Below are 72,089 nucleotides of genomic sequence, written 5' to 3'. Positions count from 1 at the left end.
GTGAGTGAGTGAGTGAGTGAGTGAGTGAGTGTGTGTGTGAGTGAGTGAGTGAGTGAGTGTGTGAGTGAGTGAGTGAGTGAGTGAGTGAGTGAGTGAGTGAGTGAGTGAGTGAGTGAGTGAGTCAGTGAGTGAGTGAGTGTGTCAGTGAGTGAGTGAGTGAGTGAGTGAGTGTGTGTGTGAGGGAGTGAGTGAGTGAGTGAGTGTGTGAGTGAGTGAGTGTGTCAGTGAGTGAGTGAGTGAGTGAGTGAGTGAGTGAGTGAGTGAGTGAGTGAGTGAGTGAGTGAGTGAGTGAGTGAGTGAGTGAGTGTGTGAGTGAGTGAGTGAGTGAGTGTGTGAGTGAGTGAGTGAGTGAGTGAGTGAGTGAGTGAGTGAGTGAGTGAGTGAGTGAGTGAGTGAGTGAGTCAGTGAGTGAGTGAGTGTGTCAGTGAGTGAGTGAGTGAGTGAGTGAGTGTGTGTGTGAGGGAGTGAGTGAGTGAGTGAGTGTGTGAGTGAGTGAGTGTGTCAGTGAGTGAGTGAGTGTGTCAGTGAGTGAGTGAGTGAGTGAGTGAGTGAGTGAGTGAGTGAGTGAGTGAGTGAGTGAGTGAGTGAGTGAGTGAGTGAGTGAGTGAAAACCTATGGAATATATCCTAGAAAAAAAATCAGTAACTTCACAAACTATCATTTTTTAATATATTAAATAGTCAGCAACAGGTAAAAGAAGATAATCTGTCTAGAAGAAAGTTGCAAAGGAAGGCAGAAGATGCAGGTTTCTGTTTCATTTTAAAAACTAAATTGATATCCATAACCACAAAAATGTACCAGAAAACATAGTAATGTAACAATCACATTAACCTACTTACATCAGGCGTTAAACATCTATGGACAGCATTTCTGACCTCACGATTACAATGCTGATTTGTGGGGAAGTGAGGGGCATGGGCATTCAGATCTAAGCCTATTTCCTTTCTTAGCCAGAAGGAGAGGTAGTCTACAATGTGTTGGGAAGGAGTCCATTTCGGCGACAATGGTTGTTTAATTAGCAAAGGGCCAAACATTTCGTCCCCAAATGGGTCCATGAGTATAGTATTGGACCTGGAGGCCTTTGAAGCCCCTTCCAAGCTTCCAGATCCCCTCATCTGATCGTCGTCCACATCGGTATTAAAGCTAGAGGAGCATGAAAGCTCAATCTCTTCCTCACAGCTCTCATCGTTGTCAATGTAGATGGGAAGTTCTCGGCCTTCATCGTGCCCACCTGGGGTGCCCAAGGCACCAATCTTTTCAGTCCCCTTAGGCCCGTAGAAATGGAGGTTTTGGGCTTCTTTGCGCCCTTCTTGGCTTGGTTTCCTCCAATTACCCTCTTTTTATTAGTTTTGGATGCCCCATTTACTTGTGGAGGGGATAGAAGGTAGGTTGGAAATGGATCCCAATTTTTTTATTTATTGCATCGTCAATAGACCCCAAGGCTTTCTCTAAAGCCTTATTGACTAGTTCCTCCAGCTTTTGATCAATACCTTGTTGAGATGGGGCTGCAGACATTGTATGTATAAATGTGACCCTTTTTTTTTTTTTTATAAGTAGGGGCCGGAGTTAGCAGAAATAACAAAACCTACCAATTAAGGTGTTGGTTTGAGTGATGGGGAGATTGTGGTTGCAAAATTATGGCGAGGGGGTCACCGAGTAAGTCGAGTGAAGCGAATAGCCGATCGTAGCACCAACGCATTGAAAACACTTGCGTTGAAACTGACAGTTGAGGTAGCATCTGAGCAGCGAATTCCCAAAGAGATAAAATGGCCGCCACGCACGTAATAATGCGTGAACCTCCGCTAATGTTCTTTCCTCCAATATGCGCTACCGTCATGGCCGAGGGAAATCGTTACAGCCGCATCGTCGCTGTGGTGGGAATGCGTTATGAGGGGCCGGGCCGTGTTCCCGGGGAGTCGTGAGCGGTGAGGAGCGAGGAGGGAAGGAGCAGAGGTAGGCTCTATCGTGGCAATGGGAGGTGAATAGGAGCGCGAGGCACCACAGCCCGTTAGGCAAGCGCGAGCGGTGTATCTATTTGAAAGTGTTCCGGTTTAAAATAAAACCGGAGGGGAAAAGAGTGAGATATGTGTGGGAAGGGTACCAAACCCCCAGCAGAATCCGAAACGGGGATTAAGGCCAGTAAGAGTAAAAGTAGTCAAGGGTGAAGACAGGGAGATAGAAAGACCATCGACATTGTCACTACTGCTGGAAAAAAGGGATATAAAATAAACATAACGTTACCCAGCTCTCAAAAAGCACATCAGGATGTTATAAACTCCATATATACCAGTCATACATACAGATAATGTTATGAAAAAGCGTAAAAGCATAGGTAATAGTGCTAAGCTTGAAGAGATAGTACTTATCTTTCTGAGCAGCAGCAACAAAGAAGGAAGATACCTGGCCATAGAGGGACTCTTCATCTCTTCAGAATGTTCACTAAAGTTCTGTTCAATTGTTGCTGCTGAGCTGTGGCAATAAAGGAGATTTGCATAATATTAGCCTCCGTGTCTTTAATAAAATCCAGATTTTCTGACCAGCAGGCTGTGAAAAATCTAAATTTGCAACAGCCTTTCTGAGTCATACTGTCTGACAAGAAAAGGCTGTTGGAAAGTGAAGCCTCCGGTTGGGGGCCAAGGGGTACCTAAGGGACCCTCCTGTAAAACCCTGCACTGTGTGGCAGGCACCGTTGGGTGCCCTTGACAGGGTGCAGGGTTTTACACACACACGCCCCATTTCCCCAAAAGAGCCTGTGTTGTCGGGCAGAACACAGTCTCACTTAGGAAACAATGGGACTCCGACCAAACAGTGCTCGGTCGCATCGTAATTGGGCGGGCAGAACTGCCAGCCGGTAGGTCCCAATTTCGAGACGGTGTCGGGTGGAAAAGTGCCACATGACATCGTAATCCGCCCCTCTGTGTTTATTTTATTTTAGACTTGTATTGGTTCTGGCAGCTGCACCTAAGCATCCTATTCTATTTTACATTTAATTTGTTGTTTGTTTTGTAAAGTTTATGTGCTGGCATTTGTGTAAGCTTGTATTGTTCCTGCTTCATTATTGTTTCCCAGAAACCATTTAAGTGTACAAGGGCGTAAACCTCATTTTTATATTTCAGTGTAATGGTACTTGCGCCATTCATGTCAACTATTGTGTCCTATACGTATAGCCTAAGGGACTTATGCTCAGCTTTCTTTAGTTTTTGGCTTCTTTGACTCAGTAATCTTCTGCTATTCCCTTGAGACATTGTCATGCACCTCTTGGATTAGGTCACAGGAGCATTGAAGTCTCACCTTCTTTTTATTGGCTGTTTGGGTGTATCATTCCACTTCCACTGTAATGCATGGATGTAGGAAATTGGGTTAACGGTTGAGGGGGTTTAAACCCTACTCAAGCAGCAACCACAATCCTTGTCAGGGTGAGGCACAAGCAATCCGCTAAATTACCCTGTGCTCAACCCCCCGGTAGCCTGGCACAAAGCAGTCAGCCTTAACCTAACTGGAAATTTCTTAAGTATTTTTGCAACACTGCAAACAGTAACACAGTGAAAACACACCACATAAGGATCCCAGGAGATTTTGAAAAATAGATTAATCTTTAATAAATGAAGCAAGATTAAAACAACGAAAATCCAATCAGTACAACCAAAGATATGCAATTATAAAGATTTCAGTGAAAACAGTGCCAAAAAAGTGCAAAAATCCAATTGTTGGTATCTCATCAGGCCGGACCGACACAAAGTCACAAATTCAGGTGGACCACGATGGAGAACAGACTGACTACAGGGACCCAGATAGGTCTAAACAAGAGTACCTTACATCCTGGTTGCAGAATGTTGTGAAGTTCTGCCATGGATGAAGCGATGCTTCAGTTCTGAGGAGCTGCAATGCGAGGTCCTGCATCATCAACAAGGATTACATTGATGAGAGCTTGTGATAAGAAGACTGGTTGCATCCCCACTACTGTGGGGTGGGTATGTCCCGAGACACTGGTGTAATGTCCTCTGAAATGAGGTGTAATCCGTTCAATCACAATGTAAATCAGATCAAAAACAATTGTTTCACTGAAATTTGATTTCTTTCTTTTTTTATTTATTTCTTTTTGATATCAGTTCATTTATGTGAGTAGTTTAAACACTACACGTCCCAACATGCATTTCACTGGTCCGGATGCATTTCAGCCCTTATGGCCACACACAAAAGACAGCTTGAATGTTCCTGAGGGGGCCATCACTGGCAGGATTGGAGCATGGAGCTGGCCACAGACCTAATTACACTTGAATAGGCTGTGTCCTGCCTCTACACAAAGGGTTGCAACCCCCCTGTAGTTAGTCTGGAGCAAGGCAGAGAAGGCAGGAAACCTATGCACTTCAAAGGGAAACCTCTAGAAGTTCCTCCCGTTTCAAAGGAAGATCCGGATATAAATATTGGACCTCAGACACCAACTCTTCAGTACACTTGTGGACTTGTGGATACTCTGCCAGGAAGAAGGACTACTGTGCTGCTTTAAGGACTGCCACTCTGCTGGAGTCCTGCCCCGAAGGACTGTTGCCTTGCTGTGTTGACCTGCTGTCTGATAACCTCTCACCAGGGTGAGAAAGACTGGACCTCCATCTGTTGAACCCAAAACCCTAGAGAGACTCCAAGGGCTAGTTGGCTAGTGTCCTGACTAGAACCTCAAAGGACAGAAGGGTGTATGAGGCCCTGTTCCTGTGCGTCAATGAGGCCCCGGGGACCCCGTTCCCTTGGGTCTGAATATGAAATAAAGGTGAGAGGGGAATACGGCCCCCTCAGCGAGCCTTCTCAGGCTCCAGTGACCCTATCCAATAGAGCAGAATAAGAAATAATGGGGAGGGGCATGCAACATCCCAAGTCTTCTCAGGCCCTGGTCCCTGTCGTAAATATTTAATTTACTATCATAATTTCTATGCAGGTAAGTACTTAATCAATAATAACTCAATCGGAAAGAAAGACCCAGAGTCCGTGGTGTTAGAGTTCTTAGGGGTTTTATTCCTTAAAAAGGAATGGTCATGACCTGGCTATCATGTTCCCGCAACCACACAGGGTTCAGGAAGGGATAGAAAGAGCGCACGCCACATTTTATTGACAGTACATAGCTTATATACTTAATTCATTGTCATGAAAAACGTATGGTAGGCGTAACAGCTGAGAGAAGACAAGATAACAGCATCCACGTGTTAGCAATACGTAATCAGAAGGCGTGAACTAGGCGTGAATTAGAGGTGTGTGCTAGAAACGTCACCAGGTAGGTGTCACAGAAGGGGTGGCACTAACAGAAATGTTGCAATGTCAGCAGAAATCGGAAGCTTGGATGCGCGCGCAGCTGCATGACGTGTGATTGACGTGAAACTGGAGGGTGCAGGGAACTTGACATTTACACTGACGGAAAGAGACAGAAGTCTGGCATGTCAGATCAACTTGTACTTCTATCATATCTGATATCTGATGTTTGGGAACCATACTATCGAGAGGGAAAGGTCTCTGGGGCAGAAGCTATTCTATACTGACTGTGAGTGCGTGTATAAGCGCCTGAGTGTCTGCATGAGAAGCGTGGGGGCATGGGCCTTCCATGGGAGCATGGTAACAGAGGCTATGAATTACTTGCACGGAAACAGGTTGGCCCTTTGCTCTGCAGATGAGGGGGATGTTTACTGAAGCTAGTAGGCAGGAATGTATTTTCGAGGAGCGGAACAGATAACTCGAAGGTTATAGTCAGTCTTGGCAGGCAGCAGGCTGAGCTGAGCACGGTGGGCCGCGCTGGAAGTAAGTCAGAGTTCACGGGTACAGAGGCAGCCTGGGCTGAGGTTTTCAGAGTCAGAAGCCAGAAAAATGGCTCAATGGCAGAAATTCAGGGCCTACTTTGCCAGAGCTGAGAAACGCGTAAGGTACACTACAAAAAGACGTTGGCATAGCATACTTAGGAACGGACTATTCAACCCATTCAGGGTGGGTCTGAAAGAGGACATGTTGACGTTGGACGCAAATGTATTTGCGTCTTCGTAGCTGGCACAGGAGGGAAGTTACATGCACTTTAAGCTGGTACATGGAGTCGGTGGGGTACACGCTAGGGAACACAATCTTGACCATAAAATTTATATTTCCTCATTCCCTCCTTGTTCCCTACGGACCCTTCATGATATATCGATCCTCATGAATCGATCAGTTTGTTCTTGTAACATCATTTGTTCTTCTTTCTTTCTTTCACGTTTTGAGAGGAAACTGGAATGTTCAATGCACGATGTGGCACACAGTCCACAAATCGCTGGCCCACACTGTAGGCACAGGCAGCAACTGAATACTAGGACTAGGCCAATGCCTAGGAAGGATAGGATCTTCCATCCCCAAGCGGTTAACGTTGTCCAGAACCAACCGGACCAAGTCCAGGTGCCTGGATTCTGATGTATCAGATTTGCAATTTTATGAAGACGTGTAATAGCTTGATATACAGATGGTGCGTTTTGTGGAATGAAAATACAGCAACTTGACCCGATGACCTTACAGGCTCCACCTCTATCTGCCAAGATGACGTCAATAACAAGACGATTCTGAAGAACAACAACCCGCATGGCGGACTGCTCTTCTGTTAAGTTACCTAAGGCGGAGGCAGTTTCATTCACTACTGCTTCAAGTGTTCTAGTTAATCTGCGGATTAGTTTACTATTTTGGACGGGACCTAAAAAGAAAAAGAATCCTTTATTAAAATCGGTGTATTGTTCCCATGCTGTTTCTGTATAGTCGACAAGTGAGATATCTCTTCTGAGTCTATTCTTTGCTAGATTTGTATTTCTGTGATAGTCAGGAGGAGCTAGAAAAACAGGTGGCAGAAGGAATGCAATGTAACAGGTACCATCCCAATCTGGAGGTAAGCGTATGTATGCGGTATGACCACAAACAAAATAGGAATGACGGGTAGCTCTAAAAGAAGACTTGCCTTGATCACTGAATTCGACCACAATAGTACATTTACTATGGCCTAAGTGTACTGAACCTTTCTTGCTGACACATAATTCACCAGTGACTGGTAGTACTGACATAGCGGGCAGAACTGGAGCAGGTTCGGATTCAACTGTAAGGATCATAAGGTTAATTGTGTAATTACCTAATCCATAAACTTCATTTTCTAGATCAGTTCCTATTCTAATGGGGAGTCCCTTCTTGTCAGGATAACAGGCATTAAGCAGAACTAAGTTCAAGTTTCCCCAAACCCAGCTCCCTTTGAAAACAGCAATATCAGGATCTACGGAATTTATTATTCTAAACCAGGCACCACAGGAACCGTTGTGAGTAAACGGGTACGGAAAGAGGGGCAGAGCTCCCTTGTATTTCTGGTAGGGAGGGAGTCGGCCACATATCCAGCAGTTTGTAGCATTGTTAGTCTGATGGGAATGATGTAACATACTAATGAATGTGTTGTTGCGCAGCGCAAGTCTGTAAGAAAGTTCATGTGGAGGTAGTTTACTAAAAGAATGTTCAGCAGAAACATTATAAGCAGATTGTTCACGCTTGAAAATAGGATAATAGATGGGGAGCAGTATACTCGCAATAATTATCAGAACACTTAGAAAAAACATAATTAATAATGTCACCATACAGTGACTACGTAGTGATTTACAATATGTACGTTTCTTTAATTCTCTCTCTCTATCTCGATCTAGGGGATACATGTCAGAAACTATTTAACCGATTCACCTAGGGGAGGACTTAAACAATTAAACTGTCTGACTTGCTAGATCGGAGCTTAAGTCTGTATTCCTCTTGGGGAGTTTTCTCTCGTTCGGAAGTTTTAAAGTCACTAGTTTTGATACAGTCTTTGGTGGGGGTGGACGAGCCTGGATCTGGTTTCAGTTCATTGTATTTTTTGATATGGCTCGTGTGGACCCACCCCTTTCTGCCTTCCAGTTTCACTGCGGTCCTCGTTGTAAGAAGGACGATCTTTGGCTCCTTCCAGCGGGGCTCCAGCGGACTCTTCCTGTCGAAGTTCCGTACTAAAACTGTGTCCCCAGGACGGACATCATGTGGCTTTACATCAGTGTTGTCGGGGAAAGCTGCGGCAACCTGTGAACGACATGATTGGAGTGCAGACATCAAGGAGGCAAGGTAATCTGTCAACATATTACAATCAACATCAGTAATCTTCTTCGGAATGGGCGTCCCCCACATATTCGGTGGTCTACCAAAGACCACTTCGTACGGGGATAGTCCTGATCTCGAGTGGGCAACCATCCTCATGTAGAACAGTGCCACGGGCAGGGCGACTATCCAGTCGACCCCTTTCTCTTTACATATTTTTGCAAGGCGTGTCTTTAATGTCTGGTTATGCCTTTCTACAAGGCCTGCGGCTTCGGGATGTCGTACACAATGGAATCTCCACTGGTATCCTAGCAATAGGGAAACCTGCTTCATTAATTCAGATGAGAATGGCTGACCGTTATCTGAGTACACGACACGAGGCAAGCCGTACCGTGGGAAGAATTCACGAACCAGCTGCCTGGCAGTGGTCGGAGCAGTATAATCTGGGACTGGGTATGCTTCGGTCCAACGGGACAGTGCACAAACAATTACGAGGACATATTTGAATCCTCGACAACGGTCCATCTGGATATAATCCATCTGGAGGACTTCAAAAGGGTGATCGGGAGGATGAAATCCACCTTGCTCTACAGGGACGCTTTTACCTGGATTGAACTGACAACAGATCATGCAAGTACGCACTTTCTGTTTTGCTGCTGCTCGTAAGTGTTTATTGCTCCAAAGATTTTGTAAACTGTCTAGCATTGCTTTTTCTCCTAGGTGTGCTGGACTATGTGCTGTATTAACCATGACTTGAACCATAGAATCAGGGAGAAACCATGTAGATTTTCCCTTCGTCATCCAACCTTGTTCTGTTTGAATCCCTCCTAGTTCAGTCCATTTCTTTATTTCATCTGGAGTAGCATGTGCCTGAATATCGATTACATCTAGTGTGGGATCCCTGACTGTCATACAATTTGTCGGTCCTATTGTCTTTGTCATGTCAGTTGTCTGAGTGTGAGTCAATGCTTTATGTTTTGCTGTCTGGTCTGCCAGGTCGTTACCCTGGGAAACAGAATCTGTAACTTTAGTATGTGCTTTACACTTCATGACGGATATGCCTGAAGGCAGATGTATTGCTTCTAACAGTGCTTGAATGAGGGGACCATGTTGGATCTTGGCACCATGAGAGGTCAGAAAACCTCGTTCTTGCCATAACATACCGAAGTCGTGTACAACTCCGAACGCATAACGGGAATCAGTATATATGTTGACATTTCTGTTTTTGGCTAAAATACAGGCTCGGGTCAGAGAAATAAGCTCTGCCGCTTGAGCGGACAGTGTGTCAATACGATGTGTTTCTTTTACTTCGGTTTCAGTGGTCACTGCATACGCGGCCACTAATTCTCCTGTACTTGTTCTCATACATGAACCATCCACATAAAGTGTCAGGTCTGGATTTGTCAGTGGAACATCTGTTAAGTCTCGTCGGGGCTTTGTTACTGCATTAACGATTTCTATACAATCATGCGGGGCTGGATCTGTCATAATTGTAGGTAACAGTGTTGCGGGGTTCAGAATGCTGCAACGTCTGATTTCTATGTGTGGCTGGAATAGCGTCAATTCATAACCTGTCAGTCGTGCTATAGTCAAGTGTTGAGTCTGGGTTCTGTTTAAAAGAACCTCTACAGAATGTGGAACTTGTACTGTTAACTGATGCCCTAGGACAATTGAATCACTCTGTCTGATTGCTAATGCTGTCGCTGCTACAGACTTTAAGCACGCAGGGAGCGCCTGGGCTACTGAATCCAATGTACTTGAAAAATAAGCGCAAGGCTTATATGAACCTGCTTGATCTTGGGTGAGGACAGACAATGCTGTACCATCACGTTCTGTAACAAAAAGTGTAAACGGCTTGCTGTAACATGGTGTTGCTAAAACTGGTGCTTGACATAATGCTTTCTTTAGTTCCTCAAAGGCTTGTGTATGTTCCTGAGTCCAAGGGAGGACAATCGAAGTCGCTGCCTCCTGTGTCGTTAACTGGATGAGTGGTTTAGCTAGAAATGCATATTGAGGAATCCATTGTCTGCAGTACGAGTTGAGGCCTATGAAGGCCCGCACTTCCTTTTGTGTCTGGGGTCGTGCCATATTTACAATTAACTGAATGCGGTCGGGAGTGAGCTGTCTCCCCACTTTGGACAGCAAGTGACCCAAGTATACAACTTGCTGACCACAGAATTGCAGCTTCGAAGGAGACACCTTGTGTCCCTTGTCGGCCAGAAAATGTAAAACTGTCAGTGATGCTTGTTCACATTCGGGCTCACTTCGTGCGGTGATCAGCAGATCATCGACGTATTGCAGTAAAGCAGTGTTAACTGGCATTTGAATACAATCTAGTTGTCTTTTCAGTGCTTGACTATAGATGCTGGGGCTTTCTGTGAATCCTTGAGGTGCGCGGGAAAATTTGAAACTTCGTCCATTTAAACTGAAACCGAAGAGATATTGGCTCTCTGGATCAATAGGTACACTAAAGAAGGCGTTCTTGAGATCAATTACAGTAAAGAACGTCGCTTCTGAATCAATAGCAGTCAATAGAGAAGAGATATCGGGGACCACAGGGTACTGTGGTACAATACATTTATTCAGCTCTCGAAGATCAATCACCAGCCGATATACTGGCGGTGCATTGGGATCAGTACGTTTAAGAATTGGAATGATGGGTGAATTACAGATATTGGAGTCGGTCTCTACGACCACTCCTTGGGCAATGAGCTCTTCAATGATTTTCAGTAAAGCCACTACAGCATCGGGTGGTAACTTGTATTGTCTGATTCGTGGGAGAACAACTCCTGTCTTGAGTGTAACACGGTATGGTGTGATATGCATACAACCTACATCAGTTGGGCCTGTTGCCCACAAGTGATCTGGTACATTATTCAATCTGACATCGAATTCTCGCAAAACATAATGACCCTTGAAATCCCGCAGAAAAAGTCTAACTCCCTCCGGGGAACAGCATATTATAGCTCCTAGAGCTTTCAATGTTTTAATTCCTAACAGATTTTCTGGACATGATTTCGTAAGTAACAAGTCTGTAATACGTGATAATGGACCCACAGCCAGGGGAACTGGTTCTGATACTTCATTTATAATGGGCTGTCCTGAAAAACCAAGGGAAACATTCTGTGAGCCTGAGAGGGGTGCCCCTGGGACTTCGTCATGACTGATTGTGGTGCGGCTTGCCCCTGTGTCAATTAAAAACTTTCTATCTTTTCCCAATACTTGACTGTGTACATAAGGACCTTCTTGATCTACAGGAATTTCAATAAGAGGCAAGCCAAATTCCCTCTCTAGGCTGTTTCATGTGTATCGCTGGTAATCGGGGTAAGCAGATTGGGCATACTGGTACATTTGTTGGGAAACTTGCTGAGTCGCAGCAAGAGGCTGTGGCTGAGATACCGCTACTGTCTGTGCTGTATGGGATGAAGCATGCATAGGCTGTGTATTCTGTGAGGTCTGTACATTCTGTGGAGTCTGTTGCTGGACCTGATCTTGTCTTGGTGGATGCGGTCTCTCTTTGGTTTTACCTGTTGCTATATTGTGTTTCAGAACTGGGCATTCATGTACGTAGTGACCTGGCTGCTTGCAATAATTGCACGTCCCTTTAACAGGACCTGCGGAATGATTTGTCTGATTCGTACCTTTCCTATTTCCGTCGGTATGTACCGACTGTGCTACTAACATTTTCATTTTTGTGTCTTTCATACGTTTCTGTTCCTGATCTTGTTCTTCTCTAATTCTATTCTGATGGTATTGTAACATTTGTAACATCTGTGATGGCGTATTTGCTTGCCATGTACTCTCGACCTTGTATACACGGTTTTTAACTGCTAACAGGGAATTCTCGACTAGCTTTGATACAAAAAGATGCGGGTACGATTCGCTACTTGGTTTAAGACCACTATTAATAATAAAACATTTCTCGAATCTTGAATAAAAGTCACTAGTATCTTCGTCGGGTTTCTGTTTACATGCTGAGATTGCATCCCAGTCTTCTTTTCTAGTTGCTAGTAATCTTGGCAGAACCTGTACTATTAAACCTGGTAATGCTTTAGTTTTGTCCCCGAGGCCTACCCCTGGGACACGCTTGCTCTCTTCGTCTTCTATTTCTGCCCATACAATCTTTTTGTCTCCCACCTCCCATTCCTTTTCCTTGAGTTTCTCGTATATGCCCGTAGGCAGCAGTACCTTTAACATTTTCATGATATCTTCATATGTGTAATCCCCCATCAGTAACATGTCTTTAAGCTCTCTGTGGAAACCTGCAGGGTCTTTATCATGGCTCGGTACTAGTTTCTTCATTTCTAACAGTTCTAACTTAGTCAGTGGCGTGTGTACATACACGCGTTTCAAGAGATGATCCTCACCCATAACTGGGTGTACTTCTCGTAAGGGGTTCTGACTTTCAATGCCACTCAGGCATTCCATACGATACATTTTTCTTTCTGGGGGTGGAGCGGGAACATATTCAGAGCTTACAAAAGTGTCATATCTATGTCGTTGTTCTAGAATTATTTGTATTAACTTGGTACTTAGACCTCTCCACCTATCCATGAGTAGTGCTTCTAGAGTTTCGTGTAAGGGACCTGGATCGGAATGTTTATTTCTGTATTTCGTGAGGAGGTGCTGCATCATGTATACACCTGCTAATTTCTGCTCGTCTGGGGAGAGGTTCAGGAATGTCTGTGCTACGGTGTCATCATTATACATATCCGGATTTTCAGCCCATAATATAGCTGACCGGGCTAATTCCTGTTCGTCCATTGAATTTAGTATGTGGTACCCCACTCGGTCTCGGAGTCTTTTATCAGTCTCCTGGAACTGGTGTTCAGAAGAATTCGGGTTGGTTAAGGCAGAGAGAAAAACTCTCTTGCTTTCCGGACGGGTACCTTTCCTAAGGTAAGTTCCCTTACCTACATACGCTATAGTATCTGCAGTCTTTTCTGATTCTTCGAGTTCTTCCTCCTCCTCGGAGGAGGCCCTTTCTTTCTCTTTTTCGTGCATTTCTATCACTGCTTTTCTTATTTTCTTGTACATACTGGCTATGCAAGCCCCCTTATCGTGTTTTCCTTCAGATATATTTTGACCCCACTTGTTTAGTACATCTAACTCGCTCTGATCTGTCCCAGGCCTATCTCTTTCTCTTATTAGGCAATTTATGAAAAAACGTAGTATCTGTGCTTGAATGTCAACTTTCTGATGCTCCATGGCATCCTTAACACTGTCAGGGTCTTTACCAGTCTGAATGAACTGATATATTCTATCTAGGCGCTCCTTCATCCCTGCAAATAACAGCAGGAAATCAGTAGCAGATCTTAACCGTAGTGAGGCCATCATCATTCTGTCGTTTTTGCCGGGTACTGGATCATATCTGCAAACTGAAAGTTTTTCTTTGAGTATGTCAAGACGGGGTGACTTGAACGTGAGAGGACTCTGCATATCCCTAAGGTTTACTCTGTGTGTCAATGGTGGGGTGTGAAGACCCCCAGTCGCACCTCCTGAAGCGGAAGCTTGGGCATTATCTCTCTGTGGAGTCTGTATCTGAACTTGAATTTGTCCTTTGGTAGCGTCAGGTAGACGTGGTTTCGGTAGATCTATTTTAGCTGCGGGAAGTGGTGGAGGTGGAGGAATCTGTTGTGGTACTGGCGGAATATGATCTTGGGGCGGGTTACCACCCCCATCCCTGTCGTTAGGCAGGGCGCGGACAGGCAGATTGGTGTAAGCGGGTGCTACATCCTCTAGATAGGAATTTAAGAATATGTCTTTAGTGGTCCTGTGATTTACTTTAGTTGGTACCAATGGTGACGGCAGATTTTTCGGTATTTCTGAAATGGCCTCAGGCGAACCCTCGGCCGCGAGATACATACCGTTTACGAGGTTATTTCGTGCACGGTCTACTTGCTCTGTTTTTACTCGGATCCCTTTGGTAACTAATTCGTTTTCTTGGGCTTTATCTGATTCTCTAAGTCTGTCTTCTCTAAGTAGTGCTTTTTCAGCACGCTTATGTGATTCCTTACGCCAAAACTCTATGGCGTCCTTCTGAGATTGTCTGGCTTTCTTTTTCCATAGTGCTTCCTCTACCTTCATGATGCACTCAGCATCCCATGTTCCAGTAACTGGCCATCTGTGTCTCTCGTCTAGATGTTTTGTATAATCGGCCCATAAATCTAGATACAATATGGCATCTAAGCCATGCTTGTGGTACATGAAGTTTCCTGGAGTGTCCCTAGGGGGAATAGGAATTTCTTCCTCCAGTATCCCTTTCCTAGTTCCTATCTGCTGTAACTTGTTGAAAAACGGCATCTTGTTTCTACTTAGTACTGAAAGCTCGATTTTACCTACTTAATACTGAATACAGTTATTTATACATGAACGCACAATAATGCACATTAAAAACAGTCACACTCATACCACGACATTAATCACATGAAAAACATTTAAAACATATATCACTACCCCTTTATACTGATGTACTGCTAAACAGCACAGATACACTGTCTAAAAACAGTGCAGACCTTGAAATAACGGAAGTACTGCTAAACAGCACAGATACACTGTCTAAAAACAGTGCAGACTGGACTTGTGTACCCAAACCCGTCTTGATACGACCCAGCAATGGTACTCACCGGGAAGCACGGAAATCGGAAGGCCTCGGAAAACTCGACTGGACTGGACTCGGCTCAACTTCGGAAAACTTCGGAAAACTTCGGAAAACTGGTGGGCCTCCTGACACCTCGGACCTTGCTTCTTTCGGCTAGGCTCTGGTCGGGATCCTCCGCACTCCTCACCGCCTCGTCTGGGTACTGATCGCAGTCTTCGTCACCTCCGTGGGCCAGAGGGAGATGCAGGAAATCCTGCCAGTACGCGTAGTTCCTTCTAACTGATGGCAGGGGACAGAGCTTGCAACGCACCAACCGGCGCGTGAGGTGGGGGAGGGGTCCCTGTTCGGGCGCCAAAATGTCGTAAATATTTAATTTACTATCATAATTTCTATGCAGGTAAGTACTTAATCAATAATAACTCAATCGGAAAGAAAGACCCAGAGTCCGTGGTGTTAGAGTTCTTAGGGGTTTTATTCCTTAAAAAGGAATGGTCATGACCTGGCTATCATGTTCCCGCAACCACACAGGGTTCAGGAAGGGATAGAAAGAGCGCACGCCACATTTTATTGACAGTACATAGCTTATATACTTAATTCATTGTCATGAAAAACGTATGGTAGGCGTAACAGCTGAGAGAAGACAAGATAACAGCATCCACGTGTTAGCAATACGTAATCAGAAGGCGTGAACTAGGCGTGAATTAGAGGTGTGTGCTAGAAACGTCACCAGGTAGGTGTCACAGAAGGGGTGGCACTAACAGAAATGTTGCAATGTCAGCAGAAATCGGAAGCTTGGATGCGCGCGCAGCTGCATGACGTGTGATTGACGTGAAACTGGAGGGTGCAGGGAACTTGACATTTACACTGACGGAAAGAGACAGAAGTCTGGCATGTCAGATCAACTTGTACTTCTATCATATCTGATATCTGATGTTTGGGAACCATACTATCGAGAGGGAAAGGTCTCTGGGGCAGAAGCTATTCTATACTGACTGTGAGTGCGTGTATAAGCGCCTGAGTGTCTGCATGAGAAGCGTGGGGGCATGGGCCTTCCATGGGAGCATGGTAACAGAGGCTATGAATTACTTGCACGGAAACAGGTTGGCCCTTTGCTCTGCAGATGAGGGGGATGTTTACTGAAGCTAGTAGGCAGGAATGTATTTTCGAGGAGCGGAACAGATAACTCGAAGGTTATAGTCAGTCTTGGCAGGCAGCAGGCTGAGCTGAGCACGGTGGGCCGCGCTGGAAGTAAGTCAGAGTTCACGGGTACAGAGGCAGCCTGGGCTGAGGTTTTCAGAGTCCGAAGCCAGAAAAATGGCTCAATGGCAGAAATTCAGGGCCTACTTTGCCAGAGCTGAGAAACGCGTAAGGTACACTACAAAAAGACGTTGGCATAGCATACTTAGGAACGGACTATTCAACCCATTCAGGGTGGGTCTGAAAGAGGACATGTTGACGTTGGACGCAAATGTATTTGCGTCTTCGTAGCTGGCACAGGAGGGAAGTTACATGCACTTTAAGCTGGTACATGGAGTCGGTGGGGTACACGCTAGGGAACACAATCTTGACCATAAAATTTATATTTCCTCATCCCCATCCTCTGATAATGTAAAATGTCCCAGGCAGTCCACCCTCTGGACACTGTGGTTCCCAGGCCAGAAGAATGCAGGCATACCTTGGCAGGAAACTCAACTTTGCTCCCTTCCTCAGGGAGCAGTACAATAAATGCTTCTCCCGCCCGGGCAGCATCAAAGAGAGAGTGTTGGCTCCGCCATCACCTAGTATGGTGCTGGCTGGGGAGCCGTCTGGTACTGCAGGAGCCTTGAGGCTCCCCCGAGGTCTCCAACAACCCCTGCAGTTTGGGTGCCGCGGCTGGGCATCGACGCACCTACCAAAAACGTTGAAACAGGGTAGGCTCTGACAGGGAAGCCAACTGGAGGTGCAGGCCCCTGGTGTTCCCCAGTGCCCCCCAAAGAAGTGGAACACTGGGTGGACAGGGTAGGTACTGGGGTGCCCTCTTAGGAGAAAAAAATGCTGTTACTAACTGTGGGGCCCTCGGCTCCCTCGCAGCCCTGAAACCCCTAATTAGGTACCAGGACACCCACAACAATATTTTTCTTTAAAAAAGCAAATAATAAATGAGTGGCAGGAGCAGGTCAGTTATTATTCACTGCACCTTGGAGGAGCACCCCATCATGTCCTGTGAGGGATGTTTATATTCTTTCTTTAGCTTGGTGATTTCCCTAGAAGGGGCAGGGGTACGACCAATCCCTTTTTTAAATATTGTAGAGAGCTGCAGGGACTGCAGCAGCCCTCCAGCAACATTAGAACTAACAGTAAATCTCCTGGATCAATAAATCCATGACCCCTAGAGAATTTCCTTTTTTTCTTAAAAAAAACACGCATTGCTGGAGCTTCACGCCCTTAGCTGAATAGCAAGGCCCTCTTCTTTTTGTTTTTATGATGCCATTGTGTGGCTGAAAACCCCAAAAAATGAAGACTCAGAAGCATGCTTCAGCCCAAGAAATGCAATCATAAAAAGTAGTTAATAAATAGACTCTCAGACATGTTGAATTATTATCATTAGTATTATGCTTTATTTTTAGCCATGTATTACCATTTCCATTATGTATAAAAAGCTATCAAAAAACAGTTTACAAAAACATTCATCAAAAATGCTTAAAATACAAAAATTACTGAAATTCAGCAGGCCTACATAACATATAAAGAATCAAAATATTTATTGTATTGTCTATGTTTAATGCACAGCTAATAACCACATGTGAATAAGGTCACCATTTGTATGATTTCAAATATCTGAAACCAACAGTTAATAAAGATGAATAACTCTTCAGCTGTTATCACTATTGGGTGCACCCAAGCCTACTGGATATGCCGAATTCATCATACAGACATTATTTTATTTATAACAGAATACTTATTCCTGAGACCTGGCAAGAACAGGCACACATATGATATGTCATGTAAAGATATTTTATATGAACCTCACAGTCCACTTACTTTAGATCCACGTGTTATCTGGCAATCATTGTGAATGCTTTCTGCTTAATAATAGCTTGGATACATGTTTTTAATTTGCAATGAATTTCATTTTGCTAATTATATTTCAGTAGATAATTCAGATAATTAGCATTTCCATTAGGTTATTTGACAACTCATGTATTGCATGTTTTCCCAACTTTTTAAAGACACAGAGGCAAGAATGATGCTTTATATTCTTCATGATAACTAAAAGCATTCAGTGAAACAAAGACTTTCCCAATCTGCATTAATCCAAGTATTTCGATGATTTTTCTGTTACAATATTGATGTAGAAATTGAACTGCCATCAACAGCAATAAGATTTCCAGGAGGAAAATTAATGAAATGCATGTTGAGATGAATCTTCACTTTGTTGGAGAATGTGAAGTGAAGAGAATTGTAATATAGAAAAGTGAACTGCTAGCTTTTCAGATCAAAATCGAGTAGATATATCAATGCCCTTTACTAAATAACATTACAAAAGAGACAGAGCAGGGATGATACTTGTCTTCTATTCTTTAATAAAATCTGAACTCCCATTAATTAGACAAGGAAAATCTTTAATTTTATGGCTAGGTTGATGTCTGATATGTTAGTTCAACACATATTAACACCTGTTAAAGAAGCATGTGACAAAGGATTACAGCACTTTGTTCTGTAGGTTTAATCTCTTGACTAGTCACCTCTACCTTTCAATAGTCCTATGAAAGAATTACAACTTCCCAGCGCAATAATAACATAGTTATTGTAACCTGGGAAGTTTGGAAAATGAAGATTCACTGCCATTTCCACTAAGTCTTGGTACCAAATTTAGAAGTTCCAAAAGGTGTTACTGTCACTAGGAATGATTAGTGTTGTTTGATCTGAGCTAGACATCTGGAAGTCATTATGGAAGGAAGGGATGTACAAATGCAAAGCATGAATAGTCACCTAGAAAGGCATGCCTGGCCAGTGAAATGGGATCTGGCATTAGTTGTACAGGCTAGTAAATCTGTGATGAAAAAGAATTGAAGAAAACTAAGCCCTACAGTGAATACATACCTGGGCAAATGGGCAAGTGACAGCTAGGCTATTGTTCTTTGAAGGGTTTGCCGGTCTTCTGTTGCTTACCTCTTTACAGAGATAATCATATGTGAAAATACCAACTAACTCATAGTAAAAAAAAGGCTTAGATGGGGAAGGGATTAGGTAATGAGTTCAGGCTGCTCAACGTTTTGGCAAAATGTGATGAAAACATTAGAAAAGTCATTGTAGCAACATACATAATGAAACTCTAATGTGCAACTGTAATTCATCTATTGACCACAAATTAGCAAAATAGATTGAAAGCCCAATACCATTATGTGCCAAAACATGGCTTCAATGATCACAGTAGCTTCTAAGTTGGAAGTAAATCAAAGATTTGGCTTCACCATTGTTCACAATAAGGAAGTGTGCTCATGTAATGCATATTGGCAGGTGACTTTTAAGATTTCACTAGCTGCAATTCTAGCAATTCGTGCAAAATGGCTTCACGCATTCATGTTTTTAAAAATCCAGCCTATCTTTTTGTAATGCATAGCTGTAAGTAATTTCTCTTTGCAGTTTTTGCTCGAAATGTACATGTAGTAAACCTTTCTGCAGGATTACATATAGAATTTTCCTTATGGACAGCCTGATCTATGTGTGTGAACAATATGTCCCACTCACAAAAAAAGTCAAATATCCCAAGGAGATAGATTTTCCATAAGGGTGGAATAGAGTGGTTCCCTTTCAGCAACACTACCTACGAGAACAGTATTCGTGTGTTTGGGAGCTGACCATAAGACAAGTTCCACAAGATGGGAGAAGGAAGTCTTCCATTGATAAAGTGTGCGCTATGGGTGTGAATTACTACATTAATGAAAACTACCAGTGAAAAGGTGTGTCATATTTGCCCAGACCTCCGAGTTGTACTGAATATCCTTTACGATATCAGCAATTATGCAAAAAAAAACAGAAAAATGGATACCTATCTGTTTACAAGAAGCACTGAAAATCTACTGCTGAATGAGTGAATCGTAAAAATTATCTCTTCGAATTTCAAAACTTTGAAGAGCTCTGTACATTAACTTACACAATGCATTAACGTCACTATATAATTGCAAATCAGGAAACAATAATTCAAGACTATTTCCTAGAATTAGTGTATTGCATTATGAATTGCATGGGCTTTCCTCTTCTTTAAATTTCTTATTGCATCATTACTAGCACCTTTTTTAATTGTCTTTAAAGTGTAATTCTCTGACCAACAAAACAACAAAAAAAAGTATGGATACAAAATGAAAGAAAGTCAAACGTACTGATACTATTCAACTGTCATCTTACAAAGTGAATCATATGCTCATCGTATGAAACAAATCTCCCGCCACTGAAAATATTCATAAATTATATGAGGCCTAAAAAGCACACATTAAGTGGAACAAACAAAGAGATCACAAAAAATCCTTCAAGTTTAGTAAAATTGACATGGTATACTTAAAAGGCCTCAAGGTTTTTTTTAGCTGCTTTAAGTAATCTGTGCACTAGACATGTTTTCTGTGTACTTATGCCTGATTTTCTGCCTTTTCCTAGATTCTATTTTGCTTGTACTAGTACTTTGTGGATGTGAAACTTGGTTTCAGTGTCACGGTTTGCATGCTCCACCCTCAAATTAGCAGCAATTAAGAACTAAATATTACTTAATTAACTTCCCACCGAATACCAATATAAACCTAGCATCCTGCAATTTAAAAAAAAAGAAATTAAATCAGTTTTCCATATTTTACAGAATAATAAATCAATGAAATAATTAATTAGCAATTAATAATAAATTGTTATTTATCACTTAATTAACTTCCCACCCAACACTCCTACAAACCTAGGAATCCACAACTACAACATAAGTAAAATTATTTAGTATTCCATGCATTACATAATTAAAAATCAATTACATAGTTAATTAACAATTAATAATTGGTAATTATTACTTAATTAACTTCCCACTATATATTAATTCAAACGTAACAGCCCGCAATAACATATAATGAAAATAAATTAGTATTACATAACTTACATAATAAATATCAATCATATAATTGAATCAAATGTATTAAATAACTCTTAATTAATGATTACCTAATTCACTCCCCGTCCTAGTTCCCTACAAACCCAACAACTCCCTACAACACTATAAATTACTGTTAAAGATTACATTTTTTTTAAATCACTTAAAATGACAGGCTATATTTTAAAAAGAATTAACAGTTATATTATTTAAAACAATATTACTTACCTCACAAAATGATATTCTTGTCAACAATATTTGTGCTTCCCCATATTTGTGTGTCACAATATTTAATTTCAGATATTTCTGTCTCCAATATTTTCAATTGGATATTTTGTCCAAACAACAGCAAAAACACTTTCAGAAAGAATCAGAGACAAGAAAGCAGCCAGCCTGTGAGACTAACAAGAGTGAAACATTGACTGGTAAAAAGATCAACCAGGAGAGTTCCAAATTGGAAGCATGCTTCACAAGAATGGGTATACCTGGATACAATATCAGAGGATGAAACAGATAAAGATGATTATTTCCCACTGAACATGTGCCATGATTATTATGAGAATCTAAAATCTGATATAGCGGAAAAATCACCTTGAGGGTAAAATAGAAACTTTGAAATAATGTGCTTTGGCAAAGAACAAAGACAAGAGAGGGATTGCTGTTTAAAGTATGGAAATACTGAAAGAGATTACATGCAGAGACAATCTTCTTAGCAGATTCAGTGGAACTGATTTTGATTTTAATGTTGCACATTGACAAGAACTGAGATTTAAAGTTGAAAGGAAATACATATTTTGAGAAATTGAACAAGATTTTTGCTTTCGTTTCTCCTATGTTATAAGAAAACAAGATAAAGAAGAACTAGGGGGCATAATATCAAGGGTGACGATAGGGAATTATCGCCGCTATTAGCAATCTGTCGCTAACAGCAGTTAGCGACAGCTTGTAGGCGATAGCGAGCGGTTTGGGGCCCGCTTTGCATGTCAGCGATATTTATCGCTAATGACATGCAAAGTTGGCGTTTCCAACCTGTTAGCCACTGAAAGTAGTCGCTAACCTCACTATCGCCTATTACCAACACAGGCGTAGCGTTGGAAATATTTGCGCTAAGCGCGAATATCTCCAAAAACTAACACCTGCTCAGACCAGTTTTTAGCCATTATATCCAATGGGAGGTGGATATGATGGCTAAGACCCTGTTAGCGATAATACTTGAATATCTCTGTATTCTCAGCGATATTCCCGGATTTTGCCGCTATCACCTGGAATTTTATCGCTTTTGAGATAAACGTTGCTAATAGCATGTTATCTCAGCGATAAATTCCAGTGATGCGCGGCGATAAAAAAATAGCCGCTAAGCCTAGATAGCGAAAAATATAGCTATTTGTTGATAATATGCCCCTAGATGTTTTCCCTTTTACGTTTTTGGTCTCTAACATGAAGATGGGATACAGCACTTGCTGTAATATGTTAGGGATGACATTAGTAACTGCAATATTAGTGATGTAAGTAGTCCTGTTGGTGTGCTTACTGAATACTGTGGGAAATGTTGCAAAAGATATAAAGAGTGATGCTGCATTTTAGAAATAACCATAAGGAATTAGGGCAAGAGATGCCAGTACATAAAAAGGATATAGTAAATGGCTTTAGAGATAATGTGTATGTACGAATGATCAGAGAATTAGTTGAGATTAAGCAGGCTAATGACTGTTGTGTCAGTACTTTTCTTCCCAAGACATCTGGGGAAGAGGCAACATCTGAACAACTAGAGCTTTCTCACTTACTCTCTTGCAATGTGTTTGTTGCTGACTTTAATTATGAGGAGTTTCTTTTCGAAATCTGACAGATTTAATGTGACAATGGAAATATTATTCATTAGTGAAAATGATAAAGAGATAAAATATGGTAAATACTCAAAAAAGCTCGTATAAATCAGAGCTGAAACTAATATGGATGCTATTTAATCATGTGTATTAAGTAAGGAAGGTCTTGATTTTATAATAAAATATAATGAAAGAGATATAAAAGTGGTAAGAATTTCTGAAGAACATGAGACTGCTTTGGAAGAGATTAGGGAAGATGGAGAATTTAGGGTTTCCGGTTTACTTCCAGGATTGAGAATGGAGCATGAAAAAAAGTGAAATGTGTATTGTAAGGTGTATTTACTAAGGAAAGAGGTAAGGGAGAAATTGTTGGTGAAAACTTGATAAAACCTAAGAGGTGAGATGGGAGGTGCTAACTGGGAAGGACACTGTAATGAGATGTATTTATTGTGTTTGTGGGAAAGCTGCTTAATTTAATCTGTGCCAAATAATTTGGTGGATTTGCGTTGTTTTACTTTAGTGTTTCCTAGACTTTATCAAATGAAAAAAATGAATGAATAATATAACTTGAGAAGAATGAAGAGATGTTTTGGGCAAGTGGTTCTAGACATATTGGAGGCTATTATTCCTCCTACGGGAGTAGCCGCAAATGATGTTAAGATTAGACATTTGTTTAGAGTTGTGGATAAAAATGTGATGCATGGGGGGGCGTGGCTTGGCGGGCGAAGATGGCGGTCGCAGCCTTGTAGAGCTCCCGCCGGCCCGGACTTAATTCGATCATTTATCCTGACCCCCGAGCCTGCTGTTGGTACCCAGTGCTTGCTTTCGATCTGGCGAAGTCTCCTGTCTACTTTGGTGTGTCGATCCTGCATTTCTTCCCTTCCTGTGATCGGAGGGAGGCGGCGGTGAAGTGCGGCCTGGTGACCGGCCGGAGGCCGGGGTCCTCGAGTTTCGCGACGCCTGGTGGCAGTTGCGATTTGGCGGGTGCGGGTGGCATCCGCTGCATCGCCCTTGGCTCATCTTTCTGGCCGCGATCGTCTGGAGATCGGGACGGTGCCAATAGCTCCTACTCATCGGCTCTCCCCCTGTGTGACCGGCGAGCGGTGGCGGCAAGGCGTGGCCCCGCGACAGTCTGGAGACGGGGTTCCTTGAGGCGGCCGGTGACGGACTGGCGGACGGTGGTGGCATCCGATCTGCCTCTCCTGGCCCGGCCCACTGGATACGGCTGCCCACAGACCACGGAGCCACAGCTTCTTTTTGTACTTTGGACGGTCGCTCGTGGGGACGAGTGCGGGTGCGGCCTGTCCCGCCTGGGTGACGCCGGGACCTCGAGTTTCGCGACACCCGATCTCGGCGGCCGGCCCGCATTCCTCTCTGGGGCCTCATCTGGGCCGTCCCGTTCAGGACTTGTGACAGTGCCAGAAGGTTCGGGGGTGGTGTCCGCCCTGCCCAGCGTGTGCCATGACCAGGGACAGAGGAGGTGGCCCGCCTAAACATGGCCCCATCGATAAATTCACTGGGCCGAGTGGTGGCGCCGGGGCGGCCGGTGGCAGCGGTGGCCCTGGGCCGGACAATGCAGCTATACTGGCGGCCATCACCCAATCCCGAGACATGCTTGATGCCAAGATTGGGGCGGTTGGGGCGGATGTCACGCTCCTGCGCCAGGACCTCCGCAACGCGGTGGAGCGGATCGCTGGGGCTGAGACCCGTATCACGGAGACCGAGGTGGACATTGGTGGCCTAAAGAAGCGGTTGGCGGAGGTGGAGAGCATCCAAAAGACACTGGCGGCCCGCGTGGAAGATGCAGAAGGGCGCGCGCGGCGCAACAACCTCCGCTTCATTGGCTTTCCGGAGCGGTGCGAGGAGGACAACATGGAGCGGTTCTTAACCGGGTGGCTGGAAAGCTGGCTCCCCGAAGGGGCACTGTCTACGTGCTTCGTGATTGAGAGGGCTCACAGGGCTCTGACCCAGCGGCCGCCGGAGGGCGAGCGCCCACGACCTGTCATCGCTCGCCTGCTGAATTATCATGACCGGGATGTTATCCTACGGGAGGCGAGGAACAAGGGCTCACTCGCCTTCGAGAATCATACTATCATGATTTTCCCGGACTACACGAAGATGGTACAGCAACAGAGGCAATCCTTCATGGACGCTAAGGCTAAGCTAAGGGGCCTCAAGCTCCAATACTCGCTCCTGTATCCGGCTCGCCTGCGGGTGATATATCAGTCTCGGTCCCATTTCTTCGATTCCCCGGAGGAGGTGTTCCGCTGGACCGATGAGGCGGTGCGACTCAGGCCCCATGCCCAGCCGGGGCTGGACCCTGGCAGGTCCCAGGGATCGTCGCCGGAGCGGACGGATCGCCCAAACAGGAAGGGCCGCCATCGGAGGTCTCGCTCCAAGAAGAGATCGGCTTCCGCCAGTGCATCGCAGTCGGGTGGTGCCAGGGGATCGGAGCACTCCGATGCGGGCAGCTGAACATTGCTGGGTCTGCACGCACTTTGTATGCTGAATACTGAACTGCTCTGCTTTGGCTGGTGAGACTGTTTCATTCTGTCCTTGATGTGCCAGTCGGTTCCCATGTGAAGACTCCAGTTATTGCCATGGGGACGCAGTGGGGCTCGGGGGGTACCATTTGTGGGCCTCAGACCCTCACGGATGTGAGTGTTGTTGGGGGGGTGGTGTGTGTGTCATTGTGGGGTTGTTGGGATCCATTGGTATGGCGGGCCCTGGGTCCTCTGTTTTGGACCCGGGTCTCTCCATGCCGCGACAGATACTTCAACGTTTTTTGAGGTATTGGGGTGGTGGGTGTGGGGCGTGGGGGAGAGTTCTGGTGTTGCGATTGTTGGGGGGGTCCTGGGTTGGGAAGGGGGTGCTGAGTTTGCGGGCTGGGGGGGTGGGTCCACACGTGTCTGAGGCTTTGACTTTTGTTGATTTGCGGGTTGCACCAGGGTGGGAGGGGGTTCCGGATTCTGGACTGTGTATTGACAATGGCTGATACGGCGACTGTGTCTCCTTCAAAGTCCCTGCGGGTGGTGACATGGAATGTGCGGGGTATCCTGGATAAGATCAAGCGTGGGGCGGTGCTGCGGTGGGGGAAGAGGGAGATGGTGGATGTACTCCTGCTCCAGGAGACTCACATGCTGGGCTCCAAGGCCATTAGCCTTCAGAGGTTTGGTTATCAACAGGTTTATCATGCTGGCTTTACGAGGGGGTCACGGGGGGTGGCCATATTGGTACACCGTAGGGTGGCCTATGTTCATGAGAAGCAATGGATTGATCCTCAGGGTAGGTTTGTCTTTATTAAAGGCCTGCTGGGTTCCGAGCCGGTGGTCTTTGGAAGTGTATACGCCCCTCCCCCCCTGCAGTGGGCATTGTCTGAGCGGCTGTTTGCGCTGTGGGATGAAATCCCCGAGGTCCTGACCATGGTGGGGGGTGACTGGAATGAAGTCATGGATGTGGGCCTGGACCGCCTGAGGCGAGCACATGTAGTGCCTGACCCCCCCCCCCCGCGGCTGCTCCCACCCGATTGTGTGCGACTGTGCGTAGTCTGGGCTGGATTGATGTGTGGCGGCATTTTCATCCCGCAGTACAGGCCTTCACGTATGTATCGGCGGTGCATGGGTCCTTCTCGAGGCTCGATTATTTGTTTGTGCCGGGTGCCTGTCTGAGCCGTGTCAGGGATGCCGCAATACTCCCCAGGGGCCTCTCAGATCATTCCCCTGTCCTGGCCACCGTGACCCTCCCCTCTAAACGGCAACCTTTTCGCTGGCGTATGTCCGCCTGGCAGCTGCAGCGGCCGGAGTACGTGACGCATTTGCGCGAAGCGATCGACCACTTCTGGCGCGAGAACTTGGTGGGGGGTGTCGATGCAATTGTTGTGTGGGAGGCGCTGAAGCCTACGCTCCGGGGCATTGATATAACTTGGTGTGCGGCTGCTCGGCGGGAACGTCGGGAGGCCATTGTGACTGCCGCGGCCCGCGTGGAGGAGCTGGAGCAGCGTGGTCGGCTCGGGGGTGACGAGGGAGTCGTGCGACAGCTCCTGCAGGCCCAGCAGACGTATGCCTCGGTTCTATACGAGGAGGCCCGACAGGCGTGGCTCGCCACGCGCAGCAGGGTATACCAGTGGGGCGATAAGTCCTGCACCATGTTGCATAGGCTTTGCCAGGCGACTTTCCAGCCCCTAGAGCTGCCCGGTTTTACGGCGGAGGACGGCTCGGTCATGACCGACCCGGGTCTGTTGGCGGCTAGCTTTGCCCGCTACTACGAGGCACAATACGCTCCTCGTGACCCCTTGGTGGAGGGCGAGATTGCCTCATACCTGGACGACCTGCTCCCGCAGGCAGTCCCGGATGAGACTAGAACGGCCTTGGAGGCCCCGCTCACGTCCGAGGAACTTGGGGAGGCCCTTGGCCAGTTGAATACTGGGAAGGCGCCCGGCCCGAGCGGTTATCCTGCCGAATTTTATAAAAAGTTCCACGTCCAGCTGGGACCCCACTTTCGCAGTGCCCTGGAGGCGGCGCGGACTAGGGGCGAGCTGCCACCTGACTGGCGTCATGCCGAGATTGTGGTCTTTTTGAAGCCGGGCAGGGCGCCGGACCGGCACGACTCTTACAGGCCGATCTCCCTTCTCAACATCGAGGCCAAGATTTTGGCGAAAGCCCTGGCGAACCGCCTTCTGCCCCACATCGCCGACCTGGTCCACCCTGACCAGGCCGGGTTCATGCCGCGCAGGGCCACCCGGCATAATATCCGGCGGGCACAGGCGGCGATCGACGCCATGGGTGCTAGGGATGAACAGGCCGCACTTCTTCTTGCGGACATGGACCGAGCTTTTGACTCGGTGAGTTGGGCGTATTTGTTGACCTTGCTGGCCCGCCTCAATCTAGGGCCTGTTTTCTTGTCCTATATTCGTCTCCTATACACCAATGTTACGGCGTCGGTCCGTGTGGCCGGCGCGGTCTCTGGGCGCTTTCAAATCGGACGTGGTACTCGACAGGGTTGCCCGCTGTCCCCCTACCTGTTCGCCCTGGCCATGGAGCCCCTGGCGTCGCGGATACGAATGGATGCCCACCTACGTTGCTTTGTCTGGAATGAAAACCTAGCAGATAGGATTGCACTATATGCGGACGACGTCCTCCTGTTCCTCACCGATCTGCGGCGCTCGGGTCCCCGAGTTTTGGAGATCATGCGGGGGTTTGGCGAGGTCTCAGGGCTTCGCCTTAATCTGACTAAATCGACCCTGTGGGTTCTGGATGGCGGAGTGGTTGCCGACCCATGGGCCGCCGAATTGCGTGTGGCGACGGACGGCCTGAAGTATCTGGGTGTCTTCCTCTCGACCTCGCGGGCCGTGGCCTGGGCGCGCAGTGTCTTGCCGGTGTGGGAACGGGTCCAGACAGATGTCAAAACGTGGTCCAGGATGCCCCTCACGATCTTTGGGAGGTCGGCCATCTTTAAGATGGTGGCGCTGCCGAGGCTGTTGTACCAACTCCAAAACTTCCCGCACCCCATTGGCATGGAGTGGTTCCGCCAGGTGAACTCTGTGCTGAGCCGCTTCCTGTGGGATGGCGGTGCAGCCAGGGTGGCCCTGAGGACGTGCTTTCTGTCCACATACAGTGGTGGTTTGGCCACATCCGACCTCCTTTCCTACTACCACGCGTCACACCTGCTTGTCCTCAATGAATGGTGGTATGGGGATAGGAGTGACCCGGCCTATGCCCTGGAGAGACATCTCATGGGAGATCGCACGCTCCACACTATTCTCTATTCGGCCCGTATACGCCGTGGGTTGCCGTCGGTAACTAAAGTGGTATTTGCAGTGTGGCGGCAGTCTCTGCGCCGCATGGGTTGGTGGGGCAAATTAACAGCTGAAACGCCGCTGTGGCACAATGGCATGCTCCCGGAACTGGCGGCCCTGGCCGGGTTTGAGGGTTGGGAGGCTATTGGAATTACGCAACTGGGCCAGGTCGTATCAGGTGCCACCCTCAAGTCCTTTGAGGAACTCCGTGTGGAGTTCCAGATGCCTCAGTCCCAGTTCTTCCGTTACCTCCAGCTGCGGCATGCCCTTGCCCCGAGCATTGCCGGTCTTGACTCCCTGCCGGAGTTCAGCCCACTTGAGGCGAAGGTGTTTATGGGAGACTTGGGAGACAAGAAGGTCTCTAGGATCTATCAGTCACTTGTTATTCACTGCTCCTCCACTCTCAGCTCCCTTCGGGAGGCATGGGAGGTGGACGTGGGCACCCTAGATGAGGACGATTGGAGGGAGGCGCTGGAGTCCCCGCGCGGCACCGCTGTTGCGGTTCGGCTCCGCCTGATACAGTTCAAATACCTGCATCGTGCCTATTATACACGTGAACGTCTGTGGAAGGCTGGTTTGATTGCGTCATCGGAGTGCCTGCGCTGTGGGGAAGTGCCTGGCTCCCTGCTACATACGGTGTGGTCGTGTGGACGCCTGGCTGGATTCTGGAGGGGCGTATGGAGTTGCCTGGCTGAGGTCCTGGGCTGGGATCTTCCTCGAACCCACTGGCTGGGCCTGCTGCATATCATGGAAGGGGTTGGGGGCAACATGTATAAGCGCCATCTGTTGCTCCTGGGCCTGGTGGTGGCCAAGCGTGACCTGGCTCGGGCATGGAAATCTGTGAGGGCCCCTCCCCTGTCTGCATGGAAGGCTGGGCTAGACTACTTCATGGTCCTTGAAAAACCGGTCTTTGAGGCGCGGGGCTGCCCACGCAAACATTTCAAGATCTGGAAGCGGTGGGCCGACTACCGTGGCTTGTCCTTGGAACCCCCAGCGGAGCAGGAGGAGGACATTTGATCGCAGTGACACTTCTGGCCCGAATGGCAAAGCCCTGGTTGCATTATACCTGCTTCTTCTATGTACATCGTTTCTGTGTTGCTTTCTGTACATGTGTGGTGGGGGAGGGGTGTTGGGTATGGGTGGGGGTGTAGTTGGGGTTGGGGTAGGCTGCTAGGGCATCTTTAAAGCTGAGCTTCATTGACACTTGCTTCATTGATTACTATGTATGTCACCATTACATTGATACTGTTGTGGTGATCTTGGTGTGTGAAGATACCACATTCTTGATACTCTTCTGCTCAATAAAATTGGTTGTGAAAAAAAAAATGTGATGCATAATACTTGGTCTTTTAAGTAGGTGAATGTAGAGGTGCTGGCAATTAGAGCAATAGTAGTGCAGAACCACCTCGCCCTAGAAATTATTTTGACGAAAGAGGGCAGAGTCTGTAAGGTAATTGGGGCAAAGAAATATTGTGCTTATTATAGTGGAATAATTGACTCATTACTAACATAACTAATTTGACACATGACATTAGGTCATTAGAAGTTGTCTGGGAAACTGTTGGGTACTGGAAAAGTATACAAGATAGTGGGTTGGGGAAAACAGGTGAGTGGTTGAGTAGGCTCGGTGATTGAGATCTACAAGGTGTTCTAACACTAATAATAATAATGTTGATTTGTAAATCAATCAATCATATCATTTGTAAAGCGAACTACTCACCCGTGAGGGTCTCAAGACGCTGGGGTGGGGAATTCTGCTACTGCTCTAAAAGCCAGGTCTTGAGGAGTTTTCTGAAGGTCAGCAGGTATTGGGTCTGCTGTAGGTGGATTGGGAGGGTGTTCCAGGTCTTGGCGGCGAGGTGGGAGAACGATCTGCCACCGGAGGTCGCTCTTCAAAAGCAGGGGACTGTGGTGAGGGCGAGGTCGGCGGAGCGGAGCTGGTGGGTGGGGGTGTAGAAGCTGAGTCGTCTGTTGAGGTACGTTGGTCTGGTGTTGTGGAGTGCCTTGTGTGCATGGATGAGGAGCTTGAAGGTTATCCTCTTGTTGACTGGGAGCCAGTGCAGGTCTCTCAGGTGGGGTGTGATGTGGCTGCGGCGAGGGATGTCGAGGATCAGGCGTGCAGAGGCATTCTGGATGCCTTGGAGCCATCTCAGGAGTTTGGCCAAGGCTCTTGCATAGAGGGTGTTTCCGTGGTCCAACTTGCTGCTGACGAGGGCCTGGGTGACCGTTCTTCTCGTTTCAGTGGGGATTCATTTGTAGATCCTGCGGAGCATGCGGAGGGTGTTGAAGCAGGAGGAGGAGACAGCATTGACCTGTTTAGTCACGGAGAGGGTGGTGTCAAGGATGACCCCTAGGTTGCGTGCGTGGTTGGTGGGTGTTGGAGCGGTTGCCAGTGCAGTTGGCCACCAGGAGTCGTCCCAGGCCAAAGGGATCGATCCGAGGATGAGGACTTCCATCTTATCCGAGTTCAGCTTCAGTCGGCTGTTCCTCATCCATTCAGCGACGGCCTTCATTCCTTTGTGAAGGTTGGTTTTGGCGGTGTGCGGGTCCTTAGTGAGGGAGAGGATCAGCTGGGTGTCATCGGCATAGGAGATGATGTTGAGGTTGTGCCGATGGGCGACGTGGGCAAGCGGTGCCATGTAGATGTTAAACAGAGTTGGGCTGAGGGATGAGCCCTGGGGTACGACACAGATAATCTCGGTGGCTTTGGAGCGGAAGGGGGGTAGGCGGATGCCCTGTGTTCTGCCGGAGAGGGAGGAGGTGGTCCAGTCCAGGGCCTTCTCTTGGATCCAGGCGTTGTAGAGGCGTGTTCGTAGTGTGTGGTGGCAGACTGTGTCGAAGGCGGCTGACAGGTCCAGGAGGATGAGGGCCGTCGTTTCTCCATTATCCATCAGATACTTGATGTCATTGGTGGTGGCTATGTGGACAGTCTCAGTGCTGTGGTTGCTGCGGAACCTGGACTGGGAAGGGTCCAGAATGTTGTTCTCCTCGAGGTAGTGGGTCAGTTGTTCGTTGATGGTCTTCTCGATTACCTTTGCCGCGAACAGGAGCAGGGAGATGGGCCGGAAGTTCTTGAGGTCCTTGGGGTCCGCCTTGGGTTTCTTGAGTAAGGCTTTGATCTCGGCGTGCTTCCAGCTCTCCGGGAAGGTTGCTATCTTGAAGGAGGTGTTGATGACTTTCCGGAGATGGGGTGCAATGGATTTGCTGACTTTGTTGAAAGTGTGGTGTGGGCATGGGTCTGACAGAGATCCGGAGTGGATGGTGTTCATGATCTTGATGGTGTCGTCGTCGTTGTTGTTGGTCCAGTAGAGCAGGCGGTTGGTACGGATGGTGGTCATGGGGGCGGAGGTCTCAGTGGTTTTTGGGGCTGTCGTGGCGTTAAAGCTGTCATGGATGTCTGCGATCTTGCAGTGGAAAAGGTGGCCAGTGAGTTGCACAGGTCTCGCGAGGGTGGGACATCGTTGGTGTTGGAGCTGGGGATGGAGAGTTCCTTCACGATGTTGAAGAGCTCTTTGCTGTTGTGCGCATTGCTGTCTAGGTGGTTTTTTAAGTAGGCCCTTTTGGCGAATCTGATGAGGTGATGGTGTCTGCGGGTGGTGGCGTTCTTGTGGGGCTGCGTGGCTGTCCGGTGTTCGTTCACAGAGCCAGATCTTCTCCAGCTTTCGGCAGGTTTGCTTGGAAGCCCGGAGGTCTTCAGTGAACCAGCTGGCTTTCTTGTAGGTGTGACTGTTGGAGGGTTTCTTGATCGGGTGAGGTTGTTGGCGCAGTCGTTGATCCACTGTCTGAGGTTGCAGGCAGCGGTGTCGGGGTCGGCGGGTAGGCTCTGGGCGAGGGTGGTGGTTAGCTGGTCTTCAGTGACTTTGCTCCAGCAGCGGCGAGGCATCTGTTGGGTGCAATAGTGTGTGGTGGGTTTCTTGAAGGTGAAGTGGATGCAATGATGGTCGGTCCAGTGGAGTTTGGTGGTGTGTTTGAAGGAGACGTGGGGTCTTGTGGAGAAGATGGGGTCAAGCGTGTGACCAGCGGAGTGGGTGGGTGTTGTGACAAGTTGTCTGAGTCCGAGGTTGGCTAGGTTGTCGATCAGGGTGTTGGAGTTGGTGTTGTTGTTGTTCTCGAGGTGGAAGTTCAGGTCCCCGAGGAATATGTAGTCCATGGAGGCGAGGGCGTGTGTGCTGATGAAGTCGGTGATGGAGTCGCTGAACTGTGGTTGGGGTCCAGGGGGTCTGTAGATGAGGGTTACTCTGAGGGTGGTGTTGGGTCAGTGTGGATCTAGGAAGTGCAGGTTAACAGCGGTGCTGAGGGTGTCGTCGGGTTGGTCGAGATTCTGAGAGTGTTCCTGTGGATGATGGCGATTCCTCCTCCTGCTCCGTTGTTGCGGTCTCTGCAGGTGATCTTGTAGCCTTCCGGGACGGCTATGGCTATGTCGGGTGCCGAGGCGAGGTGCAGCCAGGTCTCTGTCAGGAAGGCGGCGGCTGGGGATGTTGAGTCGAGTAGGTCCCAGAGTTCAACGGCGTGTTTGTGGGCGGAGCGGGTGTTGAGAAGGATTCTTTCCTAGTCTGCAGCATGGTGGGGCGGATGCTTGTGAAGCTGCAGTTCCAGCAGGTGAAAGCTCCGTGGGTGCGCTTTGGAGTGGCCAGGAAGCAGGTGTGTGATCATCCAGTGTTGAGTGTGTGGAGGGTTCTGGAATCGTAGCGGTGTCTGGCGTCGTGGCGTTCACAGGGTCCAGGGGTCCTGGCTCTGGGCGCGGTCCAGGCATGGATGGGCGCAGACGGGCTTTCCTTAGGCATGCCAGCGGTGTGGCCACTGCACGTGGCCTCCATATGAGGGGATGTGGGAGGGAGGAGAAGCTGGAAGGCGGGAGCGGGGATTTGTGTAATTTCTTTGTTGCTCCTATTAAAACTAATAAAGTGTACAGTGACATGATGTAGTAATAAGAAAGGAGAGAAATGAAGTGATATACAATCACAGAAAAGGAGGAATTCAGAAGACTATTTCAAGCTGAATGATTATCTGTATCGAATGTTCTATCGGAGGGAACAAATGGAGGAGGATGTTCTGTAAACTAAGAAACGGATTACTTCAAAGACTAATACTTAATTGATAAAGTTATTAATGGGTTTGTTAATGATTATTAAAGTAACCAAAGAGGGCAACTGTTGTAGCATTTTTTGGTATATGGAAAATGTGCAAATACTGTGTGAAAATTATTTTTGATAAATTACTGTTTTTAATGATGCATAGGGTCGTAACCAATGAGCTAATGTTGCAGCACTTGAAACAAATTACTTAGGACACTTAGAAGAGAAAATAATAATATGAATAGTTTGCCACATATTCCGTAATACATCATTATTTTTAACATGGATGATGTTTGTAGTGGTCTGTTCAATTTGCTTCTGCTCTTTTCCTCTCCCAATTAGTGTATCAGTGTAAGGCCGTCTTTCTCTGTTTTTGATGGGCATCAAGTGAGTGATATAAATGTATTAGCAATATATAGAATTGTTAGAAAATGTCTATTGTGATTGAAGCTTCCATCTTGTCCCTGAAGTATCATTTTGAAGAAATCCTGCTGGAAGTTTTACTAAAGATGTGTTGCTGCTAATGCTATGAGCCATTGTTTAAGAAATGTTTTATTTTTTTGTACATCTTCATAGTGCGGTTGTTGAGGAAGGGAGTAGAAGATTTCCCTAACCTTAATAAATGGGCTAGTGCTGAATAATTGCATTATTTTCATTATTACGTTGTTGTTTTTGATTTGCCAAATGCAAACCTATCCATGATCGTACCATGCTGAATTTGCTGAATTTATTAATAAATAGCTTGTGTGATTTGTCTACAAAATCTTTTGGATTCTGTTTTTTTGTGGGATTCTTTTACTATTTTTCTCATAGGTGAGATGCAACGCTCCTCTTTGCTGTCAGTGCTTTTTATGAGTTTGACACTTAGAATTCATTCTTAGATTTTGCTTAAGTAGGAAATATATCGTTTTGCATTTATCCGTACTTATGTAATTGGGCCGTCATGACAATTTATGCATTTTTATCTGTACCATATTTTGACTATTCTGTATTAAATACGCTTTTTGCTCTACTTTTGATCTGGAACTCATTCTTTTACACTGTTGGGTATAGTTCCTAAGTTCCCATACTGATTTTAGGCTTGAGCCTATATGGTCTTTGAGATTTGTTGCACGTATATTGTGATAACGATTTCATGTAACTAATGCAATGCTTTCTCGCGAGGAATAAACTACTAATATGTGATTCAATAACAGCCTCGAAGAACTGTCTATGATGAGTGGTTGCCATACTGTTTCACTCAGCAACTAGTCAAGTAACCAGGCCTTGTAACATTTTCCAAAGTGCTCTCAGTAACAGTTTCTAGGCCGATTTTACCAAACAACCACTGTTTTACAAAGACTGGATTGTATATCAGAATAGCATTCCCTGAACATTGTTTGACCAAAATATTGTGACCTAAATATTGTGTCAAATATATTGCTTCATTCATTGTACATTTACTATTATTAACTCCATATATTAATGTAGTAAACAATATTTAGAACACAATGGGGTCAATTCACAAAATAGTGTATGAGTACAGAAAGTATTACTGCAAGAGTACTCTTTTGCTTTCTCTAACATGCCTTTGTGAACTGGCCACGAAACGTCTAACTGGGTACTACGAACCAAAAAGGCACCGTCCTTTCTATCTGTAGTAATTGTATATTAATACTCCCTTACTCTTGTTCATTTTATTCCCATTATATTACTGCAGGGCCATATCACAAATTCATGTATGAATACATGAAAAAGCACTAGAGTATACTTACTTTGCTTACTCCAAAATGCATTTGTGAATAGAGCCTCCCATTATTGTCAGCCTATATTTATGCAATAATATTATGACACCATACTCAAAGACTATCTAACCCTGCCTCTACTTTGAGATCGGGAACAACCTTTTGCATGCCTGAGAGCTAGGCTGACCCCCAGGGACATCTCCCATACATAAACATGTGGCCCAGTCATGAAGGCTGCACCAACGAATGAAGGAAGGTTATATATGGCTGAGCAGATCAAGAAACAAATGCAGTCATGGTTTCTCACAAACAATATTGTTAGATGTCTTTAATTACCCTGGCTGTATTTTCCTTTGCTTGAGTTTGTATTATACTCGTGAAGATTCTCATCCATATATTCTACAAAAGGTTAGACTATAATAAATCCCCTAATATAATTGCCTGATGAGTGAATTGTGATTTGGCAAGTCCAAAACGGGCAAGGCTCCTTTTATATCCTGTTGAGTTATCTGTGGCATTTCTGATGGCTTCTAAGGACCTCTCCTACAAGTGGGTTTATACCCTGTGAGTAAAGAGTGTGAGAAATTGGCCAGTTTACCCTTCATTGACTGAGACCAGGTCCTATCCAGAACTCCGGGAAAGAGGTAATTATAACCATGGATGACCCCAAACAAGTGGTTGGTACATACCTTTACCATGAAAAATTAGCTTGTTGATCAAAATGTATTGACTAGACCATTATGGACTTTAGAAAATGTAATCAGGTTCCTCCAAGACAGAATTGTCACCAACACCCAAAACACCAAAGAACTCTTCTCCATCATAAAGGAATTCACCAAGAGCGAAACAACAGTCGTCTCAGCATCCCAAGACCTCTGCAACAGACTCAGTACCTTTTTTCATCTCAAGATTAAGATGATCAACGAGAACTTTGTTAACCAAGACCTCTGCAACACTCCAGATCCCACCCACAGCGAACCTGCTCACCCTGACCTCGCTCACTACAGAAGACACAATAAAGACCATGAAGAGCAGCCACTCCGGAGCAACCTCAGACCCCTGCCCACCCTACATCTTTTTTTTTAAAACACTTTATTAAAGCAACTGAGGCAATCCACATTTGTATGAACCAATCACATATCAAGTATAAAATGACATCATGTACCATACAGAATATTGCAAGGAAAGCAGTGGTGTACTCAGTAGGATTGCGTATTTGACCACAGATAATGATACAAGGCGTGTATTTTCTAATAAGGCAACAGAAATTTACCAAGGACATAATGGATATCACAACAAAGGAAAGCAAGATAAAAGAAACAAAAATCATATCTACAAGATTGCAAGACCAATATAGCAAGTCAGCTCGCGATGCGTCAACCATCACATCAAACAGCACCCCCAGCCCAGACACAGCAGCGCCCACCCTACATCTTTCACAGAACCACCAAGGCATCGCACCTGAACTACGCTGGACAATCAACTGTTCCCTCGAATCCGCCACATTCCCCGATAACTGCAAACATGCCAAAGTTAACCCCCTCCTGAAGAAACCCTTGCAGACCCGATGGACCTCTAAAACTTCAGGCCCATTTCACTGCTTCCATTTGCAGCCAAGGTAATCGAAAGGGCTGTCAACACCCAGCTAGCAAACTTCACTGAAGCCAACAATGTCCTGGGCAGGTCCCAATCAGGATTCCACACCAACTGCAGCACCAAGACCGCCCTGCTTGCCGCCACTGACGACATCCGCTTCCTCCTTGACCAAGGCCAAATGGCAGTCCTCATCCTCCTGGACCTCTCAGCTGCCTTCAACACCATCTCCCACCGCATACCAGCCATTAGAGACCACAATGCCGGCATACGCGTAAAAGCACTGTACTGGGTATGCTCATTTCTCTCAGGCAGAACTTAGAGAGTCGAACTCCCGCCCTACCTCTCAGAAGCTACAGAGACCAGATGTGGCGTGCCCCAGGAATCCTTCCTCAGCCCCACCCTCTTCAACATTTACATCTACAAGGTCCCCTTTGCAACCATTGTCGGAAACCATGGGCTCAACATTGTCTCCTACGCCAACCACCCCCAGCTCATCCCACACCAAAGAACCCAACATCACCAGGCACAACTTCTAAGAAGGGATGAAAGCTGTTGCTACCTGGATGAAGAAAAGCTGCCTGAAACAACTCAGTGAAAACAGAAGTCCTCATCCTCAGCTCCACCCCCTCCACATGGGATGCCACATGGTGGCCCCCCGCCCTCGGAAACCCCCACACCCTGACAGACCACGCACGGAACCTCTGCATCATACTTGACTCATCGCTGAATGATGAACCACTAGGTCAATGCTGTATCCTCAGCATATTTTAACATCCTCCTCATACTCTGAAAAACATTCAGATGGATCCTACTGAATCCAGAAAAATGGTCACACATGCCCTCATCAGTAGCAGATAAGACTACAGGAAATGCCCAATATGCAGGATTCGACAAGAAACTCCTCTGCAAACTCCAGACTGTCCAGAACACCGCAGCCTGACTGATCCTAGACATTCCCGTCACAACCACATCACTCTACACCTGTCCGATCTCCACCGGCTCCCCATCGAAAGAAGAATAACCTTCAAGCTCCTCACCCACACATACAAAGCCCTCCACAACATCGGACCAGCATACCTAAACAACCGCTTCTCCTTCCATGCACCCAAGAGACACCTCCGATCAGCTGACCCTTCTCTGGCCACCATCCCACTAATGCACAAGACCAGAATGGGAGGAAAGTCCTACTCCTACCTCGCATCCAAGACATGTAATTACCTCCCGCTCCGGCAAGTGCCTAAACTGCCCCAGTTCAGGAAGGACCTTGAGAGCTGGCTGTTCGGATTACCACAGCACTCAACGAGCTGCCCCGAGCGCCTTGAGACTCTCACAGGTGAGTAGCTGCACTTCACAATTCCCTAATTGATTGATCAATTGATTTATCGCCAGTGGGGCAGATCGTTAACTGGGAGGGGGCCATGAATGACACTGACTGACACTGACTGACAGGGGCACATCCCTCAGGAAAAGAGCACTGGGCCGATGTCCTTAATGATAATGGCAACTGCTCTACACCAGAGAGAAGCAAATCAGGCATTTCCTCGGGATCCATTTCCTCATCACGGTCATTACTTATGAGGCAAATACCCCCTCGAGGCAGGAAACCACAGAGGCATGCTATACATGTTAGCCCAGCACAACCTAGAAGGCGTCATAACTAGGCTGCCAATTTCAGACTCCTGACATACCCAAGCCCCCTTCCCTCCCCCTCCTGTCAATTCCCCCCCCCCCCAGCCTTCCACCCTCCAAAAGGCTGTAACAGTTCAAGGAGGAGGGCCGGTGGATCTTAATCAGTGGCATAGCTAGGGGCAGGGTTGGATTGGGAATAAAAATCGTCCCGGGCGCGCTAAAAAAAGTGGCCCACATTTGCATATTGTCTGTCCGCAAAACCCTGCTTCAGAGAAGTTTTATTAAAAAAAAAGGGGAGTTATAAAAAAAAGCACAGATTAGTTTACACTGGTGAAACACACCTGAAAACAAGTGAGGCCACTTTTGCTCAGGCCCCATGCCCCGCTCAATCTGCATATACCAATGGGCCGGCCCAGGAGAGAAAGAGAGTGACACCTCTGCCCGTTCCTAAATGGGAGGTAATGGATGACTATATACTTCCAAAAAAGGCACTCAGGCACCCACTGGGCCACCCAAATCGGCCTCCAGACTGCAAAAAAAAACAGCCCAGAGCTGGAACGAAGACACCGGCCCCTCGGGCATTGCCCGAGTGCCCGTGTTACCAATCCGATGCTGGCTAGGGGGGGCGGACCACCCCAGGTGGCATGAGTTTTGGGGGCGGTAGCTGGTCCCCCTCCCCCTGCTCTTACCTGCGGCTGTTGAGGCTGTATAAATCGCCAGTAACACCCTCCCCCGACCCCCTCTCTTCAATCAGGCCGCCGCGGGTGGCAAATGCAGGGCGGCCTAAGGCCTAGCTACGCCACTGATCTTAATGAATGGAAGAAGTACGAAAAAAGGAACACATAAATAAATAATTAGAAAAGAAGTACTATAAGAGACTGTTTATCCAGAAACTTGTCTAAACACGGCGGTCATTTGTTCCTGGATTATGTGGACTGCAAAGACAGTGCACATGCTCAGGAGGCGGGGGAGGGGGGGGGGGGGGGCAGATTCCTTTTACAGTCTCATCAGGCTGTGCTTCCACTGGGGAGGGGACCAGCTCCCACTCGGGGCCATCGACTTGCAGACTGACGGCAGACTGAAAGTGGTTCAAGGGTACAGCGTCGATGTAAAGCACATGAAGTACGCCATCCTGTGCTCTCGGCCATTGTTTGCGAGAGCTGTGCTCTGAAAAGGAAAACAATGGCCGCCCTTAGAGAAACAAGCAGGCTGCCTCCATTCTCACGTGTTGCTCCTCTGCCTAGTGATTCCAGGAGCGTCACAATAGCCGCAAGACACGTCCTCGCGGCGCAGCACATATCTTAGCTGGCGAGTCAAGTGCAGCACAATGCCACTATTGCATGAATAGAAAGAGGTTAATGCTGGGGGCGTGGCTTGGACGGCAATGTGGACGGTCGTCTAGGTCCGTCAGCTCCGCATCCCTGAGGGGAAAACAACACGCCAAAACAACCAATTCCGCCAACAAAGGAGAGGAACGAGGAGGGGAAAGGTCCGTCCAGTTGGGAAGTTGCTCAGATTTAAGACGAACAGCCACGCTGCCGAGAAACCAGCTCGATAACTTTGCCGAGAGCCTCAAAGCACGAAGCCCAAGATGGCGCCTGGTGCTCACAGAGAGGACAACAAGCGATGACTGTGCGGCAAACCGGCTTACGAGAACAGCGAAGCAAGAACCAACACCATACCCACGGAGAAGGAAGAGTAGGACAGTTCTCAGCACATAGCAATTGAAACGCACTAAACGCAGAAGAACCACGCATCTGCCACCGCCTCCGCGCTACGAAGGAGTACACACAGCAAGGTAAGCCCGCCGAACAAGCTATCCCCCACCAGCAAAATAAAGCAGCGCGCTCACCGGAGATCAGACACCGACACGGTTGAAGGCACCGGAAGGGGGAGGAAGGTAGGCGCCATTACCGGAAGTCTTCCTCAAAGCAACCCAGACGGCAGGACCGGAAGAGGAAAGGCGTCATCGTCCTGCGCCAGGAAGTGGACGCTCAGGCAAAGGAAAACAAAGGAGGGAAACTTGCCGAGCCTCCCAAGGTCCGAAAGCCGGATTGAACGGCGCAGAGGCGGCACGAAGCACAGCGGATGCCAGACAGAGTGACGCTGGGCGCAGGCGCGGCAGAAGCGAGAACAAGTGACGCGGGAGCAGCGCAGTGAAGGCAAGCACAGCGCTAACCACACCAAGGAGCCGACGCTCACAGCGGGCCGCCCAAGCAAGGGGGAACAAAGGAGGGAAGATCACCAAACCTCCCGGAGGCAGCACAAAGCACAGCAAAGGCACGACGGAGGCAGGAACAAGTGACGTGGGGGCGGCGCGGTGGAGGCTAGCACAGCGCTAATTGCACCAAGAAGCTGGCACTTGCAGCGGATCCCAAAAGGGCACACAGCCACAGAGCAAGCTGCAGAAGCAGTGAGCGGCAGCGAACGGCAGACCTAAGCACAGGCAGAGGCAGCTAGCACAGCAATACTGCCGGAGGTGCGACTGGGACAGAGGCGTGGCACTCATAGTAGGTAGGGGCGGCCAGCAGGCCGGGACACAAGCAGCTGCAGCGAGGGAAGCCGGCCACTCAAAAAGCACAAGGAACTCAAGAAGCACATCAGTTTAAGGGGCCAAGGCACCTACGAGAGACCAAAGACAAAGACATCGTCAGTGGAAGACCGAGCCCCTTCAGGGAGCATACAGTACAGAGGGCGCAACACAATATAAAGGCAACATCCAACCTACCCTCCTGGGCGCCACACGCAAGCACGCAGCCCCAGTGCCCAAAAGCAGTAAAGACATAAGCGACACGAGACAAAGGCACACGCTGGCAGGTCTCAAGGCAAAGACCAGAACAAGGTACATCCGGGAACCGAGCAGATACAGACTGCAAGGTAGCTCAGAGAAAACGTCAAAGGTGACAGAACTACCCAAGGCAACCCTAGCAGAAGGGAGGCTAGGCAACATCCTATCAAGGAGGGGTATTATAACCATGGCAGGCAACGAAGGGAAAGCAGCTGGTGATCAGAAAAAACCAAAGATAGACAACCAAGGGTCGCCTCTGAAAAATAACAAGAGCGAGACGGCCACCCTAGAGACGATCCTGCGGAAAGTAAATGAAGGGATCGAAGTGGGAAAAGACACAAAACTCAAGGTTGAGAACATGCAGCTTGAGATGGCAGCTATAAGAGCAGACCTCCACAAGGCAACGACAAGAATCGAGATGACAGAAGGTAGAATAAGTGCAGTGGAGGATGAGACAAGGGGCAACACCAAGGCCATAACCGAGCTGCAGAAAACGACAATAGCCTTACAAAAACAGCTTGCTGAGAAGGACGATAGAGCCAGAAGAGGCAACATAAGGATCCTAGGAGTGCCGGAGGGGACAGAAGACAAAGCGGGGTCATGCGCAGCAATGTTAGAAGAGCTGATCCCCAACCTCACAGGCATCACATTCGACAGAAGGTTCGAGGTGCAAAAAGCATACAGAATACCGGCGGGAAAGCCCACAACAGGGAAAATGCCGAGAGCAATAATATGCAGCCCACTCAGACTAAGCCAAACAGACGCCATCTTCGCCTTCGCTAGGAAAAACCAGAACTTGAAGTGGGAAGGCAGTAAGATCGTTTTAACCCAAGACTACTCCAAACCCACGGTAGAGTCAAGAAAAGGGTTCCTGGCCCTCAGAGAAACACTACGTAGAAGGGGGGCCACTTTCAGCTTCGTTGGTCCCGCCAGATTCAAAGTAATGGACAAATGGAAGACAATGATTTTTGAAAGCCCGGAGGAACTAAGGAGATACCTGCAAGGCCCACCCGTGGAAGAGATGGAGGACAACAGAAGCCCAGGAGCAGCAAAAAGAAGCGCCTCACCGGATGTGAATGGACAACCTGAATAAGTGAATGCGATAAAAGCCGAAGGAAAAAGAAAATGAATAAAATCACCAATGGCACAAGGAACATATCTACCTCACTAAACCCACAGCGGGAAATTAAAAGTACTATAACTTTAATGGAGAGCAACAGCCAGCACACCAAAATCCAAGGTCAACCAAGGCACTACCCAACGAGACAATCGAGCCGCTGCAGAGCAGGGTGCCTAGCTCTGTCCTTGGCACCATCTCCACCACAGTCGAGCTAGATCTTGGAAGGAAACCGACACTACCTCAGGGGAAAGACGCGGAGCAAAGGAACTTTGTCGTCGCACACCCACTCAGCAAGTAAGGGAGGGGGGGAGGGACAACTGGGGGAGGGGGAACGGAGGGGGAGCGGGGAGCACACACATGGGTCTACTTACTATCATCTGTCCTTTCTACACTCTACCTTTCTATCTTTCTTTCTATCTTTCCTCCTACACTCACACAGGAGAGAAGTACACGCAGGAGAGAAGGGGGACGGTCCCACACACGAGCGGAAGACCGAAAAGATGCAGAGGAAAGCCACTGCAATGCGAAACAATAGTACTATAAATGATAAACAACAACAAGAGTAGCATTGCGTCCGACATTAAAATAGTGTCCCTAAACGTCAAGGGTCTAAACAGCCCGGTGAAAAGGAGGAAGGTACTCGAACACCTTAGGAAACTCAAGAGCGACATATACGTACTGCAAGAAACACGATTGCAAGCAGAGGACATCAGCCGCATAGGGGCCAACTGGATAAGTGAGGTGCAGGGCTCACCAGCACAGAATAAGAAGAACGGGGTAATAACAATTATAAGCAAACACTCCAAAATAGAAGTGGTAGGCTCGCAGGCAGACGCACACGGGCGAATGCTCACGACGACACTCAGAAGGGCAGGGGAGACATTCCATGTAGCTAACATATATGGGCCCAACAGTGACGACAGAACATTTTGGGAGGGGGTGGGCGCACAACTGTACTCACTACCTCTAAGGGATTTGCTGATCGTCGCGGGGGATATGAACCAAGTCCTGGATCCAGCTATTGACAAGCATCCATACAGACCAAGCCAATCAACAAAAAATCCCCACATCCTTAAAAATCTCTGCTCCAAACTAAGTCTAAGTGACCCTTGGCGCTTAAGTAACCCAGACGCCAGGGAGTACACTTTCTTCTCCAACCCACACAACTCATACAGCCGGATAGATTACATTCTAATGTCAGAAACACACACTCACCTTATAGACCACACGGAGATAGGACCCAGAACTATATCAGACCACTCACATATAAGCCTAACACTATCGGGCAAACACAACGACGAGCCGACCCGCAGATGGCGATTCGACGACAGCCTGCTCCAAAACGCCCCAGCGAGAGCCAAAATAGAGGAGGCAATAAAAGAATACCTACTACTAAACGATGAACCAAACACAAGCAGGGAAGTCCTATGGGACGCCCTGAAGGCCACTATTCGGGGAACAGTCATGACAGTCAAGGGCAGGATGAACAAAGACAGAAACAAAAAAGTCGCAGACCTGGAGAAGGAAATTAAAAAACTTGAGAACAGCCACATAGCCAGATTAGATGACAGGAACACACTCACAAACCTAACTAAATTAAAGTACGAACTAAACAGAATACTGAGCGAGAGAGCGGGCACTTGGATCAATAAATATAAATCAATTAATCTGTGCACTGCAAACAAAGCGGGCAAAAACCTGGCATCCTATCTGAGAGGAAAGCAGAGACATCACACGATAAGTGCCATCAAAGACAAACACGGCATATCCCAGACCTCAAACAAAGACATCCTTGAAGTCTTCAGGGATTTCTACGAGGGACTGTACACAAAGGATGACACACTGCAAGATGATGGGGGGAAAGAGCTACTAGCGAACATAGCCACACCCACACTGACGGACCAGGAGAGAGACATTTTGGAAATGCCCATAACAGGGGACGAGATAGAGAGAGCCACGCAAGGCCTCAAAGATAACAAGGCACCCGGACCAGACGGGTTCACAGCTGGCTTCTATAAGCAATACCTGAACTTACTTAAACCCACAATGAGAGAGGTATTCACGGCATGCGCCCAGAGCGGACACATGACACCCTCAATGGCTGAGGCAAACATAATAGTGATACCCAAGGAAGGGAAAGACACAACAGAGGCGAAAAACTTTAGACCGATCTCCCTCATCAATGTCGACTGCAAAATATATGCAAAAATCCTAGCCAACAGACTCAACGCTTACCTTCCGAAACTCATACACAACTCGCAAGTAGGCTATCTTAAAAACCGGATGTCACATGACAACACGAGACTCCTATGCCATGTAATTAATCACTCCTCACGCAGCGACAACGCAGCAGTCATGATAGCTTTAGATGCTGAGAAAGCCTTTGATAGAGTCTCATGGCCCTTCTTGGATCAGTGCATGGGGAAATTCAGGTTAGGCCCAAACTATAGGAAAATGGTGATGGCCCTATATGAGAACCCCAAGGCAAGGGTGGTGGTCAACGGAGGCACATCAAACACACTCAGCCTGGGAAGAGGAACTAGACAGGGATGCCCCCTATCACCAGCCCTATTCCTGCTAGCCATAGAACCGCTCCTCACGATGATCAGAACCAACGTGGACATTGTTGGAATACCAATAGGGGGAGAGACCTTCAAGCTAGCGGCGTATGCAGATGATGTACTAATAGTAACCGAAAACCCAGAGAGATCCATAAAAGCACTGACTGACACCATTGACAAATACGCCAAGGTCTCGGGGTACAAACTTAACAGGGACAAATCTGAATGCAAACCGCTAAACATCCACGCAACAAGAACAGTATTAGGAACATCAGGACTAACATGGCAACCAAAACCCATAAAATATTTGGGCATCCTTTTTGAGAGGGACCTAAGAATGACACTGGAACACAATGAGCACGCAACGATACAGAAAATCAAGGACAAAGTAGAGGGGTGGTCCCCCAGGTTCACAACATGGTGGGGAAGGATAGAGGCGATCAAAATGATGCTCTCACCAATGGTCAACTACTTGCTAACAATGCTCCCACTGACCAACACAGAGAGCTTCCACAAGACACTTGACAAAATACTAAACAGCTTCCTTTGGAGGGGTAAGAAACCAAGAATAAGCTTACACAAGCTAAGGCTATCTAAAGAACAAGGGGGCCTAAACATAACGAATTTCAAGCGATTCCAGACGGCATGCATAGCTAGACAGGGACTACACTGGCTAGACCCAAGAAAGGAATACACCCCAGCATGGCTATCCTTTGAGCGCGGCCTACTAAAGGGCATGAACCCCATAACTCTCCTGACAGCCACACGACACCCAGCAATGAGGGAGAACCCCATCCTCAAGAACACAAAGATAGCCCTATTAAGCGTCGACAAAACACTAGCAACAAGCATCAGGGGAGGCCAATTTGAATCCCTCTGGCACAACCCTACCTTAAAGTACAGAGATAAGGTTCTGGACATGCCGGCGTGGTACGGACAGGGCATATCCACGGCCCACGACCTTCTAAGACAAGGCGAGAACATAACGTTTGACACACTAAAGGGAGCACACAACCTACAAAACATAGAACTATACAACTTCCTGAAAATAAAAGTAGCTATTAGGAAGGCAAACCTCACAAGTCAGACACCGTCGCTCTTAGAGCTTGCGGCAAATCTAAACAAAACAGGACATCAAATAGCACACCTCTACAGAGCCCTACGCCCCAAGCACACCAAACTCAATGACAAAGTCACAAACTTCTGGGAGAATGTAGCGGGGAAGGCACTAAGCGAAACAGAAAGGGCCGAATTGTGGAGATCTACCACTAGGAAAAAGATAACTGCCTCATTAAATCAGACCAAATACTGGTTAGTGCACAAGGCTTACTGGACACCAGCCCGCCTTTCCACCCTGGGGATCCGAGAGAGCGACACATGCTGGAACTGTAACGATGGTAGGGGGGACTTAGAGCATCTCTTACTCAACTGCCCCCAGATCAAGGGTTTCTGGGAAAGAACGGGGGAACTAATCAAGGACATCACTGGCGTAGCCATACACATAGATTTTCCGAGTCTAGTCCTAGGCTTTGCATCCCCATCCATCACAACGACAGAAGACCGCGACCTCATTGACCTACTGCTAACGGCTGCAGTCAAAATAATCCTAAGCAATTGGAAGGACACCACAAAAGCGACACCACAGACATGGCTCAACTGGGTCACCTTCCTAAGAGGGGCAGACAACATTACAGCGAAATATACACCGAAAACACACAGGCAATCAAACATGTGGAGGCCCCTAGACCTCTACCTTTCATCGCATAAACCCCCCTAGGCGCAGACACCAGGCACCAGACAGCCACTGAGGGACACACCACAGGGACCGACACTCCAACAAGAGAAACCGGCTAGGAAGTACACTCTCCTATCTCCAACCTCTATCACTTTCTTTCTCTCTATCGTCCGGGGTGTTATACCCACCAGGCAGATCAACGGGGGGAAAGAAGACAACGGCAAGCAAGACTCGGATAACGGACTTCTTCTTCCTTCATGGACTAGTAGATCTATCCGACCCCACGCACCATGGCAAAGAACGAGCTATTGCAGGACAATACTACTATACCCCCCCCCCCCCGCCCCCCCCCGGCGCCTTCTTTTCTCTTTTTTCTCTTTTTTTTTCCCTCCTTCTTTCCGCCACTCATGTATGCTCCATGTAAATATATATTTTTTTATACACAATAAAAAATTACAGAAATAAAAAAAAAGAAAGAGGTTAATGCTTCCATTTCCGTGAACCTTGCTATCACTTTCTTTCGTCTTTATACTCGTCTTGAATTATGTGTCAATTATCCCTTTTCACTTCTGTTATCAGTTTAATGTAGCGCCGTTGTTTTCGTGTCATGGCCACTTTTAAGCGTGTGTGTGTGAACGGAAGGATTATCTAGTGTACTGGGAAATTCAGACAGGGATTCAAACAGTTCGTTTATGCAATTCATAAAGTTTTCTCTCTAAAGTTTCCCCTTGAGCAGACATGTACTACCTCATGTATTTTTGGTTGCTCACAATTTTTACTACCTCATGTATTTTTGTTTGCTCACAATTACCACTTTACCGTATGTAACGTAACGTTTGTTTTTGCAATCTGTTGTTCATGTAATGTTCTCAGTTTGTATAATTTCTGTTCCTATTGTGAAGCCCTCTGACGCCTTCGGGTAAAGTCCGCGCTATGTAAAATTGCATAAATAAATAAATAAATAAAAAATAAATAAACACATTGTTCGGATTGCCTTCATTCTTACTGTAGCGATCAAGAGAAGTGTGGGCCAGTTCCAACTACGTAAACTTCCATTCTTAAGTTCCTATTAAGCGTGCATTCTGACATCGGAATGTGGAATGTGAACCCTATGTCACTACTCACTAATAATAAACTATTAAAAGCAAGGAGTGATGTCACTGCTTCACCATGAGTTGGATGGTGTGCTACCTAACTCTAGAAAGAGGAGGGCACGAAGCTTGTTTTTGGGAGGCAAGTTCTGCAGGCAAGTATCAGGCCTATGTCTGTCCTCTCTGCCTTCTGCTATGTATCTTGCAGTTTCTCTGAGGAACAAGCCAGCCGGCAGAGCAGTCAGTCAATGGCCATTTACGACCCATCCTGAGTTTCACATATGAAGCTAATGCCAACTCCCCCCAGCACTGCAACAGCATTGGAGGGTCACCTGGAGGCCTTCATAAGCTAGGAGGATGGGGCGCTATGAGATGAAACTATGATACTCTTGTCTGATTTCTACTTTAGGCCTTGTTACGAGTTAGGTGGTCCGACCACTGAAGAACTGCAGCCGAACACGCGCCAAGACTGCTGCGCCGACAGTCTACTGTCTGCCGTGTTACAAGTTGACCACAGGACCCGCGGTGTGGCTGCAGTGGTCTTGCGGCTGACGGAATGTATTTCCATATATCAATGCCTCTATGTACGTTTCAACTGCATACGTGTTGAATGCACACATATGCATGTTACATATGGAAATATGCCACCTACCCATTGCTGTAGTACGGCCCATATGTGGGCTGTCACAGCAATGGGTATATGTGACAAAGAGCCCTTACTTGTGTATCGCTAAAGACGGGGTCATATTCCTTGGGGGAAGAAGCTCCTGTGTAGAGGGGACCTGGAGAAAGGGATCCACTTCAAAATCTGCTGCACAGAGCTGGACTGAGGTGAGTATGCACCCCAAATCCTTTGTTTCAGCTGTCCTTTGGGCAGTCAGCTCAGGGAAAACTATTCATAATACAGATGGCGATGTTACTTCTCTGTACCACCCAATAGACACTGCCTTCCCCCGACCGCCGTCCTGGCGGTCAGCGGTGTACTGGCGGTGCCGGTAGTTCAGCCGCAGTATCGGCACGGGCAACACTCCCAGCTTGTAATACAGCAGACAGACCGTTGAGTTTGCAGTGGTTTGGACCCCCACGGCTAGTACGGCTGTGGTATCCTGGTTTGGATGACTTTATGATTCAACCTAATAATCCATCAATAAATCTACTTGAATCATCACAACTCGGCTACCGATCCTCTTATTACAACGGCGGTCCACGCACCGCCAAATTCGTAATAAGGCCCTTTGTATTTTTTGGACTTCTAGTTAGTTAAAAAAAAAATATATATATATATATATTAGAAATGATTAAACTGGAAGTCCCTGAGTCCAACAAAAACAAGTATTGGCAATGCCAGTGGGTATGCTTATGAATGCACTGTCGGGCCATACCTAAAAATCTATGTAGGTAAATTGCTGCCCTTATGCCATCTGTGTTGAAGCCAGAGAAAAACACCATGATTTATCTTGTCATCTAAGATATTTTATTAGAATGACAATGGCAGGTGTGTGGCCCTGAAAGTTCAACTTCAGGCAGCTGGAAATATATACAAAATGATCACAGCTGTGTGGAGGGGAACACTTTTTTTTTTGTGAAAGCACTCTGCTTTTGCCCAATCAAAACATTTACTTCTGGCTCCCAACATGTGAGTGGAACTAAAGCTCCTCTCTAGTGATGTTGATATAAGTGTCTAGCAAAAGCTACACTGTCAAGCCAGACCTTCAAAAGACCTCAAACTACCCATTCCATACCTTGGCCCCTGGGTTAGAAGGATTGGTGGAAAACCCGCTTACTATATTATAACAAGATATCTCATCGTTTTTAACGTGATAAAGGACTAGGCCTTCTGTCGCACCCATTTATCTGGTCACAGAATTCATTCAGGACTTGCAGTGTCCTTGTGATGTACAGTTTGGAAGATATTGCTCCATATGCTATTATTATTACTACCTATACTAATACATTGGGACTTGCCATCATACTTCTTTGTTGCAAATGTGTTCTGGTGTCAGAACAGGCTTCAATTAAGGCCAGCACCCATTCGAATAATTACACATGAATAGTGATGCCACAAGGCTCCTTGAGATTAAGGGCAACACCATAAACTTTATATAACACATTGAACATAAAATGGCAGGCATTCTTATTTCTGCTCCGCAGAATGGGAGAAAGGGTGGTAATGGTAGAGCGCGCAGGTCACCCGGGTCACTATTTTACCAATTTCCACGCACTGGGCCCTGGCGTGCGTATGATGACAGTGTTTTGCATGAACCGGGTGAAGCCTTTGCCACGCTACTATGAGTAATCCGGGGGGTGTCACTTACACCACTTACTATTCATGTACCTGACTTACCACAGGCACATTACTCCTGATGGATCAGGAGCCAGCAGTGGACAGGTAACAAGATTTCCTACAAGTTGTAAAATACTTTCACGTTTAATATATTAATAACATTTACGTTGTAAAATGACCACAGACACCTGATGGAGTTTAAAGTTTTATATAAGAAATTTCAGAATGAATATGCCAGTATAATGAGGCAGATACAAATTAGTACATCAATTATCAGTATTAAAGCCACAATGTAACTGTGGATCAGGGCAAGTACCATTAGAGTAGTTGGGAACACTACAGGGTATGAGCATTTAGAACACACGCTATTCAGCACGAGTTTAAACTAAGGAAAAGGGACGTGAGGAGGACCTAATATGTGCACTAATATTCTTAAACCTAATCCCTAGATTTTATGCTATTCTTACTAAGTTCACGGCAATCATGCTAAAGGGAAGGGAAAAAATGGAACACACTAAAATAATGTGACAGTTTAATAATATCCTATAGGTAGGGAGAGAAGTGGAACATCACTAATAAACAATTGCATATAAATTGCTTTCAGAGGTGATAGAGTAATATCACAGGCAAGAGAGCTTTATTAAGAAGAGAAGAAAGAGTGATAGAAAGACGTACACCCACAGTTAACAATTACCTAAGCAAGAATGAGGACTAACCCTGGCCACGGGTCAGCTTTGGAAGGACGGGGACAAGGGCCCTCAAGGATTGGAATACCAGAAAGCGAGCAGGTACAGCTCGTGGACAGTCAGGACAGGATACCCCTCAGGTTTGGGTCAGGACTGGGCTCACCAAGGTACGACCAACACCCACAGCTTCGGATGCAACGCCTGCGTTACCCCCTCTCTGCAAGTAATCCGCCAGTAACCCCGATTAGGTTTTCGAATTTTCCAGCAAAGTGCTCCGCCAGCACTTAAGACTATTTCCACCCCTTCTAGTTTTGTGGAAAAATACGGGCAGAGTGCTCCGCAGCACTCTGTATCAATCACCTATAGAGTTCGTAGGGTCAGTGACAGGTCTGCTACTCGGACAAGTCGGACAATTTCTCCAAGCTATACTAAGCTAGTTATACTGTTTTGGAACCCCTAGACCACCCACAAATGTTGCAAGTGACAAAATTCCCACGTTATGATTGGTCAGGAGAGGTGACTTTGTCATTGTCACCACCTATAATTCAGTGTTCCCATCATGAATATATAATTTTTCATACCCGCCCCTTGGGTTCACGTTCCCAGGCATAGGAATATAGAAAACAATGAGAGTGTACAGTATATAGAAACAATGTTTCATCGTCAAGGTGGACTGCAGCATCTTCTAGGTGGGTTCCCAGGCGCATCGTGCTTCGGGAGCCAGCTGGCTTGTTTCAGCTTCTGCGCAGTGGGGTTTTTCCCATGTCACGTGACAGGGTTTAGAAGAGCTTCAATATGGAGCGGCTCCCCGTTCCCAGGCCCATAGATACGCGGTACATGAAAAGTAAGCGAGAACAAATTAGAATCATACGTAAAAATGATTACACTGTACACCGTTAAAGAACAACACTGTACCCCTTACTTTATAATATCTATAGCATTAAGGTTTAGTGCGAAAAGACAGATCGGCAGAAGCAGCGGTGGCAAGCAGATAGCATGGTTAGAGACAAGGGGCCATGTTTGCAACAATGCGCATGAGCAACAAAATCCCTCCAAAATGCGAGTGCGTCACATCACGTGAGTATGACCGACGCATGCGCAGACTGGATTTCTGCGAAGCAGCCATTTCCGTAGTGCAAGCATGGTTAGGATGAAAAGACACACAGGCAAGCCTCCTGGGGACACCCGCGTGTTGGGGAAAACGCTAAATAAATGACGGACAGGTTGAATTAATATGATTATAAGTTAGGCGAGGTTCTTGATTAAGAGCAAGTCGCTTTACGTGCGAATCCTTGCTCCATCAATCCCCTCTTTGATGATATTTACTATCATCACTAAAACGGAAACAGATGCCAACTTCATTCTTCCATATCATCCATCTAAATTTCAACAGACTTATTGTTAAGTTTTCTTTCGGCTTCTCTATGAGAGTGGTAATTCTTAGCTTTTTTATAGATCTTGTTTCTCAATTCTTCTAATTCTAGCTCATCAATATTTCGCTTCACTCCTCTCTTATTTACTGTGTACTTTTTACATTTTTGACATTTACAGCAGATGAAGATGATCAATATAACCACACCTATTCCAGCTATTGGCATCAGTATTTTCCACAGAAGACTTTTACCTAAGTTAGAAAACCAACTACCTACAGAGGAGAGACCATCAGTCAGTCTCTTCCAGGCACTGTCAACCTCTAATGGTTTGAGCTCTTTTTCCAAATTAGTTATGTTTCTTACATATTTCTTGAGTTCGATACTTTTGTCAGGTATGTAGGTGCAACAATGTTGCGCCTTCAGCATCCTGCAGACTCCGCCCTCTTTTGCCAATAAGGTGTCAAGAGCAAGGCGGTTCTGTAAAACCATTGATCTGATCGCAACCATTTCAGTATTGACCAGCAGAAATCCGGCAGCAGTGTCAGTTGATAACCGATCCACTACTGTAGACAATTTGCAGATTCTGTGAGTATTCAGAACTACCCCCATTCCAGATATCAGTGCACTAAAAATATCACCTATAATTTCTCCTACACTTTCTCTTTTTCTACGCGCTAAGCCATTAGTTTCTTCATTGCTTCCAGCAGCGTTATTCACATGGTATACTTTCGGGAAAACAATGCCAAAGTAGCAGCTCCCATACCAGTGATCCGGCAATTTGAAATACGCCTTGTTCCCACATATATAATAAATTCCGGGAAACACAGGTTCTGATCCATTTTTGAAAACCCAACCTCCAATTACCTTATAATTATGTTCACACTCGCTGGAACCGATGAATACATTGTTATAATAATCTGTCCTTTCTCTATGGAGACAAAGTTTCCCTTTCCGTTCAAAATCCAGCAACAATGCAGGAGTAACTTCGCCTTGAGAGGTGTTGTCCATATGTTCTGCCTACCTAGGGATTCTATCCTTTTCGTCATTCGCCTTTTTCTGAAACTTTTCTCTCCTTCTATCTGCCATTTTTATAAACATCTTTTCCTGCTCTTGTAAGGAACAGGTCAGATTAGCTTGTCTTGCTTCATTTAAGTCTATTTCACCTATGGTCAGGAAATATTCTCCCATGTAGCGGGTCACCTCACTTCTAATATGTACAAGGTTCAGGTTTCCTCGAATAGGGAGTTCTGAAAAGATTACGTCAGTGTTTGAGTAGTAGTACTGTAAAGTGCTTCTATAAAACAAGCTAGCTAGTATACTACAGGAAATTCCATAGGTTAGGGGTAAATGGTGATATGTCACACCTTCAGCTACAGAAGTGGGTAGCTTCATGCAGACATAACAATCTTCTATTTCCATAGCCTCTACAATGCACTAAAAGGTTAGCGAAAACATTTAAATGTGTCCTGTTTCTCATCTTGTGAAAATGTAGTCCACCTTCATCTGATGCTTCTAGTTTAGGTCGGGTGTGTCTCAGGCTAACTGTATTGTCACGTTTTTCTAAACTTCGTGGTGTTTCTTCAGTCTGTACGACTTCTGTGTCTAACGTCTCTGGTTCAGTTGGGTACAAGTTAGGGTCTTTACTAACCATAAAAGGTATAAACACTGTTAGTCCTATCCATATCACTATCAACATGGCTACACTACATAAGCATATTTTACAGCAAGTTTTGCAACACCTAAATTTGGATCTTCCATTGACACTTGAATCAGACATTATAGCTTACAGGTGGCTTTTCAACCCCTCTTTGTTTCTTTACACCAGAGGCTCACTTAGGTGTGTTTCAGGGAGGGTCTTCGTCAGAGCTCCGATCAGCAATGGACTCTTCGTCACTTTTGCCACTGTGGTTGGGCTCGTCAATTTCTTCCAACACCAAGTAAGTCCATTCAGGGCTCCGATACAATCTGTTCTGTTTCTTTACTCTGTCCCCTTTTCTGAGAGACTTGCCTCGGGCTTCTTTCCTTTCACTTTCAGCCCTTTTTCGGTCTTTTAGTTTTTCTTCAACTGTCTTTATTCGGAGTCTCAGTCTTTTGACGTACCGGGGTTCACCCTTACTTTGGTGGCTTTCAGTGGTCGAGGAAACTTGGCCTTCCTCGTGCACTCTTTTGATTTCGCTTTGTTGTGGCACTTTTGTTTTGGCAGTGTCTATTTCCCTTCCTGTCTGACTAGTTCCAGGTCTTTCATCTATTTCTTCTGCCTGGCTTCTAAGCTGGCCTTGTTCAGGTTGGAGTGGTAGGTTTTCTTTACTTTCAGGCGATCTGGATTCTGTTTCCTGAACACGTTCGTCTATATCTATCTGCTCCTGTTCATGCACTTCGTTCTCTTGTTTTTCTTCCGCATGAACTTCAACTTTAATCACTATCTGTCCCTTTCCAGATTCTGGAGTTTCAGGAGGGGTGTCGATGACTTGATCTGTCCCTACTTGGCCTACTTCCTGATCAGGTTTGATGTGAGTCTCGTTGACCTGACCTTTGTCCTCTAGTTCTGTCTCTCCTTCACTATCCCACTCACTATCTAGGTAGGAATATTTTCTGGTTCGTATTGGATCAAGAACCTGTTCGTCGGCAGGGAACCAATCAATGTCTTGACTTGTGCTCGGTAGTTCGATGTCAGCAAGATCCGGACCCTCTTCGGGAGTCTCCTCAGCTGGACTACTCTCAGCTTCAGTCGCGTTTTCTCCGGTTACCCGCTTCGTGTGGCTGGCATGGATCCACTTCGGTACGCCAGCACACTTTACAGCAGTTGTGGTGACAAGGATCACTTGTCTTGGCTTTCCCCACTTTGGTCCAAGGCAACTCTTCCGGGTGTGTTTCTTTAACACCACCCAATCGCCTGGTTGCAGTTTATGTGCTGGAGTCTTGGGCCAATCGTCAGCAGTCTCTCCAATCTGGTGAGAGATAGAACGCACTTGGTCACCCAGCTGCTTGCAGTATTCTAGTACCAAATCATCAGAGATACTTAGCAGTTTTTGTCCAGGTACCCATGCCTGTCGCATCACTCTCCCCATTAGTACCTCATGGGGGCTCAGGCCTGTTTTTCGGTTTGGAATGCTTCTCAAACTCATCAGCACTAGGGGCAAAGCTTCTATCCAGTTCATTTTGGTGGAATCACACATCTTCGCCAGTCTGGACTTGATCGTACCATTTATCTGTTCAACTATTCCAGAAGCCTCTGGATTAAAAGCACAGTGCAGCCTTTGCTCCATTTTAAATGCTGTACAGAGTTCTTTTAGGATTTCGTTTGAGAAATGCCCACCTTGGTCTGTTTCAATAGTCTCTGGAATTCCATATCTAGGTATCAGTTCCCTGAGTAATAGTTTGGCCACGGTTATGGCATCATTTTTCTTTGCTGGGTAAGCCTCCACCCACCTGGAAAACAGGCAAACTATGACCAGGACATATCGATATCCCTTGCACTTGGGCAATGTTATAAAGTCCGCCTGCATCCTGACAAAGGGACCTTCTGCCTTTCCAATTGTACTTTGCTCGACTACTGTCCTCTTTCCTGCGTTGAATTGCTGGCACACTAGGCACCTCTGGCATAGTCTTTCCGCTTGGTTCCTGAATTTTGAATTATAGAACACTTTGTCAAATACTCGACACATTGCATCCCTTCCCATATGTGTTGGTTCATGTATCATTCTGACCATGGGGTCTACCAGGCTGTCGGACAGTACAGGCACACCAGTTGGGTTCACCACCACACCATCATTCCTGATTCTGCATTCGTTCGTCCTCCATCTGCTCTTTTCTTCCCTGTCTGTTGCCTGTTGTAAGTTTCTCAATTCCTCCCATGTAGACACACTTTCAAACAACATCAGTTGGCAGCTGTTTCCACCACCCCATAATCCAATTTGGAGGGACATTTTGTGTCAGGCACAAAACTGGGCAATTTGGTCAGCGTATCGATTTCCGGCTGTCACATCATCATTTCCAGATCTGTGAGCCGCACACTTGACCACAGCCAATTCTTTGGGCAATTGAATTGCTTCCAGTAAGTTCTGTACCACCTTTCCATTTCTGATAGGGGTACCTGAGGAAGTCATGAATTCTCTTTGTAACCATAGTTGGCCGAAGTCATGAACAACCCCATAACAGTACTGGCTGTCGGTATACACAGTTACTCTTTTGTTTTTCCCCCGCTTACAAGCTCTTGTCAATGCGATTAGTTCTGCTACTTGTGCAGATTTCACTTCGCATAGGTAAGATGCTTCCAGGGTTGTCGTCAATGTGACTTCGGCATAGGCAGCACTCAGACCTCCATCCTCATGTCTTAAACATGAGCCATCCACAAACATCATAATATCCTCATCAAGTAAGGCTATTTCTCTGATATCAGGACGTGGCTTGGTGCTAAACTCTGTTAAATCCATGCAGTTATGCTCCATTTCATCCTCGGCTTCTACATCCAGAGGAATAGGCAACAGGGTTGCAGGGTTCAGGACATTGCACCGGGAAATAATTACATTCTCGGCACCAACTAGAATTCTCTCATATTTAGTCAGCCGACTAGGGGTGAGATACTGGGTCTTTGTTCGGGTCAGTAAGATCACAGAATGAGGAACATATACAGTGACAGGATGTCCCATGACAATGTTCTCACTCTGTTCTAGACTTACACAAGTAGCAGCTACTGCTTTCAGACATCCTGGTAATCCAGCAGCCACTGGATCTAAAGTGGCCGAAAAATAGGCCACGGGACGCCTGATCAGCCCATGTTCCTGGGTTAGGACTGAGAGCGCACAATTGTCTCTTGTGTCACAGAAGAATTCGAAGTTCTTGGAATAGTCAGGCATTCCTAATGCAGGAGCTGAGCACAGACAATTTCGCAATTTTACCCAAGCGGACATGCTTTCATCATTCCACTTCACTGGATCTTCCACTCCCTTCTTGGTCATGTTTATCAAAGGTTTTGCTAGAGCTGCGAATCCTACAATCCATTGTCTGCAGTATCCACCAACTCCTAGGAACATTCTTACTTCTTTCTGGGTCATGGGTAGGCCCATATTTTGAATTATCTTAATCCTTTCTGTAGTGACTTTTCAAATTCCTTTCTCTATCTGGTGCCCCAGATATTTTACTGAGTTTCTGCAGAACTGCAATTTATCAGGCGAGACCTTATGTCCTCCCTTTCCTAGGTGATTCAGTAAGGCAATGGTATCAGTGACACAGTCAGTTTGACTTTTAGACGCCACCAGAAGGTCGTCTATGTACTGTACCAGAACAGACTCTCTTGGCAGTACTAACGGCTCAAGGCATCTTTTTAGGATCTGGTTGAAAATCGATGGACTTTCGGTGTACCCCTGGGGGACATGATTCCAGACATAGACATGGCTGTCAAATTCAAAACTAAAAAGGAACTTGCTTTCTGGATGCAATGGGATGGAAAAGAATGCATGGCACAGGTCAATGACAGTGAACAATTCCGCATTCCAAGGAATCTGATACAGTATCACTGCGGGGTTGGGCACAATGGGACAGCAAGGTACAACAATTTGGTTTACCTTGCGCAGATCCTGCACTACCCGGTACTTTCCGCTAGGCTTTTTAATTCCAATTATGGGTGAATTACAGGGACTGCTCATTACTTCCTGTATTATGTTTGCCTCGAGCAACCGTTTTACTTCAGTTGCGACTCCAGCCTTTACTTCTACACTCATCTTGTACTGCCGAGTTTTTGGATAAACAGCATTTGTTTTTATTGCTATTTTAACTGGGTCTACATTTGCCATTAAGCCTACATCTCTTCCAGTGAAATCCCAAACTTCAGGTACCACCTTTGACTGTAGTTCTTCAGGAAGGTCTTCCATGGACAGGGGTCTAACTTCTGTATCTGGCCTTAGCAGCATCAATTTGTACAGGCCATCTTCATCAGGGGTCTGAATTTCGACGCCATTTGGTGTGCAAAATATGGTGCAATTCATTTTACACAGCAAATCTCGTCCTAACAGGTTCACGGGACTGGAGTCACAGACCACGAATCTGTGCATTTCCTTGAAGTTCCCTATGGAAACCTCCATTGGTTCAGTTACCGGAGTACTGATTATCTGATTTGAAACACCCACGACTTGGATTGCTTCTCCCGAGAGGGGTAGGTTAGGAGCATCCACTGTTCTCACAGTAGAACGGGTAGCACCAGTGTCCAACAGAAAGGTGACGTCTTTTCCCTCAACCTTTCCTTCAATATATGGTCCAGTCTGGTCTACCGGTAAGGAGGCGCCAAGCACGCACTCCTTGTCCTCCCCCCTCAGGCCCCGTCAATCTTGATCATCACAGAGAAAGGAATCATTTAACAAAAACTGTGGAATCGCTGCATTTCTCTCATTCTCTCCTTCCCATACCTCGGCCCTTTCATTCTGCTGACCCTGATTCTTATAATTCGGTCTAGGAGCGCGAGGCACTGGAGGTAGCTTTACCTGTTGCTGGTTCTTTCGTATCCCCTCTTTCTGCACCTGTGGATTTAAACCATTTACAGGGGCATTACCAGCCTGCAGATGTGGACACTCGTCTCTCCAATGCCCTATCTGACCGCACCCGTGGCAGGGGAACTTCTTCATAGCCTCCTCCCTACTCATTTTTACCCGGGGTTTTCCTCCTCCCCCAGCATTGGGATTTTGGGCATTAATAGCATTATTCATTTTACTTAACTGTTTTTGCTATTCAGCCAATTTCACTTGTGCCCACATCACCTTCTCCTTTAGGGCTTTCTTCTTATTTTCTATCTCATCTTCACAGTACTTGGCGTACTTGAGGACATCATCTATGGGCTTGCCTTGCCAACTGATTTTATTATCTCAAATCCACTGGGATATTTCAGGCCTTAATCCTAACACGAATCTGTAACTGAAATGGGTCATGTCTTTCATGTCCACATTATCAATTCCACTGTAAGTTTTGAACACCTGCCGTAACCTTTCATAAAAGGAATGAACAGTTTCATCGCGCTCTTGGGTAGTTCTATCTATCCGGGTCCAATCAGTTTCCTTTGCGGGCACCTTTTTCTTCAGGTATTGTATGACTTGCTCATACTTCCTCATTACTTCAGGCGAGGGAGCTCCGGTTCTAGGGTCTCTCACATATTCATCATTGGGCCAATCAGTTTCAATTTTGCAATCGGTCCACAAATCTACAGGCACCACAATGTCGAAAAACCCATCCAGGTCTTTCAGAAGGCATTTCTGAACCTTTATGAAGCGTTCAACCTGTCGGTACCAGTCGACTGGTTTTTCCCGCAATTTTGGAAAGTCATTAGTAAATGACACAATGTCTTGTCGGGACCAAGGGACATGGACATATTTCCCCCCCCCGGTACCTCTCTCATGGGACACAATTTTTCTGCTGGTTCTACCTCTTTTAGTAAGTATTCTGAACCCTTAGGATTAGCCTTACTCTCTTCTTTCTTTTTTCGCCCACCGGGTTTTCCATTTTTCTACATTTCCCCAATTCTGTAGGATTTTCAGTAATTCTTTTATCTGGATCTGTTTTCCTACCATGTTCATGTTCTCTAGGTCATTGTCGGAAAAATCTGCTCTGTAAGGTTTCTTAAGGACTTTGGATCGACTAATATCGATTCCCATGTCAGTGGCTGTGTCCATCAATCTCTCATCTAGCAATCTAGTGCTCCTGGTAAGGTTTTTGCTGATAAACAGTAACTCATCTTCACTAAAGGAGTTTATCCGGTCTAATTCTACATTACCAGCCACTAGTTCCTCTATTTCTATCCTTAGTCTATAGATTTCTAAGGGTTTTGGTTGAGGTGTGGTCTCTTTCTCTAATTCTTTGGTCCATCTGTCCAATTCCTCTGGTGATACTACTGTGGCACTCCTAACCCCAGAGGTGCTTTCAATCATAACCTCTTTTGCCCTACTCTGACTTCTTGCTCTTGGCACACTTGTTCTAGGTTCCCTTACGGGCAGATCCATTAGGACCACGGACTCGCATTCGCTTTCTTGATCATCATCTATGAGCGTCTCTTTTCTCGGGGGTGGAATACTAGGAGTTGGCATATTTGGGGTTATAACAGGAGTCCGTGGACTGGCCAGTCTATCCCCGTAAAGAGGAATAGCTGGACCGATAGTTACTGGGATAGTCAGTGAATCTGGATGGGGATGTATCTGGGCTATGGTCCGAATTAAATCATCTCGCTGTCTGGCTAGGGCTTCCTTCTCTCGCTCACGCAAAGCCCTTTCTGCGGAATTGTCATGCAACACTTGGGGTACCAAGGGAGGGTAAATATTTGGGGCTGTTGGTGTAACCAACCGAGGTGGGTCTTCTCCAAACGGACGGTAATTCGGGACTGTAGAACTAGGTCTGCAAAACCCATCCCCCTCACTGGTTTTACTATCCGTCCCCGTTCCATCTGTTTCACTATCCCTCCGACATCTAGGATATTTAGAAAACGGGTTTGGTGAACTCAGAGGCTCCGACTCTGCAACATAGGGAGGGGGGTTTTTCATCAACAAATCTTCTAGGTGTTCATCTTCTGAGTCCCCCACGGTCATTAAGTGGCGGGTTTTCTCAGTACATTTTCCTTTCCCTTGTTCCAGTACCCCCATCATTGGAAACAACCCCTCAACCATCATATTCTGCCTCCACTGTTTCATCTTCTGCTCTTTGGTTTCTTTCTGTAATTTTGGATACCATCTACTCAAACCCTTATCCATTCTGGGCCTGTCTCTTTCCAGAGCCTCAATCTCCCATTCTTCTAGTGCCTCGTACTGAGTTAATCTGGGTCTGGGATGCAATTCATTCATTCGGTTTCTTAGGTTAAACAGGATTCTGCCATTAAAGGAACCATTAATAGGAAATGCTAGGACTCCGTCATCTGCAGTATACTTTACCCAATTCTCTAACCACACGAAAGTGTGATACCCCTTATCAAACATCATGAAGGAGGCAGGAGTATCTAGTGGAGGAATGATCACACCTTCCCTAGTTCTAATGGGCTGGTCTTTCTTGAAATAATTCTTAATTTTGTCAGCAAGAGACATCTTCCTCTTAACTCCGTACATTTTGTTTGGTCTACCTCGTAAAATCTGTTCCTTATAGAAGCCTAAGTGCTGTGGATTAGGTATAAACTCAGGGTACCACATACACTTTTCCAAACTATCCTCAAGCTCCTGTTGATTAATTTTGTCTACTTTAGTGCTTCCAATGCTAGCGCGACTTTTATCTCGCAGCAACCAATTGAAACCAAGATTGCAAAACTTTTCAGCCAATGGGTGCGCGGCCTTTCACAAGACACGGTCTCACGCTCCGGCACTCACCCCTCCCTTACAATCTCAGCTTCGCTACACACCCGCTGTTCTGACCAATACCAGCGCGGCACGGAGTGACGTCAGCGCAGCCCTGCGACCGACTCCCTCCTGTACAAGGTAACGGAAACTTTGAATTTTTCCTAAAGTACGAACGCTTATTTTAGTTAACAATGTACAACATTCGCCGCTGTGTCTGAGTGTTCTAAAGAGATAGAAAGTTTTCTTTTCACTGCAAGTAAACCACTTCTGTCTACTTTTCATTCACTTAGGGTAGACTTCTCTGCCTAACCTCACAAACGCGCAATATAGAACCTGCTATTCCCCTGACTCATCCACTTCTTTCCGGGATATGTACTAAGTCAGGCTTTCACCAGCGGACTACCTTGCTTCTCATTCAAGCTTGGGAGACCCTATTACTCCTTCCGTATGTGACCCTTGCTAGGTGATATCACAATGGAAGTTTTAGACTCGCTAGCTATCAATCACTCAGATACAACAAAAGATCCTAATTAGCGCTTCTGGTCTTCTCCTGACCCTGCACTAATAACTCACGACAAGAGACCTCATCAGCTAACCGGATTCTACTCACCGTTAGCTATAGACTTCCCCGGGGATTCGGACTACACTGAACACTTACAAACAATTTCTGTTAATGTAACATATAACACTTATAGCAGCAATGCAAAATCATATATATATATCAAAACCCTTTAAAACATTTGCGCAATATTTGAAACAATACAGTCAATATAAAAATTTCAGCAGCACATTTTATTTTCACGGTTTATTTATTTAACTATCTTGTCTATCTATCTTTACTAGTCCTAACCATTTCCTCTGCTACCAGAAAATTACTGATAGAGCGCGCAGGTCACCCGGGTCACTATTTTACCAATTTCCACGCACTGGGCCCTGGCGTGCGTATGATGACAGTGTTTTGCATGAACCGGGTGAAGCCTTTGCCACGCTACTATGAGTAATCCGGGGGGTGTCACTTACACCACTTACTATTCATGTACCTGACTTACCACAGGCACATTACTCCTGATGGATCAGGAGCTAGCAGTGGACAGGTAACAAGATTTCCTACAAGTTGTAAAATACTTTCACGTTTAATATATTAATAACATTTACGTTGTAAAATGACCACAGACACCTGATGGAGTTTAAAGTTTTATATAAGAAATTTCAGAATGAATATGCCAGTATGTGTTATGTTATGTTATGTTATGTTATTTTATTTATAAAGCGCGTAGCTGCCACAGCCAAGTGGCGTCCCAGCGCTATGATGGACAGTACAACACAACACAATGAAGGACCAAACCAGAAACAAAGACTATTTAACCGAGGTGAAAAGAAATGTCTTCACGGCTTTCCTAAAAGGCAGCAGGTCAGGAATGGAACGAATGTTAACAGGAAGTGAGTTCCATAGTTCTGCTGCCAGAACACCAAAAGAACGGCCGCCAATTCTGGCTTTTTTAAAGCGAGGAATCTTAGCCAGAAATTGTCCAGTAGAGCATAATGTTCTGGCCGGGGTGTAGTAGACGATAGCTTGAGCAAGAATGGGGGGCGAGGCAGCCTTTAGGATCTTAAACACCAGGCATAAGGCTTTAAACTTGATCCTCTGCCCAACGGGCAGCCAATGTAGATCGGAGATGGTACACCTGGCAGAGCAAAATTTAGGCAAACCGATCAACATTCTGGCTGCCGCGTTCTGCACACGTTGTAACCGAGTTAGTTCAGCTTGGTTGACACCTAGAAGAAGGGAGCTGGCATAGTCCAATCTGGACAAAATCACAGCTTGGAGAATAAGTTGCCTAGTAGAGGCATCGAAAAACTTAAAAATAGGTCTAAGGCTCCGAAGAGCCCCAAAACAGGTCCCCGCAACTCTTTTCGTGTGGGGGGTAAATGATAAATTTGAGTCCAGCCAGATACCCAAATTCTTTACCTCTGTCACCGGAGTGGGTGCTCGGCCCAATTCCTCTGGCCACCAACAGTCGCCCCAAAATTGAGCCTGTTTGCCCAGGATTAAGACTTCGGTTTTAGAAGCATTGAGTTGGAGACAGTTATCTATCATCCAACTAGCCACGTCCTTAAGGGCCGCCTGGAACTTAGAGGCTTCAATCATGGTGTGCCCATTTAGTGCCACCGCAAGCTGAGTGTCATCAGCGTAAGACACTATGGTTAGACCCCATTTTTTTGCGACCGCAGCCAGCGGCTGCACATATAAATTAAATAGGGTCGGGCTCAATGCCGAACCCTGCGGAACCCCTTGAGGGATATAGCAGGAAGCGGATTCAAATGGGGGGGTAGAAACCTTAAAGGTACGCTCAGTCAAAAAAGAGTGAAACCATTCGAGAGCTGTGCTCTCCACACCAGCCTCTTTTAAACGTTGGACAAGGATAGTGTGGGAAACAGTGTCGAAAGCGGCACTGAGATCCAAAAGGATCAGTGCCGCTGTCTGCCCTAAGTCTAACAGCTTCCGCAGATGTTCTACCATAGCTAACAGAGCTGTCTCTGTACTATGGCCGGCGCGGAAGCCATTCTGAGAAGGATCTAAGACACCCAGATTTGGTAGATGACATGATAGAATTTTATTAGCATGAGCCTCGGCCAGCTTAGAGACCCAGGGGAGAAGAGAGATAGGCCAATAATGTTCTGGTTTAGTTGGGTCTAGAGTAGGCTTCTTTAAGATCGGGATAACCGTGGCCTGCTTCCATTTGACAGGTACAGTCCCAGAGGAAAAAGATAGCCTAATAAGGTCAAGCAAAGGAGGGAGGCAGACTTCAGCAAATTCATTAAATTGTGCAGGTCTCAAAGGGTCCGCAGGTGACCCTGACTTAACTTTCATGAACTAAAGATTTAAACTCTTCATGAGATGGCTCAGGTATTGATGCGAGCGGCTTAATAGTCAGGTGTGTGGGGCATGAGTCACTATTTGGGCTGGTTGAGGAAGGAAAGGACCGGTAAATGGCCGCCACTTTCTCCACAAAGAAGGCTGCTAGTTCTTCACAGTGAGATTGAGAGCATTGTTCCATGCCTACTTGTTTCCTACTAGTCAGATCTTTAATGACTTTAAAGATAAGTTTAGTAGGATTGGGATTATTTTTTAATTCTGAGGCATAGAAGGAGGCCCGGGCCTTGCAGATTGCATGATGGTAGCGCTTGATACTGGCCTGGTAACTCTGCTTGAGGACAGAGTCATATGTCCTGCGCCAGGCTCTTTCAGCCCTCTTACATGCCGTTTTGAGAAGCCTCAGAGAGTCGTCATACCACGGACTAGGTGGGCCAGGGCGGATTTTACTCCATCCAGCTGGAATCAGAGTATCCAATGCCTGAGTCAACCAGTCACAGAAGTAATCATACCCCAAAGAAACGTCAGTAGGAGGATCAGGTGGATGTTGCGCCAGAAGCTGATGAAAGTCAGCCAGCCTCAGTTTCCTCCAAGGACGTTTAAAGACTGTAGGGATCGTACTTTTGAAAGGGGCCCTAATCGAAGAAATCTGTATTTCAATCAAATAGTGGTCGGTCCAGGCCATGGGTTTAGGTGGACAGGAGACAACCCCGGGGAGATTAGTCAGGAAAGGATCCAATAAGTGGCCGCCTACATGAGTCGGGGGAGTGACATGCTGGTACAGTTGTAAAGCCTCAAAGTCTGCGAGAAAGCTACTCAACACAGCAGATAGAGGGGAGTCCAGATGAAGATTATGATCCCCCACTATGCAGAAATTTGCCGATTTAAGTGCCAAGGAAGAAGCTGCTTCCGGTAGGGCGGTGCGGAAAGCAGCGTCAGGGCCGGGAGGTCTATAGATAAGAAGACCCGAGATGGTAAACTGAGAGTTTATAGAGATTGCAAAATGAGCGCTTTCACAACCCACTATATCCATAGCCTTCCAGGAGCATGGGTAGCATGCCTTAACCACGGCCGCAATCCCGCCACCCCTCGAATCACGATGAAGAGTATACATAGTGTATTCCATAGGTAGCGCAAGATTGATTGCTGCCGTAGCATCGGCATGCAGCCACGTTTCAGTTAGAAAAAATAAATCCGGCTTTTCATCCGTAAGTATGGAGAAAACATCCAGATAGTGGCATACTAATGATCTAACATTAAGGAGAAAGATTTTTAAAGTATTCAGACCTAAAGTAGCAGCCAAATGGGTCGCTTTCCCAGGAGTTCTACCCATAGTTCTGAGGGCATTGACCAGAGAGGGTGCTGGAAGCACAAACAGGCAGTCAGGGCACTGATAAGGGCCGCACAAAGGATCGAGCTCACTGTGAGCACACATACCTGTCCTATTCCTTAGGCCATGTAGATAACTCACTGAAAGCATAATAAAGAATGACCGGAGGGTCCTGCCCTAGTGCAGCCTTAGCGCGGACGGGCGCAGACGGGCTGACTCAGGCGTGACTCCGGCGCTGATGCAGGCGCGTCCACAATTCGCGTTTGCTATCACGGAATGTCACCGTATCCTTAAGTAGGGATGGCTAGAGCGCTGTTAAAGCTCACGCCTCCCACCTAACATGTCCGCCGTTTTCGAATCTAAAGCCAATAAATTCGGTGTTCAGCCCGCAAATCGGCAGAACCGTCAATATGCTGGGTCTAAATCTAGTGGTGACAGTATTTTGGTAAGTGCAGAAAAGAAATAAAGTATTTAAAATTTCGCCGTTTTAAAATGCTCGTATTTCAGCAATTAAAACAAACATAGGGGAACAATACAGAAGCAGTCTACCTCCCGGCTAGTCGCCTCAGGAGGGGTCCAGTGCAAACAAACAAACGAAACAAATCTCGCGATGAACTGCAGAGGGCTCCTTAAGTAGGGATGGCTAGAGCGCTGTTAAAGCTCACGCCTCCCACCTAACATGTCCGCCGTTTTCGAATCTAAAGCCAATAAATTCGGTGTTCAGCCCGCAAATCGGCAGAACCGTCAATATGCTGGGTGTAAATCTAGTGGTGACAGTATTTTGGTAAGTGCAGAAAAGAAATAAAGTATTTAAAATTTCGCCGTTTTAAAATGCTCGTATTTCAGCAATTAAAACAAACATAGGGGAACAATACAGAAGCAGTCTACCTCCCGGCTAGTCGCCTCAGGAGGGGTCCAGTGCAAACAAACAAACGAAACAAATCTCGCGATGAGGCATAATGAGTATATAAGGTATAATGAGGCAGATACAAATTAGTACATCAATTATCAGTATTAAAGCCACAATGTAACTGTGGATCAGGGCAAGTACCATTAGAGTAGTTGGGAACACTACAGGGTATGAGCATTTAGAACACACGCTATTCAGCACGAGTTTAAACTAAGGAAAAGGGACGTGAGGAGGGCCTAATATGTGCACTAATATTCTTAAACCTAATCCCTAGATTTTATGCTATTCTTACTAAGTTCACGGCAATCATGCTAAAGGGAAGGGAAAAAATGGAACACACTAAAATAATGTGACAGTTTAATAATATCCTATAGGTAGGGAGAGAAGTGGAACATCACTAATAAACAATTGCATATAAATTGCTTTCAGAGGTGATAGAGTAATAGCACAGGCAAGAGAGCTTTATTAAGAAGAGAAGAAAGAGTGATAGAAAGACGTACACCCACAGTTAATAATTACCTAAGCAAGAATGAGGACTAACCCTGTCCACGGGTCAGCTTTGGAAGGACGGGGACAAGGACCCTCAAGGATTGGAATACCAGAAAGCGAGCAGGTACAGCTCGTGGACAGTCAGGACAGGATACCCCTCAGGTTTGGGTCAGGACTGGGCTCACCAAGGTACGACCAACACCCACAGCTTCGGATGCAACGCCTGCGTTACCCCCTCTCTGCAAGTAATCCGCCAGTAACCCCGATTAGGTTTTCGAATTTCCCAGCAAAGTACTCCGCCAGCACTTAAGACTATTTCCACCCCTTCTAGTTTTGTGGAAAAATACGGGCAGAGTGCTCCGCAGCACTCTGTATCAATCACCTATAGAGTTCGTAGGGTCAGTGACAGGTCTGCTACTCGGACAAGTCGGACAATTTCTCCAAGCTATACTAAGCTAGTTATACTGTTTTGGAACCCCTAGACCACCCACAAATGTTGCAAGTGACAAAATTCCCACGTTATGATTCGTCAGGAGAGGTGACTTTGTCATTGTCACCACCTATAATTCAGTGTTCCCATCATGAATATATAATTTTTCATACCCGCCCCTTGGGTTCACGTTCCCAGGCATAGGAATATAGAAAACAATGAGAGTGTACAGTATATAGAAACAATGTTTCATCGTCAAGGTGGACTGCAGCATCTTCTAGGCTTCAATATGGAGCGGCTCCCCGTTCCCAGGCCCATAGATACGCGGTACATGAAAAGTAAGCGAGAACAAATTAGAATCATACGTAAAAATGATTACACTGTACACCGTTAAAGAACTACACTGTACCCCTTACTTTATAATATCTATAGCATTAAGGTTTAGTGCGAAAAGACAGATCGGCAGAAGCAGCAGTGGCAAGCAGATAGCATGGTTAGAGACAAGCAGCCATGTTTGCAACAATGCGCATGAGCAACAAAATCCCTCCAAAATGCGAGTGCGTCACATCACGTGAGTATGACCGACGCATGCGCAGACTGGATTTCTGCGAAGCAGCCATTTCCGTAGTGCAAGCATGGTTAGGATGAAAAGACACACAGGCAAGCCTCCTGGGGACACCCGCGTGTTGGGGAAAACGCTAAATAAATGACGGACAGGTTGAATTAATATGATTATAAGTTAGGCAAGGTTCTTGATTAAGAGCAAGTCGCTTTACGTGCGAATCCTTGCTCCATCAGTAATACTGGGTGTTTTACCCATTCTGGAGTGTGCCGGCTCAGAATGTTGCCTTTTGTTCCCCTGCATGAATAGTATCAAGTTTTACATGAAAAAAAAATGATGTACAGAAAAGCTAGTGGGTGCGATAATTGCCACAATTTTCGGAAAATCCAGATTCAGGGAAAAAGTCACATATGAACCTAAATCAGGATACCTGGAGAGATAATAAGGCCAATGAATTCAGGCACGGTTCATCCTTGGAGCAGAAGAGTGTCGCCCCACTTAAATGCCCCCCAAATTACGAGAGATGAAAAATAAAATGGTAATTTACTACCCTTTTATTTTTCGTCATCCCATCCTGAACCAAATGTCAGGACGGGGCAGAGTGGCAGCAGGGAGGAGTAGTAGGCAGAGGGCTATTTGTGCACTTTTTAAAGTGTACGTGTGTCTTTGGCCGGCCATCTTGCGATGGCCAGCCAGATTGTAGATTGCTTAGTTTACTGTGTCTTTAATTTGTGCATTCTCATTAGAGTGTTACCATGATTCCATCGTCCCTCCATGACAGTTGCTGTTGGTGTACCCTTGCGCTAGCAACTACCGTCGTGGGCTCCCTCTTCTGTACTTATTTATTTATTTATTTATTTATTTGTTTATTTATTTATTTATGCAATTTTATATAGCGCGAACTTTACCCGAAGGTGTCAGAGGGCTTTACATAAGAGCCAGTTGAAAACATCAGGACTAACTGTTACATGAAAAAATTGCAAATTTTTGCTTTACATAAGAACCAGTTGAAAACATACGGATTTAGGAGTACATGTGTTACAAACAGAAAAAATTGCAAATGTACAAGAGATAAAGTCACTCAAGGAGGAGATACAAATGGATATACTCTAGGCACATACTAGTAATATCTCTATCTACATAGGGAGGGGATACACATGGATATACTCTAAGAGTCACATAGGAATGGTAGAGCGCACAGCAGACTACTGCACATACTAGTGATTAGAGTTATCTCTATATACATAGGGAAGGGGTAAGACTGGATATACTCTAAGAGTCACATAGGAATGGTAGAGAGCATAGCGACTACTGCATATTCTAGTGATTAGAGTTATCTCTATATACATAGGGAAGGGATAGACATGGATATACTCTAAAAGTCACATAGGAGACTAGTCGTTAGAGTTATCTCTATATACATAGGGAAGGGATAGACATGGATACGCTCGATCAGGGGGGAAAGGCTATGTTAGTCATGCTGGACCTGTCGGCGGCTTTCGACACCGTCCCACACGCAGGTCTCCTTTCAAGACTCAGGGAGATAGGACTGCGAGGGACTGTGTTGGAATGGTTTCAATCCTTTCTAGCTGACCTCGACAGGTGATCTGGGCTCCTCCCTTCTCCGCTGTAATGCCATCGCTAGAGGTAGGGGTGCCTCAAGGGTCCATTCTGAGCCCCACCATTTTTAACATCTATATGGCACCTCTAGCGAGGGTAGCGGAGGAGTTCGGGGCCCGGGTCATCTCATACGCTGATGACACCCAGCTCCTGTTTACCTGCAGGAAGGGAGAGGTCTTCGACGGCGACAGAATCAAAGGCTGTCTGAGTGCAGTCTTTGCGTGGTTTCAGCGGCACAGCCTGAAATGCAACTCGGATAAGTCCGAGCTGCTGTTTTTCGGCTGTGCCCCCGATCCGGGCTGGAAGTCGTGGTGGCCCCAGGACATGTTCCCTCCTGAGGAATCATCCTCCCAAGTGAAAAACCTTGGAGTGGTGTTTGATGACGCCCTCTCTTTCCGACCCCACGTTTTGGGGCTTTCTGGGAAATGCTTTGGCATCCTCAAGATGCTCAGGAAATTCCTCCCACTGCTCTCCCTGCAATATCGCAAGACTGTGGTCCAGGCGCTTGTGGGGTCTCGTTTAGACTACGCAAATGCGCTCTTCGCAGGCCTGCCAAAGTACCTGTTGTCCAAATTGCAAATTGTCCAGAACTCGGCGGCTAGAGCCATATTTGGCCTGCTAAGGAGAGCTAGTGCCTCATCGCTGCTAAATAGGTTGCACTGGCTACCTATTTCCAGCAGAATCAGGTTTAAAATCCTTACGCTGGCTTTCAAAGCCCTCCACACTGTTGGCCCCAACTACATTAGGAAGCGCACTGCTTTCTATGTTCCGCGGAGGATGCTGCGGTCAGCCGATTCGGCCACAATGGTTGTACCTGCTGTTAAACGAGTCCGGATGGGAGGTCGGTCCTTCCAATATGTGGCAGCTCGTTTTTGGAATGAGCTCCCTCTCTCCCTCCGTAAAGCTAATAACCTCCTAGCTTTTAGGAAGGAATTGAAGACCGTGCTGTTTTCCGCGTAATCAGTGTAACCGCTGTGTTTCTGCCTTTCTGTTTCTGGGTTATCAGGCCTCTTTGCTAAAGCGCCTGGACACCCCTTGGGGTAGCCGTGCGCTCAAAAAGTACAGCTATAACATAACATAACATAACATATACTCTAAAAGTCACATAGGAGACTAGTTGTTAGAGTTATCTCTATATACATAGGGAAGGGATACACATGGATATACTCTAACAGTCACATAGGTGACTAGTCGTCAGAGTTATCTCTATATACATAGGAGGGGATAAGACTGGATATACTCTAAGGGTCACATAGGAATGGTAGAGTGTACAAAGGTCTACTGCATATACTAGTGATTAGAGTTACCTCTATATACATAGGGAGAATAAATCATAATGCTGATTTACCGAATCCAGAGACTCTTTGTTGGTATTACCCCATGCTACACAGATATGCGCACTTTAAAAATCTCAACCCCAATTGGGTTTAGAACAAGTGGAGGCCTCCACTGTGCTGGGGAGTGTCTCCAATCAGATGGTAAACAGCATGTGAGCAGCACCAAGTTTGTGTCAGGGAGTTTGCTGGTGCCCACGCTGCAGTCGAGAAAGAGATCATGCCCGGTAAGTGTTTTAATTTTTAATTTTTTTTATTTAGTTACGCACGCCCTCGCCCAATCAATAGATGTCAGCCGTCACTGACACTGATGTGACATCACTACTCATTAGTCGCAAGGAAAACACACCACTACTTCACTATAATCTATAGATATGTATGTGCTTAAGCATAAAGAAATTCTGAGAGACATCCTAGGCTGAAGCGTCAGCTACCTGTGGTGAGACTTGGAACCCTGAAGTTCTGAGTGTCAATTTAATTATTGTGTAAGTTCCCATCCCATTCTTCCCACACACGTCTACCTTAACTGTCCTCATGGCTAAGCAAGGAAAAATGTAAGCGTGGTGCTTTGTGGCACCCATAAAAATACAAAGTGTAAATTAAAGGGTGCAACTGCATGCATGATGTTCTCTCCCCAGTTACCAATCTAAGTGATTGTCAAGTGCAGCAACGTCGCAAAAACCAATAACAAATGACAATAATATATGTTGTTTGTTTTAATGAGTGAACTGTGACATCTCAGTTTGTGGTGCCAGAGTCCGCAGGCAATGTGAAAGCATCTTGCTTAGCCGAATAATAAGGGTTTGATTTAGGTAACAATTGTAATGGAATGTCCTATTACTTCCGGAGGGATTTCTAAATCCCGACGAGAATCCAGTGCAAAAATTTCCTGTCTGATATTTTCCTAACAGTAGAGCAAAATGTGAATAGCAAGTTATCTCAGAGTTCTATGAATTCTTGAAAGGCATGAAGTCTCTATCTGGTCACAGAACTCTTATATCACTTTCAAAAGCCTTATAAAGCATAATTAGGGATGGACTATACCAATGGTGGATTCTCCTACATATTTTGAATTTTCTCCTGAAAAGGGAGGATTTCACACATCCACCTGTCTTCAAGCCAAAGTCTTAACCACTTAAAATATAAAAGGGCTGACCTATATCCTGAAT

Source organism: Lissotriton vulgaris, chromosome 6, assembly GCF_964263255.1.
Source record: "Lissotriton vulgaris chromosome 6, aLisVul1.2, whole genome shotgun sequence".
NCBI classification, from domain to species: domain Eukaryota; kingdom Metazoa; phylum Chordata; class Amphibia; order Caudata; family Salamandridae; genus Lissotriton; species Lissotriton vulgaris.
The sequence above is the reverse complement of the archived record's forward strand: the minus strand, read 5'-3'. Positions refer to the sequence as shown.